We start from the raw sequence: 71,899 nt of genomic DNA on the forward strand, positions 1-71,899 counted from the left end.
TCCCTACCGTCCCTGCGAAGCCTTCCCTGCTCCGTCTCCTGTCTTCAGATCTCTGCTTCGCTCCTTCCGCCCCAGCCGCAGCGCTCCTTCTGTCCCACATGCGGGCCAAGATCATTTCTGCACTGGGAACTTGGCTCATGCTCTTTCCTCTGCCTGGAATAATTCATTCTGTCCGGTCGTCATTTAGGACTCACCTTAATTGTCATCCACTCATAGGGGACTTTGTTGATGAACGACCCACACCCCCAGATCTCCACGAAACCACCACTATTCTATTACATTATCCTAAGTGTCAGTCAGGGTTCTTGCTTACAAGCAAGAGAAACCAGCTGACTAATCGAATATGTATATGTTAGAGCGTAGCAGGTGACCCCCAGAGCTTTGAGGGGTCCAGACGGCCAGGCTTTGAGACCACTCATCCAGGAGCCACACCCTGAGTCACACCACCAGAGCTCGTCCAGCAGAAGCTGGTCTGTTAATCCTGGCCAAGACATCACAGCTCAAACCACAGTACCACTGACCCTGGACACTTTCTCTGCCTCAGAACTGCTGCCACCACTGCCTCAGGCAACTACAGGTGGCTACTGCCATGACTGCCATTGTCAACAGCACAGATCCTGTGGGCTGCCTCCCTTCATGTCATCAGCTTGTGTTTGAAAGTCTGTGATAGGTGCATCCGATTGGAAGGACCCAGTTCATGTGCAGTCTCAGCCACAAAGGAGGCTGGGAAAGTATCTGGCATTTATAGCAGGAGGTGGGCTCTGCCTCATAAGGCAGAAATTCCACAGATACGTGAAGGAAGTTCAGATGCCAGGCAACGGAGATGAAATCTATGCCACATCCTTTTTATTTTTTTCACAGCACTTATAACTGTCTGAAGTCATTTGTTTTCCCTGCTTTTTCCAGCAGTCTTTCTCACTAGAATGGACGCTCCATGAGAGCAGGGACCTGGTCTTCTTGTTCATCACTGTGTCCCCAGCAACCTCAACAGCACAGAGCTCATTAAGCATTTACTGAAGGAAGGCTGGCTGAGGGCCCAGAGGGAGAAAAATTTGTATCAAATAAGTAGAATTTCAAGGAAGGGAGAACAGTCACATGTCAAATGGCACAAGATGGTCCTGAAAGACTAGGACTGACCAGTGACAGTTGACTTTGTTAATTTCAGGGAGTTGTTAGTGACCCAATCAAGAGAAATTTCAGAGGAGTGATGGGCCAGAAGCCACAGTGCAGCGGGTTGAGGGGAAAATGGTGGCAACAGAGAAAGCTGGAATGATTTTCTTCTGGTGTGTACAGACTAATGGGGAAATTGGATTATTGTTTAGCAGCGATAATATTTTCAGCTTCCTGTTTCTGCAATGAGACCAAAGACCATGTTAGATGCAAGCTGCAAGAAAAGGAAAGAGCGTGAGTGTGGGAGGGTGACAGACACGTGCTTGCATCAAAACTGCTGTGTTCTAGGCAAGACCAAGGCCTGGGCAAGTTGTCTCAGCTTTATTTCCCTGTCTGTAGAAAGAGAGAATTCTCTTTGTATAAATATAAAGTTAATGTGACGTGAAAGCAGAGAGGAGATGCAGCGTGGTGTTTGCCCTGCTTCTTCCTTTCCTCAATCTCAGCTGTTCTCTCACCAGGTTCCCAGACTGTCAAAGACCCCAGCTCATCCTGCACGTTGCAAAGGACCGTGGGGGGATCTGTGCAGCTGCAACTGACCTCCTCCTCGTCTCCTGACATCCGAGAGATTGAGTGGATTCGGGATTCTGGTGATGAGAGAGATTTGTTTCTGGTGTCCTGGAAACCTAATACCTCTAATCCTGAATGGTACGGGCTTGAAGAAAAATACAAGCACAGATTCAGCCTAACAGAGCTGGCGTTCTTGATCATCAGAAATCTCAGTATGCAAATAAGTGAACTGTATACAGTGAAAATCAAGTTCCGGTCAGGAAAATCCCAGGAGGAAGCCTTCAGGCTCTGTTTATATGGTAAGGTTTATAGGGACCATGCCCCACACAGGCATTCCAACAAGCACTTTGCTAAAGTAAGTTAAACTAGAAGCGGGTAAAGAAAAAAAACATTTTCTAGGAGTTTTTGCATTTCTTCTGATGCACTAAAGATAAAACTAGATTTTAATGATTGCATCCCAGGAAAAACTAGTTAAAATTTTTTAAAAAGTATAAAGTGTACATGAAATGGGGAGAGAGAAGGAGCCACTGAAAAGGATAAAAAAAAAAAACCATTCTTCAATCATAAAAATACTGCAAAATTGATTATTAGAAATACGTAATTATATCCAAAATGTCCTGAATTGGTTGATTGAAAATCAGATTTAAAAATTCTTAAATGACCCAAAAAGTTGGCAACAACAAAACAGAACACCAAAAAGATGAAATAAAAACACCAGGAAGGAGATTGATGTTAGGATGAGTCATTAGGTAAAACACTTTGAGACAAATTGACCTGAAGTCCAGCTGGAGATATCTCAGGGCAAAGCTCTGTCCTGCTCTGTCCAAGTCAAAGATGCAGAAGGCGACCCAGCCGCTGTGCCCTGGGGCTCCCAGGCCAACGAGGAGCCCAACACCCTGCCCCAGGAAGCAGAGAACCTGGGCAGATGTGCAGTGGAGAAAGCAGCAAAAAGGGAGGAGGGGGAGCAGAGCCTGGGGGCATCCAACCTGCCAGAGCTCTCGCCCATTGCTGCTCTCTGCCTCCACCCTCCGTCTTCTCTGCTTGGGTGATCCCAGCAGCCTCCTAAAGGGCCTCCCTGCCTCTCGTCTCTTCCTCCTTCCAAATCATCCTCCAACCAGTTGATATTTGGATCTTTTTAAAAATGCAGTACTCTTCCTGTTATTCCCCTGCTTAAAACCAAATAATGCTTCTTGTCCCCACCCCCACAGGATAATGGCACTCAGGAAAAGTCCAACTCCACACAGGATCTGGTCCCTGCCTGCCTCTCCAGCCTCATTTCCCAGCACATTCCCACAGGGCCATGCTCCAAATTAGCTACCCTTCACTCACCCACCGGGCCCTTTCTCTTCTCCTGAACATATGCTGGTGGCTCTCCAGGGGACATCCATCTCCCAAGCTTCCCCTGCACAACTGGCAAATCCTCACCTAGTGGGAGCAGATAAGGGGTGAGGGACTCCAACTTAAGAGATGGGAACGCTTGTAAGAAGAGACTGGGGAGACTGGCTTGGCTGTCCAAGCTGGGGTTTTCAGTTGGTGAAGGGTGGAGAATACACCCGCTGCCCCCCCCCCCCCCCCCCCCCCGGCCTCCAGCTCTTGATTCCTGATCTTGTCTCTGTCCTCCTTGGCTGATAAATTCCTTGAATAGCTCTCTCAGTGACGTCATACTGGTACAGTCTCATCCTATCTCTTTTGGCAGCAAGAAATGGAAACTTACTCAAATTAGGTCAATTAAGAGGGTTTTCGTTATAAAGACACATAGGGGCCGGCCCAGTGGTGCAGCGGTTAAGTGCACACGTTCCACTTCAGTGACCCGGGGTCAGACGGTTCGGGTCCAGGGTGCAGACATGGCACCGTTTGGCAAGCCATGCTGTGGCAGGCGTCCCACATGCAAAGTAAAGGAAGATGGGCACGGATGTAAGCTCAGGGCCAGGCTTCCTCAGCAAAAACAGAGGAGGATTAGCAGCACTTAGCTCAGGGCTAATCTTCCTCAAAACAAAGATACATAGATCTCCAGGAGGAAGATGCATACAGGAGCTCCTCTGGCCCTCATGCTCAGGGACTTGAAAGGTAATGGGCTCTCTCTTCTCTCTGTCAGAGACCATATCATCTCTCATCTTTGTGCTCTCTCTCTCGCACTCTCTGTCTCTCTCTCTCTCTCCCTCCTGTCAGCTTTATTCTCCTGGGCTTCTCCACACGGTGGGGAACATGGCCTTCTGCAGCTATGGGTCCCACTGGAGCAGAGAGCAAAGGGACTTTCCTGGTGCACTCCACATGGAAAATTCCAGGGAAAGACTCTTGTTGGCTGGGCTTGCGTCACAAGACCACCCCTAGATGGCTCACTGGTCAGAGGAACAGCACTTTCTATTGGCAGATGAAAAGAAAACCACAGCTAGCACTTATTACGCAGGTATGTATTTCCAGTCACGGCTCCAAGGGTTTACATGGACTCATTTAATCCTCATGTTAACCCTCTGAAGTTACCTGGATCAGCTGTCAGTAGATTCATCTAGGCAGGGGAGGCAACCTTTTCTGTAAAGGGTCAGATAGCAAATATTTTAGGTTTCACCAGCCATATGGTCTCTGTCACAACTACACAATTTTGACGTTATAGCACGAAAGGAGCCAAACACAAGATGTTAATGAATGTAACTAGGATTAGGGTGCTGTGATTGACATCATATCAAAAACAAGATTGCAGCAGAAGAGAAATTGCCAAAAGAAGAAGTCCTACTAGCTGGTTTCCTTTGGCCTTGTTTTCCATTCCCTGACAATCCACCAATGCCCAAACTAAACCTCCCAACAACACTCGCTCTCTCCCCATCGCCTGTAGGACTAAGTACTCATCACAGCATTAGGCCCTCGACCAACTGATGCCGTCATTCCAGCCTTGTTCCAGCCAAACGCATTGCTCCTCAAATACAGCCTCTCTCTCCCTCATGGCTTTCAGAACTGCCACAGCCTACGAAAACGATTTTCTGATCCATATTAAATGAATATTTCCATTTTGAAGTCTGAAAGTTCTTTCTCCTAGTTCTCCTGAAGATCATGTTTCTCTCTGCCTTGCACTACCATTGTTTGTGTGTGGTCCACTCTCCACTTGAGAGCGGGGTCCGTGCCCTGCTCTCCTTAGCATCTGCCCAGTGTTTTCTACAGCTCCCAGCAGGCCTTCAGGAAGTACTGTATTCCTGTAACCAGATAGAGTTAAGCAATATTTAAAGGATACCTACAGAAACACAGTTACGTTTTCTAGGATTTTTGATTATTCAAGCCTGATTAATATTCCTTCACTTATTGAAAAGAGCACAATAAAGGTTGATGTAAACCAATTCTTGAGTGAATACTCTAAATGCCTGAGAGCACGAGCTTTCTAAACACCCATCTGTGCTTCATTACTCTGTGTAACAGACAGTCTACTTGGTTTTATATTTAAATTATTATCTATTCATTAAATCAGATCTTTCAAAAAGCTAAGTAAATATCATTTTCCCCAGACACATGTTCAGACAGTCTTGAGGAGGCCCACACATTTGCATTTTTAATAACTGCCCCAGATCTGAGGCTGGCAAACTATACCCATTGGTCAAATCCAGCCCAGTGTCTGTTTTTGTAAATAAAGTTTTATTGGAACACAGCCACATCCATTCATTAACATCTTGTGTTTGGCTCCTTTCATGCTATAACGTCAAAATTGTGTAGTTGTGACAGAGACCATATGGCTGGTGAAACCTAAAATATTTGCTATCTGACCCTTTACAGAAAAGGTTGCCTCCCCTGCCTAGATGAGTCTACTGACAGCTGATCCAGGTAACTTCAGAGGGTTAACATGAGGATTAAATGAGTCCATGTAAACCCTTGGAGCCGTGACTGGAAATGCATACCTGCTCAATAAGGGCTAGCTGTGGTTTTCTTTTCATCTGCTAATGGAGTAAATTACATTAATAAATTTCCGGATTACACTAACTTTGCATTCCTATAATAAACCCAACTTGATCGTGATGTATTGTGTGACTGTATTTGCTAATATTTAATTTAGAAATTTTAAGTTCTCTGTTTGTCACTGACATTAACCCATGGATTTGCAAGTGGGTTTTGTCTTGTTTTGGTGTTGGTATTCTCCTTGTCTGATGTGAGCATTCAAGTTCAACCATCCTTTCAGAATGACCTGAGAAACATTTTGCCTTTTTCTAAGCTCTGAAACAGTGTCTATAACACAGGAATTCCATTTTCCTTGGCCATTGGGCAGCACTCACCCCGAAACCATATGCACTTCATGCCCTTTGTAAGGACAGATCGTTGTCCACCTTTCTACTTTCTCCTAAGGCTGTGGGTGTATTCAGGATTGCTGCTGCTTCTTAACAGAATTTTGATCATTTACACTTTCCTGGAAAAGCATTATTTCATTTACATTTTCAAATTAATTGGCATGTAGTTGTACATAGTATTTCCTTATTTTTTTTAATATCTTATCTGTAATTATGCCCCAATGATCATTCCTAGTGATATTTATTATAGCTTTAATTTTTTTAGTTAGATATCATTATTTTCTCTTTTGATTGGCCTGTTTTTGAAAAATCCACTTTTTATTTTGCTGATCGAATCTCCTTTTTTATTGTTATCTATGCATGTAAGTTAAGAATATGTTTGACTGCAATGAGCATAAAACTTGATTTTCAAAGGTTTAAACAAATTTGTTTCACTCATGTAACAAGAAGTCAAGAGATAGCATTTGCTGGTGTTGGGCCATCTGCTCGGCACTGTCATGGGGACCCAGGCTCGCTCTGTCTTCCTGCTCTGCCATCCACCGCACATAGACTTTTGTCCTCGTGCTTGTTGCCTCGTGGTCCAGAGGTGGCTGTTGCTCCAGACGTCACTCCACAATAAAGGCAGCAAGGAGAGAAGGACAAGGGGAAGGTCCTTCTCGGTCTGGGGCTCTGTCTTTTCAGGAGTGAAGGCCTTTCCTTCCCCAGCAGATCCCCCTACTTCCCTGGTCAGCACCAATGCAGCTGCAAGAAAGACCGAAAGCGAGACTTTGGCTCTCTAGATTCCACAGCAGAGGAAGCGAGGACGGAGAGGGAAGTGGGGCTGCGTGTGGATGAGCCACCTCTCAGATTGGCCATGTGGCCATTACTGGCTGCTTTTACCTGTGTTACATCCTTTGCTCTGGTCTACCCACCACAGTAAAATAATCCACTGGAGTAATAGTGGATTTGAAAATTTCTCCTTGAATTTCCAACAGTGTTTTGGCTTTGATTTTGTTTTGTTTTGCTTTATAACATTTATGCATTTCCAAACCCTGTTGGTATCTGCATATTAATCTAAAATATCTCTCATTGGCCTGCTTAATGTTTTTTATCTTAAATTTTATTTGGTCTGTAATGACTATTGCCACACCTGCAGTCATTTTCTTGACATTTTCTTCATCTACTGTTTCCCATCTCTTTCTTTTTAATCTTTCCGTGTCGTCAGGTAATGGGCATAGCGTGCCGCTGGCATTACCTCATCTGAGTCTTGGCTTTTAACAGGGGGATATAATGCATTCCAAGATATTTCATTTTTTTTACAGGTATGAACCTAAACTCCTGAAATCTTGTTTAATGTTTTTTGGGGGGATTGTTTTTTTCTTTCAAAGATTGGCACCTGAGCTAACATCTCTTGCCAATCTTTTTGTTTGTTTGTTTTTTCCTTCTTCTCCCCAAAGCCCCCCAGTACATAGCTGAATATTCCTGTTGTAGGTCGTGCTCGTTCTGCTAGGTGGGACACTGCCTCAGCATGGCTTTATGAGCGGTGCTAAGTCTGGGCCCAGGATATGAACCAGCAAAACCCTGGGCGGCCAAAGCAGAGCTCACGAACTTAACCACTCAGCCATGGGACTGGCCCCTAATGTTTTTTATTTACCTTTTTTTTCTTATTTTTTCTGGCTTTTATTTGATTAGTAGACTTTTTTTTGACCTAACCTTTTCTAGTAGTTTGGAAGTCATACCACCTTGTATTTTTATCCTACAGTTACAGAAATTAAATTTTTACTTCTCCATTTAAAGACAATCAATATCCTTTTCTTTCTCTGAACAAAACTGGAACTTTAACATGTTTTTCCACTTTATTCACAACTCCTCCCATGTTGTAGTGATTATGTATAAGAATATATAAAATTATTATCATCTGTATGATTATCATGGGTACATATCATCGTGTGGTTATCATGTACATCCTGTCTATTTAATCATCTAGGCTTCACTGGGCATGGGAGGGCCTCAGCCATCTGCCCCTGGGCTGCAGTCAGAACCCCTTGGGCCAGAGGGAGAAGGCTCCTTCCCCAGGGCTGCAGTTAGAAACCTCACACAGCTGCATCACCTTAGTGAGAGCAGATGATGTACTTGAGGGGGGCCTCCAGTCCTGAAGGTCAGTTTCTCTTTAGTCCCCCCTTGCCCCAGAGCCCATCCCCCAGCCCCAGATTCAGATTCATCCATCGTCTCGCACATCAGGCTGGTGCAACATCAGCCTGGAGTGTGGGACCCCAGGAGCCACAGAGAACCTGGCAGTGACCTGGCTGAGCAAGGGCCTCCCCAGGGAGTTGGAGCCAAGAGAAACAATGGGGCCAGCCCCCAACTCCAGGAATCTAAGCCTGAGCCTTGCCCTGGGCCAGTTGAATGGCCACCTCACCTGTATGGTCAGCAACTCTATGGACGACAAGAATGCAACCTTACACCCGGAAAACATCTATCCATCGACGGGTGAGTGCGATCTGCTGGGAAGGGTGAAGAAAATGGGCTAGCAGAGAGTGGGGGAGGGACGAGAATGGGCGGGCTCAGGGAATGTGGTGGGACAGGGGAATAATTTAAGGCACCTGATGTGGTGCAACCGAAAGGTCCCCTGCCTGGCGAATGGCCACACCCTCGTTATAGTCTAACTTGCAACTCCAGAAATTGGACCAATATGTGGAGACTGCTGCATCACCCAGGACATAAATCTGGGACTGGCATGTGGGCACCCCCTTTCCCAGCTTTGAGGAGCCCGGAAGGCTGAATTAGTCATCAGAATCCAAGCAGGGGAGGAGGAGGACTTGAGGATTAAGGACTGAGGATTCCTTAGACCTGGAAAGCTCCTGTTCACCAGACTCAGGCCCTCCCTGGATGGGCTGGAAAAGCTTAGCACATTCAGGCTGATAGATGCCCCTTTTTTGCTGCATGACAGATGTGCCATTTCTGAGATGATTAGCACCTCTGAGTAAGTAAACCAAAGTTCAACCACCCACTGAGCAGTGAGAGCACCTGTGGTCACTACAGCCAGTTACCCACTTCCCCCATCAGCCTAAGGTGTCACCCTGCTAGATAAAGGGACAGTCCAGGGTAGGTTAGGGGGTGGAAGCCCTTACAAAGGAGCCTTGGACCTGGTTTCATACAGTATGAAACCTCCAACTTTCCCTAGCACTACGCAGAGGGAACAATGGGTGGAAAAAAGGAGGATGAGTTCAGCAGCCCCCTCCCACCCTTGTCCCCCTAGGCTCTGCTTGCTTCACGTGGGCCTCCCGTCTGAACAGTCTCCTCCGTGTCATTTCCTCACTCACTCAGCCACTCAGCATTCAACCCTCGCACTAGGACTGAGGGCCTACCACGTGCTGGGGGGGCGTGAGTGAGAAGTAAGCTGAGCCCCTGCCCTCAAGGAGCTTACAGTGCAGGGGGGCGTCACCACATACCAGCTGTGTGACCCTGGAAGAGTCACTTGATGTTTGGAGCCTTTTTGTAAGATGTGCAATAATTGTATCTACTTCATAGGGCTGTTGTGCGATTTCAAAGGGGAATCTATGGAAAGTTATCAACACAGTGTGTGGCATGGATTGTGTCAATAATTATTAGAAAATACTTCAAAGAAGAGGAGGAGTAAATTTCTAAATATAAAGCCACACAGTAAGTGCTGAAGTCGAAGCAAATACAGAGGATATGGTTCAAGCACAAAAAAGAAAGAAAGAAACTGAGTAACTGCTGCAGGAGTTGGGAAAGGCATCACAGAGAAGGGACCACCTGACTTGGGCCTTGAAGGATGAATAGGAGTTTTCTTGTGGGAGTATGAGAAATATACCCCAAACAGAGAGCGCAACGTGTCCTGAGGTCTGGCGACCCCAGATTCTTCCATTCTCTCTCCCTCTTGGGATGTACTTCTCTTCTGGGATTCTGAGAGGAGAAAAGAGATCCAGGTTGAGGGGATGAGCAATGGGACATCCAGCTAGCAGGAGCCTTCACGTTGCCTGTGCAGAGAAGAGACAGAAAGCCTAGCAGAAGAAACTTTAAAGTGACAGTGGCCAGCGTGCAGGGAGACTAGAAAGGAGGAAACCTGTCAGGGCTGTATCAAGGATGTCCACTTGGGATACAGGTCCTGAGCCAGGGTGGTCCCACCTCCTCCCCCTGCCTGCACCAGGCCTGACTGAGGCAGACCTGACACCAGCCTTTGACCCCACATTCATTTCAGAGCAAACGGCTTTGGAGAGGCATCCGTCCCACGGTTCTGATGGTGGGCCTGGGCGCTGGAGTGTGGATCTGGATGAGGAAGAAGATGGAGACTGGGAGAGGTAGGTGCTGGAGAGACGCTGAGAGGAGCAGTGGGATGGGGGGCCTGGAGGACACCCCAGGGAGCGGGGCAGGACTGGGCAGGACAATGGGCAGACAGAGGCTCATGGACCTCTCCTGTGAATCATCCCTGGAAGGCTGGGCTACAGCCTGCTGGGGGTGGGAGCAGAGAACATGCCCAGGAAGGAAGGTGATGTGTGGCAGGGACAGGGCAGGGGTCTGGGACCTGAGCTTACAGCCTGGGGAGCAATAGCTGCCCTCACCCAAGGGCTGATGAGGGGTCACCTCAATTCCACGCAGCCTCATTGGGTGTCTGCTGTGTGCAGGTGGGTCTGCTCTCCTGCCCAAGGGGCCCGGCTCAGCAGCTGCTCCCCAGGCCCTTCCCACAGAAGAATCTGCTGACCTGCACACTGGTGGGGCTGATAGCCACGACTCCCCCTACATGAAGATCAGACTCCTGGGACACCCTGAGGTGGGTCTGAAGGAATCAAATCAGGTTGACCAACATCTACTCAGAGGTCATGAATCCCGGGAAGTCCAGGGTACTCTGCTCCTGTCAGGCTCTGGGTTCAATCCTTACTTTGGATGATATGGTTGCTGTGCCTGGTCACTCACAGGATGCTGGGAGCTGAGGTGAAATGAGAGGAAACCACCGATGAGGAGGACACTTTGGTCATGTGTCCACAATCTCATCAGATGTTGCTGCCACCCAGGGAGGAGGGGTGGCAGAGCAGGAGAGGCAAGAATGTAAATGGACAGGTGTCTGGTAGACCCTGCCATCTACATAGGACCCAAAGGAAGCAAAAGTAGGGGAGACCAGCAGGGCCTGGAGGTGGAGCAGACCCAAGGATCTGAGGAACATCAGGAAATCTCCTTCCCGCAGTCTGTCTCCCTCCTACCTGCCTGAGATGCTGCCATTAATGCCACCTGTTTGGATAAAGGCATTGTTGTCACCACTGATGAGATGTCCCAGTGAAAGCATCTCATGTGGCCACTGTCCATTAGATGGAAATCGGTGCAGTGGTCACAGATGGAATGATTCCACCAAAGGGAAAGAGCTGGAGACAGGACAACTGTAGGAGGAGAGGACACTCAAGGGACTTCCCTAGAAGCAGTAGTTCTCAAACTGAGCTCACATCGGAACCCCCTGGAGAGCATGGTAAAATAAAGTTTGCTGGGCTGACTCCAGACTTTCTGATTCAGCAGGTCTAGGGAGACCCGAGCATTTGCTCAATTCTAACAAGTTCCCAAAGGATGCTGACACTCCTGGTCCCACTCTTTGAGAATTACTGGGCTAAACAGAGATCAGGAGAAGGCAAGTAGCACCGCTGTCTGGACGTCCAGGACTAGCCAGTGGCCGGGGCCTCTCTTCTCCCCTCCTTTCACTTTTCTAAAGAGGGAGCACTCTGGCTCATTATGCCACAGAACATGGGGATCTTAGAAATCCCCTGATATGGTCCAAGCAGTTTAAGGTTGGGAAAGTGGGACCCAGAAGAAACACTGGGGCTTGGGAAGAGAACCATGCAAGCACAGTGCAGAACAGGGGTGTCCTGGTTCCCCGTCCAGTGCTCTGTGCACTATGCCTAATTGCCTTAGTGCCTGCCACCTTGTGACTTCCCGTCTCCACCCCTCTGAGTTTTGTCCCCATCTGATTTGGGCCTCAGGGAACTCAGGAAATAGCTCCTTGGGCCCAAACCCCAACTCCCCCTACCAAGGAGGACAGGAAAGGAGTAATGTGTGACTTTGGGACAGAGAAACAAATCAGGCCACATCTGACCCAGACACTCAGCAGGGCCCTGAAGTCCCCTGCCACCATAGTCCCTGCCCTTGGGGCACTCCCAGTCTGATGGAGAAAATGAATTCTCTTCCAGGACACAGGGAGACAAGCACAGAAGAGAGATAGGGGTGGCAGGAAGGAGCAGATTCCAGAGAAATGGGTGAGAAACCCAGCCCTGATACTGACTTCTTGATTGACCTTACTCCCTGGGTCTCAGTTTCTTCTTCTATAAAGTGAGGATTACAGTAATAACACCTTACATTTATCTGATGCTTTGCAGTTTTTCAAAGCACTTTTGCAATGAGAGCAGTCAAGGTGATTGACAAATTTGTCCAAGAAATATTTACGGAGTGTCTACTGTGTTCCCAGAATTGTTCTGATCTGGGCTGCATGATTCAACAGAACAACAAAAATCCCTGGCCTCCTAGAATATACATTCTAGGTTGTGGGAAGAGAGAATGACAAATAAAATAAGCAAAACATGAAGGGTCAGATGACGATAAGTGCTAAGCAGAAAATAAAGCAGAGAAGAGGGATGGAGGGGTCAGGTGAGATTTTAACAAGCCTGTCAGGGAAAACCTCACCAAGAAGAGATGAAGGAGCGAGCAAAGTGGGGGTCTTGGAGCATGTGGGCGGGATGTGGAGAGAGTTAGCATCCTGGGTCTAGGACAGAGCAAGTGGAAAGATTCTGCAGTGTTCAAGGGAGAGGTCCGCACCCAAGCCGTATTCTGGGGAGTTGTCAGGATGGAGAGCCAGAACTACCTGGTTGAGGACAAGAAGCACATGAAGAGATGTAGCTTGAATAATTCTGTTCCTAATTCTTAGAAACTGACCAAGACCACTCCTAAACTCTTCTTGAATTGTAGAAAGACATGGAGAAGGGCAGCTGCCATTCATACAGCCCTGAGTGTGCTCCAGTAATCCACACTATCTATGAGAAGATCCAGAAAAGCCCAGAACCCCAGGATGACACCGAGACCACGGAGACACTGGGGCAGTGAGGGGCCTTCACAAGATCTCCCCCCCTCACCCTGCACTCCAGGATCTCAAGATCTCCCTCTTTAAGGTGGAGCTGGGACTAGACCCCATGTCTTTCTGACCCATCCCACTGAGACAGCAGAGCAGCAGGAGCTGCTCCCCTGGGTTCCCACCAAAGTTTTCTCCCTTCACAGTGATGGTGCTACTCTAATATCCAAGTACAAGAGGTAAGCCTTTCAGCAGTCAGCCAGATTTCTGACCTGTGACCATCTTAACCCCTTTAGGGAACACCCCTGGTTAGGCGGGACATGCATAAGGATGGTCAGGGGATAGAGATGCTTTCCTGGAATAGGGAGGGTCCTGGTGCCTCTCACAATGATGAGTCTTGGGTGGAGGAACTTCAGGATGTCATAGCCCAGCCCAGTACCCAAGAATAGAGAAAGCAATGGCCTTTGACTATGGACAAGCCAGAGGCTGGCAGATACAAGATTCCGGGTCAACTGTGCCTGGGAGGGGTGGAAAGAGAGGGAAACACTTTTTGAGTTCCACCACCTACCAGGCTTAATCTAAGCACAGTAAATGAACTATCTCAGGATTTTTCAAATTCAAGTGATTCACAGACCCTTTTATTTTTATTACATAATATATCCATGCAGTGTAAAAGTCAAAAGGCAGGTCTTGTTGACATGATAATGTTTCAGCATCTTATTGCTATTGTAAATGGGGTCTTGTTCCCATTAGATCTTCCAACTAGTTGATTAAAATAATGCACAAATAACATATATAAATTTTCCTGTTACTAACTTTCTTTTCTGTTTGTAACAGTTTTTCATTTGATCCCTTTGAATATCTGACTAAATAACCATATTATCAACAAATAATTATAATGTTTGCTTCCTTCTTTCCAATTTTTATGACTCATTTCTTTCTCTTGTCTAATTGCATTGGCTAATAGCTCCAAAGCCATGCTAAATAATACTGATAAAAATGTCCTTGTATTGTTCCTCACTTTAATATAAATGCTTCTAGTGTTTCTCCATTAAGCATGATGTTTTTATTAGGTTAAGACATATCCGTTTTGTCGTGTTAGGAAAGCATGTACTTATTCTTATATTATAAAGAGTTATACTGAGAACAAAATGTTAAATTTTATTGTTTCTCGTTTCATCTGTGCAAATTTCATATGCTTGTTCTTTTTCATCTATTAATAAAATATTGAAAGATTTCCTCATATTGAGCTATTTTTGCATTATTGGAATAAATCCCAGTTGATGTATTATTCTTTTAATATGATACTCTTTGATAATATTTTTAATTTGGATTTTTATATCATTATTCATAAATGAAATTCTCCTATATGGATTTTATGCTTTACTTTGTCAGTTTGGTATTTGTGTTAGACTTATTAAAGACAACTTTTATCCTCACTTCTTGCAATAATTCAATAAAAATTTGCTTTGTAGTCCAAAACAGGTTCCATTTAAAGAAAAGAATTCTAATTATCCAGTGTTGATTTAAATTATTTTTATTAAAAATTTACTTAAAGGGGCCGGCCCGGTGGCGCAGCGGTTAAGTTCGCACGTTGCGCTTCTCGGTGGCCCAGGGTTCGCTGGTTCGGATCCCAGGTGCGGACGTGGCACTGCTTGGCAGCCATGCTGTGGTAGGCGTCCCACGTATAAACTACAGGAAGATGGGCACGGATGTTAGCTCAGAGCCAGGCTTCCTCAGCAAAAAGAGGAGGACTGGCAGTAGTTAGCTGAGGGCTAATCTTCCTCCAAAAAAAAAAAAAATTTACTTAAAGATGTATAAACATCAAACGATATGTACATGACTTGTGCTTATAGCATTTATACTATAAACCAAATAAATGTGGATAAAGTAAATAAAAACAAAGCAGTCAAACAGTAAAGCAATGGTCATTCAAACTAATATTCAAACGTACAACTTTAATGTGATGGGTGTTTTTGTCTTGCTGAAATTAAATCGTTAATGTTGGGATTATAGGAAAAAACTGTAGGTTCACATTAGGTTCAGTAATTAATTTATTTTTTTAACTTTAACACAAAGACTGCCAGTTCATATACATTTATTGGACAACACTTGATTAAAGTCTTTGTTTACCAGTTCAAGACAGTCAACTTCATTCTTAACCAAAACTCTGCCAGGTGACAATTGAGAGATCTATAAATTGTTGGATTCACCTGAAAAAAAATTAACATTACAGCATTATGGAAATCTTCACTGAATACATATCTATCTACTTACTACTGAAACCCTAGACCGAAAAATTCTTCTTTGGATGTTTGCTACCATAGCGGGTATTTACTGCATTACCGCGAATGAACTCTGGAAAGTTGTTACTACAAAGACGGAATCTCACACCTCTGCGTGCAGGGCAGATACGCCACTGACCGCTACAGAGCAGGAACTTTGGAGCTTGACGTGCCTGTTTGAGAAGAGCTGTGGGCCAATTAGAGGCCAATTCAGTGAATGATCAAGCCATCAAAGTGGTCAAATCTATCCATTTACCAGAACCTTCTTTCTTTTAACTATGTATAAAGCTTAAAGCAATTCGTACTGGATAGTCTGGTTTAACAGCTTTTGAAGATTTCTGTCTTTTTCATTGACAGGATTCCACTGTTTCCTCCTAAAAGCACCTGAAACAATGTTTGATTTTTCTCTACTCAGCTCCCTGCGAGGAGAAAGAAGAAGTCAGTTCACAAGACAGCCTGAACTGGTGATTCCTGAAAGAGGGTGATGGGGGTTGGGGGGGAGAGGTGAGGAGACTGACAGGCAGAGCTAGGAGGAGACTGAGGGTCAGGGAGGCAATCTGAAGGCAGAACCCTGGAGTCTTTGCTCCCCAGGGTTCTCATAGGCCCTGTTGATCCATTCGATTCACATCATTATAAACTTTATCAATCATTGATAGAAGTACAGATTTTATCAATTTAGCAAATTCAGCACGTTGGTCATTTAGTGATTTGCTTGTTTAGGAAATGGATTCTTCTGTAAACTGTTTTTCAGCAAACCAGTTTTAGATGCATTGACCTTTGGGCAGGTTGATGTGAGCCTTACTGCTTAACGGATAAGAAATTTGGCTTTGGGGCCAGCTGCGTGCATTAAGCCCTCACTCCGCTTACTGGCTGTCTACTCTTGAGCAGGGTCGTGACCTCCCAGAGCCTCAGTCTCCCCATCTGTAAAAGTGGAGTAATCAGGGGCTGGCCAAGCAGCATAGTGGTTAGGTTTGCACACTCTGCTTCAGGGGCCCAGGGTTCACAGGTTCAGACCCCAGGCACAGACATACACACCATTCATCTAGCCATGCTGTGGCAGCGTCCCACATACAAAATGGAGGAAGACTGGCACAGATGTTAGCTCAGCAGCAATCTTCCTCAACAAAAACAGGAAGATTGGCAACAGATGCTAGCTCAGAGCCAATCATTCTCACCAAAAAAAAAAGTGGAGTAATCAAGGGCCTCCCTCCTGGAGTTGTTGGAAGAGTCAATGAGTTAACACACTCACAGCCCTCAGAGTAGCACTCGCGTCACCAGTGTTCAGTACATGTTATTACTGTCATTCTGCCCTCCTTGCCTGATGACCGATCCTCCCAACTGTCTCCTCTACGTGAACCACGCACTGGACAGTCCCCATCAGGACCACCATCTGTGTCGTCATCTGCTCCGCCTATGAAGATGCTTTAACACGAAAGCAAGCAGAGCCCCAAAAATGCCTGTTATAATGTGGTCACTGCAGGATCCAGAACATGCACATGTTAATGTTCAGGTTATCATCAAAATGAAAGCATGAAATATAAACATTCTAACGGAGCACTTGCAGGCCCCTGAGGCTACCCTGCACACAAGTTTGGGAAACACCATTCTAGAAGCAATGGACCCAGACAGGAAAGACAGCAGACAAAAGAGCAAGAGGGGCGGGGTTGGGGGAGGCCCAGGAGCCACAAGGATGTCACGCCACATGGCTGGCCCACGCTGACAGGAGGAGGAGAAAAGGACTGGAATCCCAGAGGGCATTCCTCGAGGAACAGGAATACTCCACTCAGCGGAGACGGTCTCCATGTGGTTTTCACAGAACTGGAGCAGATGGAGCAGACGGGGTTCTCAAACTCTTGTTCCCCAAAGTTCCTGCTCTCTTCCTACGCTGCCCAGGCCACTGTGACCAAACAAAGAATACAGCCATTATGTCTAGTTCTCTGACTCTTGTGCTGGGAGTTCAGTGTCCTGATAGAAAACAAAGTCAAAAGGAATCCAAACACACGTTTGCAGAGGCAAAGAGCAAAATAAGTAGAAGACCGCAGTCAAAGATGAAAAAGCGGAAAAGCAAAAAATAAGACCTACACAAATAATTCATCCTCCAAAATAAAGGAAAGGAAGAACAGTTTTCAAAAGACTGACGGAACCAGAGATGAAAGATGAACTAAGATATCAGAATATGATTGGGGGAGGGGCAAAGAAAACAATCAAAGGGAAAAGTAATTCTTTTTGCAGATTTAAAAATGCAGAGACTAGAATCAACAGTACAGGGAACCATATCAATGATGTGGAAGACAGGATAAGAAAATAATATAAAAAATAAGAGGGAAGCAATTAGAGCGAAGAAGAGCAATATGGACTGACAATGGAGATCAAACGTATGGATAACTAGTGTCCTCCAAGAAGAGAGAAGGAATGGAGAGGAAAAACTACCATGACCAACATCATCCGCTTCCTCCCTCAAGCCACCCCTCTTCTCACCAACAGAACCCTGCTTGGTTCAGCTGTCAAGTGAGAGACCGGGTATCAGGGGTGGGGTGGGGGGATTCCCCTGACCTCACGGTGGGCATGTGACCCTGTTCTGGCCAATTATATGTAAGAAAAGTTTATTGGGGGCTCCTGAGAATGACTTCCACCCTGACAAGAGGAAGGAGGCTGAGGAGAAGCTCCCGCTCCACGCTGCCCCTGGCTCCCGCCTCTGAATGTGGCTGTGTGAGAATGTGGTGCTGGAAACTGTTGGAGCCATCTCACACCAGAGGGGAGGTCAGGAGGGAGCAGAGTCTAACCAGGAGCCCTGGCACCCCTGAGAGCTGATCCAAAACCAGCCACAGCTTATCTCTGAGCTTGGAAATCACCAGGGGAGCAGCACAAGTGACGTTACAGATGCGGGAAGGAGCAGCATGTGGACGGGTGAAAGGGAATGCTTTTGGAGTTTGCTGGTTGGTTTGCATCTGCTAAGTTACAGAGCACAGAGAAGGAGGGGCTGGAGAATAAGTTGGACACGGTCATGGAAATTAGGTTTGCACTTCTTGTTCAAGATGTTCATGAACAAGGTAGACGCATGTGTTTCCTCCCCTTCCGCAGAACGTTAAAACCATACTAAATCTATTTTGATTGCGTATAAATCACAGCATCAACGAGAGACAGGAATAACTAATCGGCAGACCTGAGATGCCTGGAGTTTCAGAGCGAGAAGGAAGAGGGCAGCCTAGCAGGGCAGAGCCAGACCCCAGACCAATGACGTCAGCATCTCTGGGCTAGTGCCCAGAAACAGTATTTTTTCAATGGCCCCTTTGAGCCCAATGTGCAGCCAAGTTTGAGAACCACTGACCTGGGATACACACAAGGGCCACAGCAGGGGATGGAGATGTACGCCCAGAGGAACCCACAGGGGCTTTGAACTCACAGGCCCAGGTAGGATGGAGGGTGGGGTGAGAATGGGGCTGAAACACGGAGAATACTAGGAGGTCTGTGCATGGAATAGTCAACCTCCAACCCTCTGTCCAGCTCCAGGTGTGGACCGTCATGGAGCCAGGCATTTCATTCTCAGACATCAACAAAGGAGAGCTCTTACAAAACCAAAACCAAAGCCAAGAAACTCTGAATACGCTGTCTGGAGAGAACTCGGGCAGCTTGTGTGGGCACAGGAGCCTCAGGAAAGCCCACCCCATTCTGACATTTAGGGGTTCCCCAGCGTAAAAGCCAGCTCCCTGTCCTCACCCTAAATTGGAGCCTGATGCCCACAGAGCTGCTTGGCTCATTTATAAATGTAAGAGAAAAGCCAAGGACATGAAAACCAGCCCCTGCACCTGAGCCCCAGCTGTGAGGCTGCCCCTGAGCCAGCCCAACATCTGCATCACTTGTGTGGTCGGTAACCATGTGGACCAGAACACTGCCACCAACAGCACTGGGGAAGTCTATTGATCAAGAAAGTGCCCAGCAGGGTGAGTGTGCCCAACTCCTGAGACACTCCTTTCCCAGGAGATTGGGGGTGGGGTAGGTTGGTGCTCACCACCCCCAGGAAATGTGATATCCAACATCTCCAGCCATTGGGACAGTACCAGGTGAGATGAATCAGAGACAGTAAAGGCTGGCATGTGACCCAGGAAACTATGGGGGATGGGTGGAATCGGGGCTTTTAGGAAGAGCAAAGAACAGCTAAGCCAGGCACTGATGTTTCTCTCTGCTCTGCCCTAAATCCATCTTGAAGGGCCCTTGAGTGGACAAGGAATCATCTCTGTAACAAGTGACCTCAAGACAGAAACTTGAAGATAAACAAAGGCAGGTTTTGACTCAATATTAGAGGAGAGTTCTGTACTCAGAGTCATCCAAACATGCAATAGATGCTTTGGGACACAATGAGGTCCCTGTCACTGGTGGAATGTAACCACAGGCAAAGTCACCTGGTGGGTTGTTAGAAAGCGGAGGATGGAACAGGACTCCACAGTGAGTTCGCTTCCAACATGGACATTCTTAGATTCTAGGAAACTCTCTGCAGCAAAAGCACATAGGATTATTCGAAACCCCAACGTCCCAGTTTCCCAGAACCACCAGGTGGAGTGGAGGGCCTGCATTAAGCCAGCCCACTGCAGGGAGCGCGGCCAGTCCCAGGACCCATCACCCGGAAGCCGCTCACTCTGCTCCGTTTCTGACCCCTTGGGGGCTACAGCTCTGTTCCCCCCATTACTGTGGACGGTGCTGGCAAAAGGCCTCTCTCCTCGGGCTCCTTGGGAAGCCAGGAGTTCAGCTCACAGGAAGGGTTTCCAGCAGAAGGGAAGAGAGAGGTGCCTGAGCAGCCAGACAACTGCATTGGGGCCTTCTGTCTTTTCTTGTGCTTTGTCAAGTTTTCTAAATCACAAGTGGCTACTTTCTATATTCTGCCAAGTTTTAAAACATATTTGTTGGCATGAAAATGCGTTATTTTTTAAGGTTTGAAGGAATCTACCTGTAATAGCATGTGGCTCTCATGCCCTTAAGGAGAAAATGCTTAAATAAGTTTTACAATATTTTCTGTGTTGATTTTTTGAGCTTTATACACACATGGTAGATCAATTTTAGCAATTCATATCATTCTAGAAATTATCTATTTCATTAAGATTTTTAAATGGAATAGATGCTTATTACTTATTACACAATCTTAGTTTTTTCTAGCTGTTATTCTGGTTCTGATGTTGTAAATATAAGAGGATCTCACTGAAAGACTAAGTGATAAATTAGGTGAAGATTCTGGCCCTGAGAGCTGTGGAATCCCATTACTCAGTTCACAGCTTTTCTTTCTGGGTCTGTTTGCTAAAGCGGTTTGGTGGTTCAGCTGGTGGTGTGTGGTGTGTTGAGGGCATGCCCTCTCCCTCCACTCCCTCCACTACAGCTGGGAAATGAGAGAGATACATGTGGGTATTTCTTTGGTTTTTCTGGTTTTGGGAGATTAGATAAAACATCACACCCCTGGATCACAGGAAAGGTACAGACATTCAAAATCAGAGAACCAGGCAAGACTTAATCTCACAAATGAACATAACCAAAGAAAATATGTCAATCCGGGGAGCATTAATGAGAAATGGAGCATAAAGAGAGGTGAGCAACAGAGAAAAATGCAGTTCTGTCAGGCGGACAGGAGAATCCCATGCCCCAGGCAGATAAATCCCACCATGGAGATGATCAGCTCAGACTAGAAATCCATTGGCATCCACACCAGCAGCACCTACTCACCTGTCCTGACTCAGGGCTCCCCAGGCAGCCCAGTGACACCTTCGTTTCTCACGTGGCCTGTCTTTGGGAGAGGGCACACTACTCAGGCTAACAGGACCATCCAGCCCAGTTAGCAAGTGTGCCTCTTACTACAAATTGATAAGTCAGCATTCTGGTTGTGCCTATCAGTGTCTTTTGACATTTTTAGCAAGATTTTGCATCTCCAAGGCAAATCACACAGGGCAATGGATGAAATGGAGCTTCTGGGCTCAGGCTCAGAGTCCATGTGTCAGACTTTGGACCTTGGTGAGCACCCCAAAGTAATTCCAACCTGTGGGGTCTCGTGATTCAATCATTCTTTCACTCAACCAACATTTCCTGCACTGCCTGCTGAGCACACACTGAGAACCGTCTTGGAAGACAAACTCTCAGTCTCCATGCCGTGTACATTCCCATTTGAATTTAATGAAGCCTCTGTGTAGACCAAAGGTTTCAGTTCTCAACCCAGATCATACATCCGAATCAACTATTGGGTTTTTAAAATACAGATGATCCCCAGTTTGGGGATAGGGTTCAAGCTTCTGTTCTTAAAATCTCTCCAGTTGACCTGATGAACAGCCAGGTTGTCAGCTGGGTCAGAGGGAGTGTCCATTTGAATCAATTAGCCTAAAATTTTCACTTTGCCTGTACTGTGTAGACAGATCCAGAGATATCTGGGGTTATTTCAATAAGATTCTGAAGGCATCAATTCCACACAAAAGAAAGCGAAAATAAGCATAAATACTTTAACGACTTCCTAAGATGATAAGCTTCCTGTTGGCACATATGTGGCATTATCTGCCTGAAACACAGCTCGGCTGAGGTCACTGCCCTGCTCAAAAATTGTAACAGATAATCTTTTTCTGATAAGTGCTATAGAGAATCTGATGATACAGAAAAAGAGACGGGTTCCGGAACATAACCACTGTTAACTTCTTGATGTATCAGTTTTAGACTCCTTTTATGCTGACATAAACATAGGTTTGTATATATTTATAATACAGGATAATACTATACACACTGTCCCATAACTCTTTTAATATTCCAGGGGCAATTTCCAATCTAAATATGTAAAGATGCAATGTATCCTTCTTATTACGTCTATAGTACTCCACCATGTGGATAGACTACCTTATTTAACCAGTGTACAGCTGTCAAGAGTGGGGGCTTTAGAATCCAACTCCAAAATATAACCCCAGCTCTGCCACTTCCTGGTTATGTGACCTGGAGCAAGTTCGTTAATGTATCAGTGTTGCAGTTTCCTCGGAAGAATAATGGGATTTGCATAATAGGATTTGCAGTTTACACTTTGAAGTCTCACTTCCCAAGGTCTTTAAACTACAGCCCAGATTAAACGCCCCCTGACTCACAGCCTTTGGAAGAACAATGAGGAAAAATAGAGCTTGGAGGAGGGAAGATGGCGCCTGGAGGAGTTTGCAGCTTTAAATAGGGAGGTCAGGGGAGACCCTATCAAGAAGATAACGTTTGTACAAAGACCTGAAGGAGGTCAGGAAATGAGACAGGCAGACAGCTGGGGCAAGAGAATTCTAGGCAGAGCAAAGGCCCTGAGGCAGGAGCATGCATGCTGCATTGAAGGAAGGACAAAAAGCCCAGTGTCCTAGAGTGAATTAAGGGAGGAGGGGAGCATGAGAGATCAGGTCAGATGGTACAGGACCTTGCAGACAAAGGGGTCCCATAGGAAGTTCTGAGCTAAGGAGTAATGTGACACAACTTAGGTTTTGAAAAGATCACTCTGGATGACTGTTTTTTTGAGGAAGATTGGCCCTGAGCTAACATCTGTGCCCATCTTCCTCCATCTTATTGACAAATAAAAATGGCAAGCAATAGGATATATTGGAGTATGTGAGGAAGCCATTTGGTATAAACCTAATTCGGCCTGACTTTGTTTTTCCAAAAGGGCATGACTGTGGCCATTGAGCATGCATTGTATATCTGCTTAGACATTTTGAGGTAAAGGTGCAACTTCCCTCCCCCTCCCAACATCGGCATCTCCTTAAAGATTAAACATCTTTCTTTAGGCTGGGAACTGATTGCAGCACTCATCTGTGACCACCCAGCTCGAGGCAACAGACCTGCCAGCCTGCGGGGTTCACTGAGACAGCAGGCCTATCTGCTGTTTCCATCAATCGCTGTGCTAACAGAGCAGCCTCGTGACTATTGTAAAAGGGACATTTCAATCATATGTGAAACATACTCTTTGAGGGTATATAACCACCCTGTATACCCCACTTCTTTGGAGTGCTCTGTTCCTTTGTGGAAAGACTCTCCCAGGTTATAATCCTCAGATTTAAGCTCAGAATAAACTCACCAAAATTTTCATTTATAGATTGGTTATGGATTATTTTTGTTGACATTATACATGGGACGCTTGCCACAGCATGGCTTGATCCTGTGCATAGGTCTGCACCCAGGATCTGGGCAGGTGCACCCAGGGCTGCCGAAGCAGAGCATGCAAACTTAACTGCTACACCACCGGGCAGGCCTCTGGATGAAATTTGGAAAACATACATTAAATGGTTAAGACAAAACTAAGGACACTGAGGCTACTGTAATAATCCAGGTGAGAAATGATGGTCCTTTGAACAGGGGGATGGTGAAAGGTATTGTGTTGAATATATGAAAATAAATATTTGAATATATATATCGAATGAAAAGATACCAGTATCTGCTAATAGATTGTGGGGTATGAGGAAAAGAATGAAGTCAAATATGACACCAAGGTTTTGTGGCCAGAACAAATGGTTGGATTGAGGTGACATTTCTGGGATGGGAAACTGCATGGGCAGCATGTTTGGGGAGTTTTAAGTTAGACGTGTCAAGCTGGAGACACCTGTTATACATGCGAGTGAAGATGGCCAGTAAACAGTTGGAAATATATAATGTGGAGTCCAGGGGAGGGATCACATCTGTGAGTCCCTTTTGCCACATAAGGTCATAAAGTCACAGGTTCTGGGGATTAGTGTGTGGCCATAACATCCCATCAGCTGCGTGTTGCTGTGAGGGTGAAAGCTACGTCACTGGTATTTCAAACACCAGCAGCGTCACCATGGTGGGCAAGTTTCAGTGGGTCTTCCAGACTAAGACAGACAAGGAAGAAGGACCTGGCCACCCACTCCCAAAATAAATGGCCATGAAAACCCTATGAAGAGCAGCAGAGCATTGCCTGATACAGCATCACAAGATGAAAGGATGGTGTGAAAAAGACCAGGCAGAGATCCACTCTGCTGTACCAAGGTCTATAGGAGTTGGAATTGGCTCAATGGCACTAATAAGAAAGGACAAAACCTGGTTCATTACAGGCTTTGAAAGCCCTGTTCTCTTCCTTTTTTTTTCAATTCCTTCCTTTGGGTGGGATTGGAAGGGTCAGTGGGTAGTCATTGCTCCTGGGCTGATGGGGATTGACACCCAGCCATAACCAATCACCTGGGATGCCAGTAAGGAGATGTTGTAGGGGAGGAAGACATTTCCCCTACCCACTGTGGGTTCTTCTGGCTGGAGAATGAATTAAATTCACATGAGACAGAATACCAGGAGAAAATTAAACAAAGCTTTATTACATGTATACATGGGAGAGGCTCAGGCAACCTGAGCAACTTGCCAAAATGGCCGAAGCGACTACCTTAAATATCCCCCTCAGCTAAAGACAAAGGAGGATGTTGGTGGTTGGGGGAGTCAGTTACAGTACGTTACCAGACAAGTACAGTAAACAGGATGCAGATTTAAATCCTTACCTATGGCATTGATTAAGAGTTTCTAGAGATAAGGTCATCCCCCCTTCTTCCAGGTACAGAGAGGGAGACACCTTTACAGATGGAGATTTCCTTTACAATGTAAAGGTCTCTTAACAAAGGGTAAGTAAATTCTACTTTTAAGAGTTGCTTTCCTGTCTGTAGTTTTTAAAAGTAACCAGCCCACAATAATCCAAATGCCAAAGAGACATATCTTGGGGTGGCCAATTCCAGTCCCCCACAATGTCATCTTTTTCTCTCTCAGCTTTCTGCTCAGCCTGAGGAAAAAGAGGTCAGAAACAGCCTTATTATGGATCCCCCTACTCCTCCCTTATCCATGCGCCATCCAGCAGGCTCCTAGCATTGCTTCATAATGCTCAAGCCTGTAGCTCAGAACTTTGCTCTGAGGTCAGGGATGAAGCAGCTCAGCTGAGCTAACTGGGAGGAGAACCAAGAGACCCAGGAATCTAGGCCAGCAGACCAGGTTCCAGAGGTCATAGCACCACTGAGTCCCTCTGACCAAAGAGCTGAGATCCTAGGCAGCAGGCAGAGGCTTTGAGGAAGTGAAGATCCCCATGCAGGGGAGAAGCTCCCACACACCACAGTGCAGGCTGCATCAGGTCCTCAGGCAATGTGAGGTTGGAGGTCGGGTGCGGAATCCTCACCTCAGATCTCTGGGCCAGGGAGTCATGAGAGCTCATCGACAGGGTCATGGGAGGTCATCATGTCCATCCTTGCTTCCACATGGACCCAGCACCAGAAAGACCTGCGGCAGCCTCTGTGCTCTTGGTCTCAGTCTGCTGAGCTCCTGTGGAAGGAAGGGTGGCCCAGACCCTTCACAGAGACAGGTACTTGTCTTCTTGGTCCTGGTCTCCTACAGCCCTGACACCCTCCTGAGGAGTCCCAGGTTAGTCCAGCAGAGAAGACTCATGACTAATCCAGGGCAGACTGTGGCAGTGGCCTTAGTTATGTCCAAGGCATTTGAAAAAGACAGATGTTGGAGAGACCACTTCTAATATGTAGATGGAAAGAAGATGTAGAAGGGACTTTGAAGAAAAAGAATGGGAGGAAAAAAGAGTAGTCAATCAAAAAATGAATCTAAGATGTAAGGGGCCCAAAAGGAAATTACAGTGATTTGTGGTTCATAGTCTCAACCTTTGGAACCAGACAGGATCCATGGAACACGTGACTTGGAAGGAGGCTTCAGACAGGATGGTAATATTTCAATAGACAGGGATGGGAGCAAGGAACAGGGAGAAGGAAATGTCATTCTAGACACAGGGATGTCAGTGAGCAAAGAGGGGCTGACCCAGGGGCTGAGGTTGTGGGGGGCTGAGGGTCAGCTGAAGAGTCTGGAGATGGCTAGTTCAGACCTTCCCACAAGCTTCACCGCTCAGACCCCACAGCAGCCCCATGAAGGAGGGTGGGAGCACACTGCTCATCCATTCTAACCACCAAGTGCCCCTATCCAAGACAGGGGAAGAGCAGAAGCTATTTTCCAAAGAATGTAACTCCCCACCTTGGGCCTCTGGAGTCATTTTCTGAGAAACAGAACACTTGAAAGGGCCTGAAACAATAACAATTCCTCTTCCTGCTCCACAGGGAAGTGGGTTTGGGACCCATGGGGTGATGCTGAGGCTGAGGTCCATGTTAGCACAGGTGGCCAAGAACAAGGACTCTGGTCAGTATATAATGTACACTAGACACACTCCCCAACACAAACACACACTGCCCAACACCCCCAAGGGAGCCCTCCACAAGCTGCAAAGGAAGCCTCGGGCCAGTCCCTTTGTGGGCTCCAACCCACCCATGCTGCCTCCATGGACCCCTAACCCAGCCAGCACCAAGGCCCTCACTCCCTACTTTGTAATATGGTCAACACCTCTACAGAGTCTCCGCACTTGGTCTCATGTTCTCAGAAAGACACACAGTAGACGTTGTGGGGATTAACAAGCACCATCAGGAGGGTCTCCTTTGGGAAGCTTCAGGAGGATACGGGTCAGGAGCCGAGTCAATGACAGGGAATGAACACTTGTCCTGCAGGGGTGAGGGTCTTGAGTGGGAGGGTAGCTTGGGGAGGTGGCAGGGGAAGTGGCATGGCCACATGTACCCAGGGAGTTGAGGACACAAAGGGCAGATCAGAGGCAGAAGAAGCTGGACTAGAGCTGGAAGAGGCAGATGTCTGCAAGGATCAAACTCAGCATGGAGGTGTCCTAGGAATGCTGATTCTCCTGCTTTCTCCAATTAAATTATCTTCATGGGCTGGCCTGGCTTCTGGACCTCACTGCAGACAGTAGTGAAAGGCTCCTTGCTTCTAGATGTCATTCATCTAGACCCTAGAAATGCAAGACAGAAGGTTCCTAGAACAGCTGCGGGATAGAGAGGCCCCAGAGGGACCCTATGGAACCAATGCCGCTGACATGAACTGCATGGGAATTCCCGCAGAGTACCGAGCACCACACTGGCCCCAGTTGTAAATTTTCTTAGAAAATACCAGAGACTATCTGGAAAGAGTTAAAGACACAGCAGGGCCAGAAATGCCAAGACCCAGGCACCTGGGAGAACTGGGAGAGCCCAGTTGGGCACTGCTCCAAGCTCTCATCTTCTCCCTGCCCCCTCGAGACTCCTGCTGGCTTAGCTCTGCACAGTGGATGTCACCATCGTGGTTCCTGTGTTCCTCCTGCAATTCTGCACCTGAGTCATACATGGAGTGGAGCTTGAATCTGGGCCTTGGAAACCTGTACCCTCCCCCACTGCTATGAGCCCCAAGGCCACTCTACAGATCATCCCCTCCACAGGGACGTTCCCTGAGCAGTAAAATGCAGGAGAAAGGGAGCCGAGGGCCCAGTGGGGGAGGAGAGGTACTGAGCCAGAAAAGAGAAGTGCAACCTGCCTCTTTCAGTCTCCGTCATCTTCTTCCCAGTGTCTTCCAAAGGCACAGTCCAGCCCCGAGGATCAACAGCACGGCCACGATGGTCCCTAGGATGGCTCGTAGGGGGCCAACAGTAGCATGTCCATGTGAATCTGTTTCCCTCACACAAAGAGAGTGAAGAAAGTTAAGGCAAGAGGGAACTTGAGATACCCATTGCCAAGGAGAGATAGAGAGAGCAGATGGAGAAGTTTGAAGGTCCTGGGTCAGAAGCTGAAGAGGCAGGAGCATGGAGATTCATTCATTCAACCAGTTCCTGAGCTCCTGCTTGCTGCCTGGGATACTGAGATGGACAAGACTGGGTCCACGCCCTTGGAGCTCGTCACCCAGCAGGGAAGACTGAGAGAATAACAAAGTCTGCCAGCCAGAGGGATCACAGTGCAATAGAGGTTTACACCTTGCACATAGGTCTTCAGGGAAGGGCATCCCAGAGGAGGTGATGGGTAACCTGAGTCTTGAGGGAGGAATAGGAGTTTACCAGATACTCAGGGTGGGCAGGACATTCCAGGAGGGAGGAGCACCATATTGAGGACATGGCAGTGTCAAAGAGCCAGCCCCTGGGAAGTTGCCAGCACCCCACTGGGGCAGGCAAGAGAGGGACAGGGCAGGAAGGAGCCAGGCAGAAAGATCAGAGGAAAGCAGGAGTCTGCTCTCAGAGGGTCTAGTGGGTCACACTGAGTGCTGAACTTTATCTGAGGGTCCAGTACGGGGGTGCGGGTAGGGTCACAGGGGGTTTTCTGTGATGCTGACACATCAGATCCCTCCAGAAGCTCATGGAGGGTAGGTTAGAGGGGCAAGGCTGCACTCAGGGGTACCAGGTCATCCGTTCATTCAGTGGGACACTGTGTACAAACTGTGCCAGAAGCTGTGCTTGGCACAGGGATTCAGAGGAGAAGAAGACAGGACCCTGCCCTCAAGGTGCTCCAGGCTCTGGAGGAGACAGGTACAATACAGAGCATTGCCGCTCAGTAGGGGGCCAGGGACCCTCCTCAAAGGTGATGTTGGAGGGCAGGATGGCTACAGCCCCTGCAGGGCCCTGTGCAAAATGAGATGAGGAGCCCTGTGTTCAGAGATTGTCAGAAATTTCAAGATGGCCACCGCAGAGCTTTAAACCCAGCACAGCACTCTGCATTCCCTGTAGAGGACGGGTCGGGTGGGAGAGGTGCTGGACAGCTGCTGCCCACCAACAGAGGCAAGAGGTGAGAGGCACAGACGTGAGAGTCATTTAAGAACAGAAACAAGTTAGATGTGCACCCCCCGCCCCAGACTCCAGTAGGTCGTGACCAGGTGGGGGTGGTGCTGATAAACATGGTGGGGAGAAAAACCCAGAATCTTCAGACCCCAGTGCTCCCTGAGCTCCGACAGTGCCCTCCCCACCACCAATGGCAGGTTGTACTCACCACGGGCACAGACCTCCCCAAGGGCTGAGGTGACAGCTTTCTGGTCCTCAGAGTTGCTGACCACACAGGTGAGGCTGGCATTGGGCTGGTGCAGAGGCAGGCTCACAGCCAGGGTCCAGGACTTGGGGGCTGGTCCTGGTGTCCCTTTCTGTTCCAGCTCCCCGGGGAGGCCCTTGCTTTCCCAGGTCACATTCAGGTCCTCTGTGACCCCAGCAGCCCTGCACTCTAAGATGATGCTGCACCAGCGTGGTGTGATGGACAGTGACTGGACCAGGATCTGGGGAAGGGGCACAGGCTCTGCGGTAGGAGGGATGAGAGAATGGAGCCTCACATGAGTGGAGAACATTACAATTGCCACATTCTCACCCATTATCTCACCGAAGCTCTGTCTTCCTCCCTCTAGGAAGGGGAGACATTTTATAGATGAAATAGAATTTATCCAAAGCTAAATATGTAGTAAGAGACAAGAAAGAAGGGAGCCAATGAGTTAAGCCTTATGTGACTGCACTAGACTGAGCAAATCTTGAAGTCTCCCTCAAGAACATAAAGCCAGCACTCCAACTACCCAAGATCCTTCATTTTTAGAAAATGGGTCTTTCCTAGAAGGAGAAGTCGGGAGTGAAGGACTTGCCCTGGTCCAGGGCTCTCACTCTGTTTCTCCTGCTGAGATGATGCCTGGACTACACAGCCCACAGTGAACAAGAACATCTGTCCAGCTCTGGGAGTCCAGAGAAAGGCCCTATGCACCCAAAAGTGCAGACATTTCTGGAAGATGCGGTGGTAGCCACTAGGAATGACAATCCCGAGTGTGGTTAGAATGTGCCACTGAACTTGTGGTACACAGAGGAACAGAAGTGACAGGTTTACAAGCCAGTCATAGAAATCCCATGGGAACCTGAAGCTGTCAAAGCCACTCTCTGTAGGAGGGTATTTCTCTATGCAGAGGAGCTGTAGGGTAAGAAAGAGGGGCTAAATGAGGTCTTCAGAAGTGTGGCAGGCTAGACTTGCTCCTACATCTATGGAGGCTCTTAGGGCTGGATTTTGTGAGCGAGGCTGGCCTCGGGCTGAGGCTGAGGAAGAGCAGAGGGAATAGGGAGGATGAACTACACGTGATTTCTGAATTACGGCAGGCAGAACAGTGCCCCCCGCCCAAAGATGTCCACATCCTAATCCTCAGGACCTGTGAATATGTTAGGTTAATGGCAAAGGGGAAGTAAGGTAATAGATAGAATTAAGGCTGCTGATCAGCTGACATTAAAATAGGGAGATTATTCTGGATTATCTGGTTGAGACCTATGTAATCACAAGGGTCCTCAAGAGTGGAAGAAGGAAGGAGAGTTCAGAGGAGGCAATGTGAGGAGGACTCGTCCCACCATTGCTGCCTTGAAGACAGACAAAGGTGGTCAAGAGCTAGGAATGCAGTCAGCCACTAGAAGGCGGAAAAGGCAAGAAAGTGTTTCTCCCCTGGCTCCTGCAGAAAGGAACACGCCCTGCCAACACCCTGACTTGAGCCCAGTGAGACCCGTGTCTGACTTCTGACCTACATACAGCACAGCAAGATAATAAACTTGTGTTGATTTAAGCCACCAAGTCCCCCTTATCACTGGTTTCATTTTCTGCAGTTTCATTTACCCACAGTCAACCAGTCTGAAAATATTAGATGGAAAATTTCAGAAACAAAAAACTCATGTTTTAAATTGCATGCTGTTCTGAATAACGTGTTGAAATCTCGCATCATCTCACTCCCTCCCACCTGGGATGTGAATCATCCCTTTGTCCGGTGTATCCCTTTGCCCAGTGTAGCTGTATGGGCTACCCACCCGTTAGTCACTTAGTAGACGTCTCAGCTATCAGATGACTGTGGCGTTATTCCAGTGCTTGTGCTCAAGTAACCCGTATTTTACTTAGTAAGGACCCCAAAGCACAAGAGCAGCAGTGCTGGCGATTCAGATAGACCAAGGAGAAGTCATGAAGTGCTTCCTTTAACTGAAAAGGTGAAAGTTCTTGACTTCATAAAGGAAGGAAAAAAATAGAATGCCAGGTTGCTAAGATCTACAGTAACTTTTACTACAGTGTGCTGCTCTAATTGTTCTTTTTTTTTTTTTTTTTTTTTTGCCTTTCATCTTCACATCCCCCCGGTACGTAGTTGTATATTTTACTTGTGGGTCCTTCTAGTTGTGGAATTTGGGATGCCGCCTCAGCATGGCCTGATGAGTGGTGCTATGTCTGTACCCGGGATCTGTACTTGTGAAACCCTGGGCCGCCGAAGTGGAGCACACGAACTTAACCACCCGGCCACGGTGCCAGCCCTAATTGTTCTATTTTATCATTACTTATTGTACATCTCTTACTATGCCTCTTTTATAAATTACACTTTATCATAGGTATGTATGAATAGGGAAAACATAGTATATATAGGGTTCAGTACTACCCACGGTTTCAAGCATCCACTGGGGTCTGGAACGTATCCCCCACGGATAGGGAGAACTACCGTAATGTGTTCTAGCAGCAATAGAAAACTAACACATAAATAAGTCAACTTAATCCTCTAAAGAACATTAAATGTTATGGCAAAAATTTCATTTCCCCCAAACTTCCATTTTCCTCTCCCAAAACACTGAAGTGACTTTATCCCTGGTGTGAATCTCAGCTCTGCTCCCCATTTGTGCTGAACCCACTTATCCTAATTTCAAGGGAGAAAATAGAGCCTGAAGGCTGGCATTGGGAAGGAGTGCTGCAAAATGGGGCCCGTGTGACACTCTTAGGTACAAAAGAAGGTCATAGCCATGGGATTGAGGTGAGGGGGTGTCACGTACCATAGACAGTGAGGTAGAAAATCTGGCTAGATTCCATTCCCCCAGTTAAGCTGGCTCGAGCCCGGTACTGCCCACTGTCATCACGCGTCAAGTTCTCAATCCTCAGGGACGTCATGTTGGGCACATGGACCCTCTGCTTGTATTTGTCCTCAAGGCAGACCCAGGTTAGAGTCCCTTCTGACCCATTATGGACTCGTAGGATGACTGTGTAATTTACGTCAGGGCCAAAGCCCCACGAGATCTCCTCCAGCTTGGTTCCTGGTTCCTTGATCACATGAAACAACACAGACCCTCCATGGATCTCCTTCAAGGGAACGTGGACTCCAGAATCCTGAACTCCAGCACCATGTGCTCCAGAACTCTTGACCCCAGTGCTGCAGACACCTAGGGCATTGGGAACAGGAACGTGAGTGTTTTTTGATCAAGGATAAAAGAGAGAACCACAGAACCCATCTTTTTAATGAAATCCTTCCAATACACTCCCTTGATTCTTGGAAGGCAGCCTAGTACAAAGAATTTGAAGCAACTCTGGAATCAAGTCCTGGTTTCAGTGCAGTGTAACCTTAAACAGGTTACTTAAAGTCACTAACCTGCAGTCAGGTTCTATACCTGCCTCAAAATGATAGTGTGAATTAAATGAGCTCAGGGATCAAAAGTACCAGCACATTTTCCAGCACAGACTAAGTGCATATCTGTAGGAGGCAACTTCTAAAATTGGTCCAACGAGCCCTCCTTCTTCAGCTTTACACCCTTGGTAACCACCTAGCCCTGGAGTGTGGTCTGACCTGGTGACTTGCTTCTAAAGAACAGGATACAGCAAAGGTGATGGGATGTCACTTAGCGATGTGAGCTTATACAAGACTGCGACCCGTCTTTCTCGCACTCTCTCTCTCCCTCAGTCTGATGGAGCCAGCTGCCATGTTGTCAGCTGCCCTGTGGAGAGGCCCACACAGCGAGGAACTGAGGGCAGCCTCCAGCCAACAGCCAGGGAGGAACTGAGGCCCTCAGTCCAACAGCCACAGGAACTGCATCCTATCAGCAATAACACGAGTGAGCTCGGAAGCAGATTCTTCCCAGCTGAGCCTTGAGCTGACTGCAGCGCCCCCCCACCCCCACCCAAGGCCTTGATTTCACTCTCAGAGACCCTGAGCCAGAGAACCAGCTAAACCACCCCTGGATCCTGACCCACAGAAGCTGTGAGGCTGTACATGGTATTGTTTTAAGGCACAAGTTTTCGAGTAACAGGTTACACAGCAATGGATAACGAATACAATAACAAGGTTGCTCTCCCTTCCCCTTCCTTCCAGGCAGTGTAGTAGTCAGGACGGGCTGGGCTCTGGTAACAAATAATTACAGTGCCTCAGGGTCTTAGAAAAGGGGAGTTTATATCCTACACCACATGTCCCCTGAGAGAGGGAGGGAGGGGACCTGTCACACGTGGTGGAGGCTCCACCACCTTGTAGCTGCACCACATGAAATCCACAGTGTCCTCACAGCCTCTCAGTCCCACCTCAGAGGATGTTTTATTGAAACGTGCTGAGGGGTCAGACTGGGTGATCTAGTACAACAGGTGGTCTAAAGCTTGGACTTCAGAGCCAGCGAGACTAAAGTTGAGGCCAGGTCTCCATTTCCTGGCTGTGTAGGCTTGAACTGTTATTGAACCTCTCGGCCTTCACTTTCTCACCTGTGAAATGGAAAGGATGACAGTGCTCACCTCACAGAATTATTGTGGGGATTTAAGAAGATAAAACTCTCAGCACAGTGCTCAATAATTGATCCATACGTGTGTTCCATCTCATTATGATGATGATGATTCTTGACCAAGCCTACCTGGGATCAGAGCCAGACATTCCCAGGTCCGAGGGTGGTGCCCTTTCCTCTCCCCTAGCTGCTCCTCTAAGGGGTCTCGCCCTGGATACAGGGCTGGGCTCAGACACCCGTGGGTGAAATCCCATAGGTGGCTGTAGGGAGTCGAAGTCCAGCCAGGGCCTTCTTGTTTACCAAAGGCCCCAGACTGAAAGGAAATTTATCTCTGTGTCCACAGCAGCTGGATTCCATGGCCACTGTCAAATCCCATCTTAGCAGATACGGGAGGACATCTGTGCTACAGGGGACGGTGGTAAAGATGGAGGAAGGACAGGCTACATGTTATCCCAAGCTTGGGTTGAAAAAATTACTATTATCAACTCTATTTGGTGTGGGCATTTTCCCCTTTCTTTAGTGAGTTGCTTTGTAATTGTAAAGGCATTATGTGTTCATAGAAAACTATTATATGGATTATGGAGTTGATTCAAGTAAAAATTCAAAGAATGCCTCGGCACAGAGGTAAGTACTGTTATTGATGTGTATCCTTCCAGATTTTCTCTATGTAACCACAATTGCCATAAACCCTGTAAACACAGGTCACCTGTTTGTACATTCATTCCAGCATTCTGATGGCCTGTGTGGGCGTGGCCTCGGACTCTTCCTTTGAACAGGCTGTGACAGCCTCCTGGTTCCCTCATTAATTAATGAATGAAATAAAATCACTCTTTAACACCTCAGTCAATCACGGCATTCTGAGTTAATCTCATGTTGAAATATGCAATTTGGGGTACAACAATGTACACTAACCATAAGCGCTCTATCTAACCTGGGGCTCAAAGGAACATCCTGTTCCAATGGGGAAATGTGCAGATGGACGAACTGAGAGACAGCATTTCAGTCTCCAGGGAGGCACCTTCCTAAGGGATTTTCACAGTAATTCTGACCAAATTATGTTTATCTATTCCCCCCTCCCCACCCCCAGCATTTGGTAAGATGGGGTCAGCACCAGGGGAACAGAGAAAAAGAAGCTGATATTTTCGGCATCACAGACAGAAACTGAGAAGCTCTGGCCGAGGTTCTCAGTCACTGCCTCTGAACAGCACAGCTGCAGCGAGCTTTCCTGAGCAGGGTTTGCAGATGGAGTTCCACACACTGTGGCGAAGGAGATGATGTCCTTCCAGGTGGTCAGAGATCCCTCTTGGGAGCAGAGACACAGAAAACAGAGGGCAAGGTTGGATCTCAAAGATAAGGCTTGAAGAGGAGGATTCACTCCTTCCTTGGAGGGCTGAGGAGGTGACCACAGGGACTTCCTGGGGTCTTCTCTTTGAAGGTGCCCTAAACAGGCTCACCAGCTGGCAATCACTGTCAGGCCACTTGAGTAGGACAGGACAGGATGAAGAGACAGAGCAGCGGCCTTGAAGTAGCCACAGGAGAGACCTGTCTGGGTGGACTCAGGAATCTCATCCCCTTAGAGGGGATCTGCCTAGGCCCTCCTTTCACAGAGGAGGAGGCTCCCTGGTGGGTGACCTTGTCGTGGGTCACGCAGGGCAGAGCCAGACCTGGAGCCTGGGTCTCCTTTCTGCCCACCCAGGGCTTCTCCCCTGCAGGAGCTGCCCACCAGCTCCCCCACCCTTTCCCTGCCCTCCCCAGGACTCCTCCGTGCCAGCACTGCTGTCTGATCCCAGGATCTGAGCAGGTCCCAGAGTCTCACCCTCCAACTTCCCTCTCCCGGGAAAGGGATGCAAGACTTACAGGGGTAGCGGAGCAGGGGCTTCTGGCTAGGGGAGGGTTAAACAGCAGCCCAGCCTGACTCCCCACTTTCTAGAGAGGAGGGACCCAGGGAGAGAGGAGTCTCAGCCCTCAGGCTGCAGGGAGGATTGGCCCCTGAAGCTGCGTGGGGAGCACCAGCTGAGAGGAAGATGGACGAAGACTTAGAAAGAGAAGGAAGGCAGCAAGAGCTCTCTGGGCCACAAAGGATGTAATCCTGAACAAGGAAATAAAGCCATGGGAGAGCATGCTAATAAACAAGCTAGAGTTCAAATCCAGTGAAATAACATAAAATTTAACACTGAAAAATCACCATAAAATGTTGTCCATTTTTGTGACACTTCCTCCTTTTTTTCTTCCTCCATCCTTCTCTCTCCATCTCTGTTTTTCTTCCTACTATTATCTTCCAAACCCAGGGCCTATGGAGAAAGCTGTATATAATTCAACATATTTCTCCATTTAAATAAATTGAAGAGGTGGAGAAAACTGACATTTTACTGTTGACACTACATTACCTGGTTAAAGGGGTCTAATGCAAAGCTCATCACGAATTCAAGACAGCCTGTGTCCAAATGCTCTCTAATCCACTAAATTTAACATAATTCCCTGCAAATTCATATGTGGCTGGGATATTACAACAAGAAAATGTAGTAAACCTTTCACAGCTTTAACCTGAATTCATAATTCACTAGTTATTATTATTTTCCCATTAGTTCTTTCTTTAATTTCATTATACATAACATAACATATACATAACATAAAACATAAAATCTCCGATAAAGTCATACATGAGATACTCGGGCTTCCTTAGGACAGTCTTTTTTTCAGTTTCCTTTTTGGTTAACCCTCCCCCTCTCTCCCTCCCCCTCCTTTCTCTCCTCCTCAAGTTCACTCTCTCTGGAAACCCACCTTAGCAGTCTGCTGTTTCCTTCCACGTTTTCTCCATTTATAAACATGTGGGCACACAGACACCCTTAAATTTTGAAGGCTCCTGTTCATTTACAAAATTAGATTTCATGGTATTCATCCTCCTGCATCTTGCTCGTGGAAATCCATGCCTCTGAACTCATGGAAATTGGAAATCCCACCCGACAACTGGTACATTTGGTTTTTTATCCTCCGTGTTATCCCATGGTACAGATAGCCCTCAGTTTGTACAATGATTCCCGAACTGCTGGTGCCTCCTGTGTTTCCAGGGTTTGTCTCTAAAGAACTGCTTTCAGTCCGGGGTCTCCAGGACCTGAGTCACATTTGTCAGTGGAGGGAGATGAAACCCACAGGCAGGAAAAAGGCATCCTCCTAGAGGATTCACTTTACACTAAGATAAATGCTTCCTAACATTTAAGATGAAAACTAACACTGTACTGGAATGCAAAATTCACAAGTAATTTGAAGTTAAAGGTGAGACTCCCAGGGACTCTCTCCTTGGTGCTTGGAGCTGAGCCCCAAACCCAGGCACAGAGTGCTCGTTCACTCTCCCTTTTCAGAAGAGAAGTCCAACAAGTCCAGACTGGAGTTGGTTCCTCCAGTTCAGGCACAGGGCTGCCAGGTCAGCCCCTACTCTACAGGACAGCTGCAGAGGCTGGCAGGGCCTCTCTGAGTTCCACACCAGGGGTACCCCGTTCCCACCCTCTTTGTCCCCAGGAGCAGCTTCTTTCTATGTCTCCATCCCTCTCCCCAGGCAGCTCCAGGCTCTCCTGGCTTCCCTGTCATTGCAGCAGAAGTGGCCTCACCTCCCTGTTAATGGTCCCCTTAATACGGCCAAGGTCGCCCTAGCTCAGGTTTTCCAGACTCCCCACAACCAAAATACCATTGGTTCTTTCTGTTCACCCATGGACAGTGCATTTTCTAAATTATAAGAGTTGTTTGGTCTTTTGTTCACCAAAGACAGCAGACAGGAAAGGGAGAACCTGCCCCCCTGCTCCACCCTGCTGCCCTCCCTCCCAGGAGCCCAGGCCACTCACTGAGGAGGAGGCTGCTGAAGCCCAGGAGCCAGGAGGCCCAGCAGAGGCGGGGGTCTTCTGAGCAGGGCCCCATCGCAGGCTGCCTGCCAGCCTGTCCCACTGCAGAGGAAGCATCCAGGAGTCAGAGACAACAGCAGAGGGAAAGCTTCACTCAGACAAGCTGCTTATGCTCTTCCCTCCCCAGGGGCGGAGCAAAGTGTTAGTTCTGGGATCGCAGCCCAATAGTTAGAGTAACTCATTCAGCTCTTTCATATCATCCCCAGCACCTACAGTAGGACCTCGATCATGAGTGCAGAATCAATTATAAACAGCCTCACTCTGTGATATGCCAGGCACTGTGTTGGAGAGACCCCTCCCTGTGGCAAAATGAGCTCAGTGATCTCACCCTTTCCACCCCTACACCCACTGGAAGCCCTCCCCTGCTTCTCCCGTCAACAGCCTGCCCCAGGCAGCCCTGCCCACCAGTGCCAGTGTGGTCAGCTCACAGGTCACTCTGTTACAGCCAGGCAGGACTAAGCCTCTCCCGTCCTCTGTCCCCATACCATTGAATGAGTCAAATTTTCACTCAGATTTTCCACAAATTTCAATTGTCAGTCACCTAAGTTAGAAGCTCTGAGCAAAAAAGCAAAGCTCTTTGTGTGAAGTGTCAAATCCCCACACCCCCAATGCACATGTTGCCGTTTGCCTATTGCTTGCACCTACATGGCTTTCTCAGCGGCCACTAGTGCTAGTGATGCTCCCCACACAGGGCGTAGACTAACCTCTACAGAAACTGACAGGCTCTTAGCTGCATCACAACCAGGCTTTTCCTCTAAGCCTCTGCCAGCCCTGCTCCCGCTAACACAGAGCAGCAGGGACAGAGACTCACACACTCCTCCTGGCCACAGCCTCTGCTGCCTCAGACTCGTCGTCCCTACTGAGGGTCAGGCCCCAGACTCTTCCCCCAGACTAGATATTCTGCAACATTGAGAACTCTTGCCTCCTCTACCTTAGGGGACCAGCGCCATCTTCCTAACTCCTGGGAAGTGCCTCCTTCTCCTCCCCATTGAGGCTTCCCCCTCAGCTGCCCAGGTAAAACACCCCAAGGCTGGAGCTGCAGCACTGGCCCCATGACCGTGCACTCAAGGTAGTCAGGGCACTGCGTAGTAACCCATTTTTTGGATGCAAAACTCAAGACCCAAAGGGTTGCAAATCAAGGATCAGGGTCTGGACTCTTAACAACAAACTCTGGAAAAAAGACCCCAACATCACAGTTGCTGTCCAATCCTACTATGTGGCCTCAACAAGTCACCTGATTCCAGTCCGTGTGTCCCCTAAACTGCTCTGCAGCATCCCAGACAAGAGAACATTCAACACTGGCTAGATTCCCCCAACCACACCTTGTAATGAGGACATTACTTCAAAGGCTATGCGTGAGTCCTGTGGTCAGAAACTTCTTATGTGGAGACAAAATCCAGGCAGCTTCTCCACTGGTCACTCTCAGGGTGACGGGGAGCAAGTCTCTTAGGTCCCCCTCCCCCATGTCCCTACATCTCTTGTGACAGCACTCTTCATGTGAGAACTGTTGGGTTATACAAACCAATTGCTTAAGGGGGGTGGAGAGGAGGAGCCTAGAGACAGGGAACCAGCAATGCAGGTGCAGGCCAGGGACACTGCAGAGAGCCAGACAGTAGACTTTTTCATGCTGGCAAAGCATCAGGGAGTTTTTAAAAATCCAGATATCTAACCTCATTTCTACATCCCAGCCATCCTGTGCCAAGGTCTAACACACAAACAAGCACACACGCCAGCCACAGAGCCTTTGGTAAGAGTGTGCTACACACAACTACCTGATGCCAGGAACGTTTTGGAAATTAAAGGAGGGCACACCTGGATCTACAGCGGCATGATGCGTGTGTCAGGAAGGGCCAGGTAGGAGAAAAATGTAGAGTTCAGTGAGCTGAGCACACAGGAAGAACGAGAGACCTGAGAGGTGACCAGGAGAATGAGGTTATTCTCTGATTCGTAGGAATCAGAAGTTCCTGCAAATTCACAGGAATTGTAGGGAATTCTCCGGACCTCCAAGGGAGTTGGTGGATGGTCATGTCTATTTTACTTGAATTCCAAAGGGCAGGACACAGAGTTGAGAGAGGGTCATGTGAAAAATACATTTATTGCATATCTACTCTATGCCAGAGGCTTTCCATGTGTTCTTTCAACTAATCCACAATATATGTTTAATTAAATCCTCAAAACACCATATTATCTAAGCATTACACCCACTATGAAAAGCGAAAGGTGAAAAGTGAACAGTGAAAGTCCAAGGAGATTAAATAACTTGTCCAAGATCATATTTTAAATAAATGACAATGTGCTCACAAGCAGACAATATCATCCCAGCCATGGATATGCCCTAGAGGAAAGGGAGAGTATAGATTCTGAGAAATTCAAGTCACCACTGTGAAAGATCCTGGCAAGAGAGAGATTGGCCACTTTATGATGTGAGGGGAACGTGTATCCCCAGGAGGAGGGCTGGTGGTTAGGTAAAGGAGAGTTTGGAGGTGAGGGTCTGAATTATGCTTTTCCCTGACCGCCCTGCCTGAGTGGAAGAGAAGAGCCCCTGCCCAGCCATGAGAGACTTGCAGTGGAGCAGCAGGGCAGCCCCAGAGCTGGACTGGAGATGGCAATACAGCAGCTGGTACAGATTAGTCATCACTGTCCATTTCTTCTTCCTTCCTGCTTCCTCTATAATCCAACTAATTATTCGCTGATAAAAAATTGTTTTAATTAATATTTTTATTTAAATTATATAGAGCTAAATCTTTAGAAAGTAATCACACAATAATATTTAATGGGTCATTCAGGGAGACATATTTAATGCTGAACAACTTTAGCCATAATTAGAAAACAATGAACAATTTACAATGTATGTTAAAATGGGAAGGGTAGAAAAAGTCAGAGTAAGGACCTTCAAAAATTCTCTACTTCACAAAGGCACTGAGAAAACTGGCCTACTTTTTACAGAACTTTTTCAGAACACTGGAAATTAACTAATGACTTGAAATATGGCTTAAGTGCAATAAGAATGGGGAGGTTTGTGGTGTTTTAACTCTCCTTCATCAATTCTCTGCTCTCTAGCAGCACTGCACACTTGAAAAATAAGTGTCTGTATTCTTGGCGAACACCAGCAGCCTTGCAGCCACCAGAGAGAACCCTTTCAAAGCCCCATTCCCAGTAAATTGTTATGATTTGACAGGTCTGGGGGTATCCCTGAAGACGCCACTTGCAAGAGAGTCTGTATTTGACTTAACTTGGAGCTCTTCCACAGTGAACACTCCTTTACCCAGCAGAATTTGACAAAAGCAATTACAGGCAATAGGCTAACTTCAGGGCTGCCTGAGGTAGTGGATAACAATTGATGCAAATAGACTAATTAAACTTTATAAGGGAAACCTGGAGAATGAGATATCCATAGAAGATTTGAAAAGCTTTGACATACTCCTGGAATTTAGAAGTCTAAGCACACGCATATGGCTGTGGGCGTGTCAGAAAAGGCCTGAGAAGGCCTTCAACATTACCTATAGTTAACACTGGGGCTCTGTGCAAGCTGAAATTGAAGTCTAAAGGCACAGTTGTCAAATGCCTGGATGAGTACGGAAGACAAGTCCAACATGCCCACAGAAACCTTCCCTCAGAAAAGACTAGGAGACTTATTGGGCCTGGGAATTTAAGGAAATCTCTGCACAACATTAGCTGACAATTAGGCTAAATGAGCAGAAACATTAGTAGCCACACACAACAAAGAATGCAAATGAGCAGAATTCGTTCAGAAATGCAACTAAACAAACAAGAAAAACTACAACAAATAGCAACAACAAGAAGCCCTAGAAAGGAAAGAAAATCTGCTTTTCAGAGATGCCACATTACATCCTTTTAAATGACTAGCTTTCAACAAAAAAATAAGATTTACCCAGAAACAGGAATATATGATACATTCACAAGGGGGAAAACAATATCTCTAGAGAAGCACAATCATAAGACTTACTTGACAAAGACTTTAAGTCAGGTGTTTTAAATATATTCAAAGAACTAAAGGAAATCATGTAGGAAGAAGCAAAGAAAAGTATAAGATCAATGTATCAAATGGGGAATATCAATAAAGATATAGAAATTGTAAGAAAGGACCATATAGAAATTCGGAGGTTGACGAATACAATAACTGAAGTGAAAAATACACTGGAAGAGCTCAGTAGCAGGTATGAGTTGACAGAAAAACAATCAGTGAACTTGAAAGCATGTAAATTTAGATATTCCAGTCTGAGGACTAGAAAGAAAAAATAAAGAACAATGAAAAGACTCTCAGAGACCTGTTGGACATCATCAAGCATAGCACCAAATATCTAATGGATTTCTAGAAATAGAGGAGAAAAAGTAAGGAGCAGAAAAAATGGAGAAATGTTGGCAGCAAATTTCCCAAATTTTATTTTTTAAAAACCCACTAAACTGCAGTCAAGAAACTCAATGAACTCCAAGTAAGTTAAACTCAAGAGATCCACATCTAGACATATCAGAATCAGATTATCAAAAGATAAAGATAGGTCTGGTTCAAGATAGATGTAGGAGGATGCTGAAATCACATCCTCCCATGGACACACCAAATCTACATCTACTTATGAAACAATTTCCTCTGGAAAATATAAAAAACTGGTTGAATGGCTCCTACACATTGGGGAAAGGAGAAAAAGTCCACATAGAAGTTGGTAGGAGAGGCTGAGTCACAATCTCACATAAACCCCACCCTTGGCAAGCAAACCCATGATCAAGAGGGAACCCACAACCCCTAACTTCTCCCTGAGGAGTGAAGGGTTTCAACCTCATATCTGGAACCCTAGCTTTTGAGACTTTCACCTGACAAACAAGCCATACAATATTTCACATGGAACAAACAGGGCTTGCACACATGAGACTCACAAGGCCGCAGTGAACTGAGGAACAGTTCTTAAAGGGCTTGTGCGTGAGGACTCACATCCCACCAGGGACCAGTACAGAGACAGCCAAGTGCCCAGACTTTCTATGAAAGAGGCTTATTTGCTTATCTTAAAGCCTTGCCCTGAGGAGCATGTATCTAATTTAACACACATCTAGAGGCTTCTGAAACACTCGTCAAAGACAGAGGCCAGCAGGCGCCATCTTTGCACTCGCCATCTGCCTCAAGGTTGCCAGTATCCCCCAGAAAGAAGCTTGTACACTCATCTGGCACCCCGATTTTTGCAGCTGCCACCCACGGGATACCTCTAGATCACCTGGCTCTCATGGCAAGTGAGACTTATTCTTGTGGGTCCCACGGGACTGTGACAAATGTAGAAAGAGTTCTTAACCAGCTACCACCATCAGGGCACAGTGAGAAGCTATAGACTGAGGCCTGCAGTCTTTCTGTGAAAGAAGCCTATTAGCTTATCTTCACAGCTGCAGCCTGAGGGGCAGGCTTCCAATTAGACACACATTTAAGTGCCAACTATAATCTTCTCCAGACAGCTTAGAGGGCAGCTGTTATCTTTGCAGTGCCCTCTACCGTGATCCAGAGCTCTGGTATCTCCCGGAGGGGAGCCTGTACATGCGTTCTGTTCCCAATTTTTACTTCTGGTACCTAGTATTTTTGGCTGCTGCCCAGGGTACGCTCCTTGATTACCTGGCTCTGGTGGCAAGTGGGGATTGCATTTGTGGGTCTCATAGGACAATAACAAAGGAAGAGATAGTTCTTGCCCTACTATCAATCTTAGAGGACAGCACAGAAATAGCAGACTGAAAGACATCCCAGTCTTTCTGTGAAAGACACCTATTTGCTATTCTTGGAACTTCAGCCAGAGGAGTGGGCTTTGGGTTTGGCACACATCTAGAGGCCTACTAAGGTCCTCTCCAGGGATGAAGGCCGGGTGGTACCATCTTTGCACTCTCCCTCTGCCTCACTCCAGGTCTCTATTATCTCCTGGTGGGGAGCTTATGCGCTTGTCTGGCACCCTGATTTTTACAGCTGCCACCCAGGGTATGCCTCTTGATTACCTGGCTCTGGTGGCTAGTGGGCCTTACACTTATGTGTCCTGCAGGACTATAAAAAATAGAAAAACAGTTCTTAAACCAGTATCCACCCCAGGGCACAGCACAGAGACAGCAGATTGAAATGCAGCCCCAGTATTTCTGTGAAAGAGGTCTATTAGCTGATCTTCATAGGTGTGACCTGAGGGGCACTCTTCTAACTAAACACACATCTAGGGGTTGACTACTAACCTTTCCAGAGACCAAGGAGGCTTGTGGGTGCCATCTTTATTAACTCCCTCTGCCCCACCCCAGGTTGTCAGTGTCTCCAAGATAGGAGCTTGTGTACACATCTGAAACCCAGCTTTTGTGTCTGCTGACCAGAGGATATATTCATAGCCTGGCTCTGGTGGCCAGTGGGGCTTGTGTTCAAAGGTTTAATGGGACAGTAGCAAAGAAAGAAATAATTCTTAACTGGCTATCACTCCAGGGCTCAGCACAGAAAGAGCAGACAGAAATGTCCAACTCTCAGTTTTCTCCTGACAAAGGCACATTTGTATACATTAAAAGTGGTTGCTAGGGGCCCACCACTTGGCCCAGTGGTTAAAGTTCAGAGTGCTCCATACCAAGTGCCTGGGTTCGGTTCCTGGCCACAGACTTACACCACTCATCGGTGGCCATGCTGTAGCAGCGACACACATACAAAATAGAGGAAGATTGGCACAGATGTTAGCTCAGGGAAAATCTTCCTCAAGCAAAAAGAGGAAGCTTGGCAACAGGTGTTAGCTTATGGCAACTCTTCCTCAGCAAAATAAAAAAAGGGGTTGCCTGAGAGTTGAGCTTCCAATCAGCCTAAATCTAGGTGCTGACTGAGATCCTTCCCTTTGGGACCCTGACAGGACTTGGCACAGACTCTACTACTGGGAACCACTAAAAATAGAGTAGGTTATTAGGTTGAACACAAGGGTTGGAGAGACAACCAAGAGATAGGACAGGGTTGAATGACAAAGTTCATCACATTGTGATTCGGGTTTGACACCAAAAGCAAAGGCAACAAAAGCAACAATAAACAAGTGGGACTACATCAAACTAAAAAGCTTCTGCACAACAAAGGAAACCATCAACAAAGTGAAAAGGGAACCTACAGAATGGGAGAAAATTTTGCAAATCATATATCTGATAAGGGTTAATATGCAAAATATATGTAGAACTCATACAACTCAATAGCAAAAAAAAACCCACAAACAATTTGATTAAAAAATGGTCAGTGGAACTAACGAGACATTTTTCCAAAGAAGACATGCAAATGGGCAATAGGTACATGGAAAAGTGTTCAGTATCACTAATTATTAAGGAAAGGCACATCAAAAACACAATGAGGTATCATCTCACATATATTAAAATGGCTATTATCAAAAAAAACAATAAGAAGTGTTGGCAAAGATGTAGAGGTAAATAGTGTGGGGGTTCCTCTAAACTTAAAAACAAAACTACCATGTGATCCAGCAATTCCACTTTTGGGTATTTATCCATGGGAAAAGAAAACACTAATTCAAAAAGATATATGAATTTATATATGTTCATTGCAGCATTATTTATAATAACCAAGACATGGAAGCAGCCTAAGTTTCCATCAATGGTAAAGGGATAAAGAAGCTGTGGTGTATATACTAAGGAAGGTTATTTAGCCATAAAAAAGAGGGAGGTCTTACCATGTGCAACAACATAGATGAACCTTGAGGACATTATGCCAAGTGAAATATCTCAGAGAGAGAAAGGCAAATATCGTATGACCTTACTTATACATAGAATGTAAAACAAGTAAAAAGAACTCATCAATACAAAGAATAGATGGATGGTTCCCAGCCAGAGGCAAGGGTTGGGGGGTGAGTGAAATAGGTAAATGTGGTCAAAAGGTACAAACTAGGTATAAAGTAAATAAGTCTGGGGAGGTAATGTATAGCATGGTGAATATAGCTAATAAAACATTGTATATTTGAAAGTTGCTGAGAGAGAAGATGTTTCAAGTTCACATCACACACAAAAAAATTGTAACTATGTGTGGTGATGGATATTAACTAGATTTATTGTGGTGATCATTTCACAATTTATACAAATATTGTATCATATGTTGTACACCTGAAACTAATATTATATGTCAATTAAATCTCAATCTAGAAAAAGACAAAGACAAACAGAGATTGTTGAAAGCAGAAATAGAGAAGTTACTCATCACATACAAGGGATCTCCAATGAGATTAACAGCTGATTTCAGAAACCATGGAGATAAAAAGGTACTGGGATGACACACTTGAAGTCTTCAGAGAAAAAAATCTGTCAAACTTGAATTTACTATCCAGCAAACCTATTCTGCAAAAGTGAAGGAGAAATTAAGACATACCCAGACAATCAAAAACTGAGATTTTGTCACTAGCAGACCTGTCCTATAACAAATACTAAAGGAAGTCATTCAGGCTGAAATGAAAAGACACTAATCAGTAAATAGAATGCATATGAACAAATAAATAGCACCAGTAAAGATCATTAAATAGATAAAGAATAAAGAAAATAAGAATGGAATTTTTGTTGTTTTCCTTGTTACAGGGTTTTCTCCTAATGACTTAAAAGAAACATGCATAATGCAAAAATCATAAAGCTTCATTAATGGGCACACAATGGTAAAGACAGAATTTGTATAAGATTAACAGCACAAAGCAGGATGGAATATAGCTCTATAGGATCAAAGTTTTGTTTACTATTTAAAGGAACTTGGTATTAATTAAGTTATGATTGTAGAAATTAGGGAACTAATTTAATCCACACAAATAAAAAGTATTATGAGGAAATACTGTGAATAATTGTATGAAAAAAATTACATAGAGTATGGGCCAATGTCAAAAGTGACTTAAGGAGAGTGTCGTCAGCAACATGGCAGAGTGAGCTGTTCCCTTTGTCTCTCCCCCTTTGAACTACAACCTGACGGGCATGCATTGACCAATGGAGGAACCCCACACAGCACAACAGGGTGCCTGAGAGACACACAGCTATACATCTGAGGGGGAATTGACTGGCCTCCAAGAAGTGGTAGAGATAGGCGAGCACTCCATGCCCTCCACCAGCAGCCCTGTGCTTTCCAGCCTGGCACAAGCATCTCAAAAGTGGGAATGCACCACAGGGTGACTGTAGGAAGAGGCAGTAGCAGTCCTTAGCCCACTCATGAACACTTTCCTGGTGCTGGGGCAGCCCACCATGCCCCTGTAGCCCCAGGGAGTGGCCCTGACCTGGGCCCCATGAGTAAGCTCCACCCACAAAGCACAGAGGCCCAACAGGAGTACGAGCAGACACAGTGGCAGACCTTCATGGGAGCATGTGCACTCCTGGCCCATGCAGGCACCTATATTACCACTGAGCCCTTAAAGAGGGAATGCACCCCAGGGCAACTGTGGGAAGAGGCAGCGGCAGCCCTTAGCCCACTCATGATCACTTTCCTGGAGGTGGGGGAGCTCACCATGCCCCTGCAGCCCCAAGGAGTGGCCCTGGCTCACTCCCCACTAGGAAGCCACACTCACCAAGCACAGTCTACACACACACCCTGATACTCTACAGGCCAGTGCAAGCGTCCATAGTACCTGCACAACTTCCTGCAGGTAGGGTGGGAACAGAAACACAGCTCCTGCTTCCCCTCAGCAGTAACAGGTGGAATCTGTGACCTGAGCTACCACAAATGCACCAACAAAGATTAGTTCATCAAACACTATGAGAAACTACAGCTCAGAAGAGAGGGAAAATGACAATTCACCAGAAACCAATCCTGAAGTCACTGAAATTTACAATTGAAATGACAGAAAATTCAAAATAGCCATCATAAAGAAACTCAAGTTACGAGAGAACAAAGAAAGACAGTTCAATGAGCTCAGAAAGAAAATTTTTATTTTTTAATATTGGCACCTGGGCTGACAACATTGCCAGTCATCTTTTTTTCTGCTTTTCCTCCCCAAATCCCCCCAGTATATAGTTGTATATTTTATTTACTTGTGAGTACTTCTAGTTGTGGCAGGTGGGATGCCACCTCAGCATGGTCTGATGAGCAGTGCCATGTCCAAGCCTAGGATCTGAACTGGTGAAATCCTGGGTCGCTGAAGCAGAGTGCACAAACTTAACCACTAGGCCACAGGGCTGGGCCCGCAGAAACAAAGTTATGGGTAGAAGGAATACTTCACCAAATAGATTGAAACTATTAAAAAATCAAACAAATTCTGGATGTTGAAAACACAATTAATGAAATAAAAAATAATCTAAAATCCTTAAGAAATAGAGCTGATGTTATGGAGGAAAGAATTAGTGATTTGGGGGATAAAAATATAGAAATGCTACAGGTGTAGGTGGAGACAAAACTAAGATTTTTTTTTTTAAATGAAGAAATTCTTCAAGAAATATCTGACTCAATTAGGAAAAGCAACATGAGGATTATAGGTATTCCAGAGGGAGAAGGGAAGGAGTAAAGAGCAGAGAGTTTGTTCAAAGAAATAATAACTGAGAACTTCCCAAACCTTGGGAAGGGATTGGATTTACAAATAGATGAAGCTAATAGAACTCCCAATTACATCAATGCAAAAGACCTTCTCCAAGGTATATAATAGTAAAACTGGCAAAAGTCAACAACAGAGAAAATATACTGAGGGCTGAAAGACAGAGGAAAATAACCTACAAGGGAACCCCCATCAGGCTGTCAGCAGATTTCTCAGCAGAAACCTTACAGGATAGGAGAGAATGGAATGATATATTCAAAGTACTGAAAGCAAAAGATTTCAGCCAAGAATACTCTATCTGGCAAAACTTTCCTTCAGATACAATAGAGAAATAAAAGCTTTCCCAGACAAAAAAAAAACTGAGGGAGTTCATTGTCACTAGACCTCCCCTATAAGACATGATTAAAGATGCCCTCACACCAGAAACAAAAAGGCAAAAGTCTACAAAGCTTTGAGCGAGGATATAAATAGACAGGCAAAATCAGAAAACTGAAGCTGTCTATCAGAACAGGGGGAAAAATACTCAATTATATCTTAAAAGATAACGGGAAAGAAAGTATCAGAAGTAACTACAAAAACTTCAACTTAGTCACAAACTCACAACATTAAAAACAGAATAATTTGTAACAACAATAACTTAGAAGGGAAAGAGCAAAGGGGTGGAATCTGCTTAGGTTAATGCAGATAAGAGACTATGAGAAAATGGACTATTTCTTCTATGAGATCTTTTATACAAACCTCAAAGTAACCATAAACAAAAAATCAGAGCAGAGCCATAATTCACAAAAAGAGAGAAAATCTCCTCAGAAAACTTCCAAAATGAAATGGCACTCAGAAATACAAAAGAAGAGAAACAATGGAAACAGAACAACTAAACCCAAGAGATAAAATTGCAGTATTAAGTCCTCACATATCGATGATCACTCAAAATGAAATGGATTGAATTCTTCAATCAAAAGACACACAGTAGCTGGATGTATTAAAAAACAAGACCCAACAAAATGCTGCTGCCAGGAAACACATCTCAGCCCTAAAGACAAATATAGGCTCAAAGTAAAGGGATGGAAGTTGATACTCCAAGTTTATGGCAAACGAAAGAAGCAGGTGTCGCCATACTTATATCAGACAAAGCAGACTTCAAGTCAAAAAAGACAATGAGAGACAAAGGGGGCAGTATATAATGATAAAAGGGACATTCCACCAAGAGGACATAACACTTATTAGTATACACACACCTCACACAGGGGCGCCAAAGTACATAAAGCAACTATTAACAGACATAAAGGGAGAAATTAACAGAAGCACAATAACAGTATGGAACCTCAACATCCCACTTACATCAATGGACAGATCATCCAGACAAAAGGTCAAGAATGAAATAAAAGATTTAAACAATTCACATTGTTCTCGAGTGCACATGGTTCATTCTCAAACATAAACCATACGTTAAGAAACAAAGCAAAGCTGAAGAAACTTAAGAAGATTCAAATCATCTCAAGCATCTTTTCCAAACACAATGCTATGAAACTAGAAATGGACTACAAGAAAAAAACTGGGAAAGTCATAAATATGTGGAAACTAAACAACATGCTACTGAACAATCATTGGATCAATGAAGAAATCAAAGGAGGAATTTAAAAATACCTGGACACAAACACAAATGAAAATACAACATACCAACTCTCATAGGATGCAGCAAAAGTGATCATAAGAGGGAAATTCATAGCAATATAGATCCACCTCAACAAACAAGAAAAATCTAAAATAGGTAATCTTAAACTGCACCTAACAGAACTAGAAAAAGAAGAACAAATAAAGCCCAAAGTCAAAAGAGGTAGGGAAATAATGAAAATCAGAGCAGAGGGGCCAGCCCGGTGGCAGAGCAGTTAAGTTCACACATTCCACTTCTCGGTGGCCTGGGGTTCGCTGGTTCGAATCCTGGGTGCGGACATGGCACTGCTTGGCCTGCCATGCTGTGGTCAGTGTCCCACACATAAAGCAGCGGAAGACAGGCATGGATGTTAGCTCAGGGCCAGGCTTCCTCAGCAAAAACGAGGACGACTGGCAGTAGTTAGCTCAGGGCTAATCTTCCTCAAAAAGAAAATCAGAGCAGAAATAAATGAAATAGAGACTGAAAAAATCAGTAGAAAGGATTAATGAAACTAAGAGCTGGTTCTTTGAGAAGATAAACAAAATTGACAACCCCTTGACCAGACTCACCAAGAAAAAAAGAGAGGAGGCTCAAATAAAATCAGAAACTAAAGAGGAGAAATTACAACACATGTTGCAGAAATACAAAGGATTATAAGCGAATACTATGAAAAATGATATGCCCACAAATTGGATAACCTAGTAGAAATAGATAAATTTTTAAACTCATACAACTGCCCAAAACTGAAGCAAGAAGAAATAGAGAATCTGAATAGACCAATCACAAGAAAAGAGATTGAAGCAGTAATCAAAAATCAGAAGTCTAGGACCAGAGGGCTTCCATGGAGAATTCTATCAAACATTCAAAGAAGATTTAATACCTATCCTTTTCAAACTATTCTAAAAAATCGAAGATGATGTGTTTCCCAACTGATTCTATGATGCCAACATTACCCTAATACCAAAACCAGACAAAGACAATACAAAGAAGAAAAATTACAAGCCAATGTCACTGATGAACACAGATGCAAAAATCCTCAACAAAATACAGGCAAACCAAATACAGACATACACTAAACGGATCATACACCATGATCAATTGGAATTTATTCCACGGATGCAGGAATGCTTCAACATCTGCAGATCAATCAATGTGATATGCCACATTAGCAAAATGAGGACTATGAATCACATAATCATCTCAATAGATGCAGGGAAAGCATTTGACAAGATCCAACATCCATTTATGGTAAAAAATCTCTCAATAAAACAAGCATAGAAAGAGAGTACCTCAACATAATGAAGGCCATATATGGCAAACCCACAGCCAACATCATACTTAACTGTGCAAAACTAAAAACCATCCCTCCAAGAACAGGAACAAGACAAGGATGCCCACTCTCACCACTGCTATTCAACATAGAATGGGAGGTTTTGGCCAGAGAAACTAAGAAAGAAAAAGAAATAAAAGGAATATAAATTGGAAAGTAAGAATTGAAATTCTCACTGTTTGCAGATGATATGACTCTACATATAGAAAACCCTACAGAAAACCGTTAGAAATAATCAACAACTACGGCAAAGTTGCAGGGTGCAAAATCAACTTACAAAAGTCAGTTGCATTTCGACACATTAACAACAAACTAGAAGAAAGAGAAATCAAGAATACAATTCCATTTACAATTGCAACAAAAAGAATAAAATATCTGGGAATAAACCTAACAAAAGTGGTGAAAGACCTATACACTGAAAAGTAGAATACATTGTTGAAAGGAATTGAAGAATACATAAAGAAATGGAAAAATATTCCATGCTCATGAGTCAGAAGAATCAACACAGTTAAAAGATCTATACTACCTAAAGCAATCTGCACATTCAATGCAATCCCAATCAGAATCCCAATGACATTCTTCACGGAAATAGAACAAAGAATCCTAAAATTTATATGGAACAACAAAAGACCACAAATAGCCAAAGCAAGCCTGAGAAAAAAGAATAAAGCTCGAGGTATCACAATCTCAGACTTCAAAATATACTACAAAGCTACTGTAATCAGGACAGCATGGTACTAGCACAAAAACAGACACACAGATCAATGGAACAGAATTGAAAGCCCAGAAATAAAATCACACATCTATGGACAGTTAATCTTTACAAAGGAGCTGAGAACATACAAGGGAGAAAGGAAAGTCTCTTCGATACATGGCCTTGGGAAAACTGGACAGCCACATGCGAAAGAATGAAGGTACAACATTATCTTGCACCATACACAAAAATTAACTCAAAATGGATTAAAGACTTGAATGTAAGACCTGAAACCATAAAACTCCTAGAAAAAAATATAGGCAGTACACTATTTGACATTGGTCTTAGCAGCATCTTTCTGAATACCATGTCTATTCCGGCAGGGAAAAAAATGAAAAAGTTAACATATGGGACTACACCAGACTAAAAGGCTTCCGCAAAGCAAAGGAAACCATGAACAAAACAAAAAGACAACTCACCAACTGGCAGAAAATATTTGCAAATCATTTATCCAACCAGGGGTTGATCTCCAAAATATATAAAGAACTCATACAACTCAACAAGAAAAAAACAAACAACCCAGTCAAAAATGAGCAGAGGATATGAACGGACATTTTTCCAAAGAAGACAAACAGATGGCCAACAGACACATGAAACGATGTTCAACATCACTAATTATTAGGGAAATACAAATCAAAAGTACAATGAGATATCACCTTACACTGGTCAGAATGGCTATTGTTACCAAGACAAAAAACCACAAATGCTGGAGAGGATATGGAGAAAAGGGAATGCTAATCCACTGCTGGTGGGAATGCAAACTGGTGCAGCCCCTATGGAAAACAGTATGGAGATTTCTCAAAAAATTAAAAATAGAAATACCATATGATCCAGCTATCCCATTACAGGGTAATTTATCCAAAGACCTTGAAATCAATGATCCAAAGAGATTTGTGCACCCCTATGTTCATTGCAGCCTTATTCAAAATAGACAAGACTTCAAAGCAACCCAAGTGCCCTTCTACAGACGAAGGGATAAAGATGTAGTATACATATACAATGGAATACTACTCAGCCATAAAAAAGACAAAATCATCCCATTTGCAACAACATGGATAGAACTTGAGGGTGTGATCTTAAGCAAAATAAGCCACACAGAGAAAGACAAATACTGCATGATTTTACTCATATGTGGAAGATGACAAACACACAGATAAAGAGAACAGATTAGTGTTTGCCAGAGGGGAAGTGGTTTGAGGGGTGGGCGAAAAGGATAAAGGAGCACATATGTACAGTGATAGACAAAAATTAGACTGCTGGTGGTGAGCATGATGAAGTCTATTCAGAAATTGATAATTAATAATGTAAGCCCAAAATTACACATAATTATAAACCATCATTATCTCAATAAAATTAATGGAAAAAGGGTGACAAGAATAAATTGAAAATCTAGATAAACCTATGACAAGTAAAGAGAATAAATTTGTAATCCAAATGTTCCCTCAAAGTAAAGCCAGAATGGCTTCATCTTGAACTATACCAGTCATTTAAAGGAGAACTAATGTGAATCCTTCACAAATACTTCCAAAATATATAATAGGAAATGACACTTAGGCAGTGACCAACTCAGTCTATGAAGCCAGAATTACCCTGATGACCAACAAGAGAACGACATCACAAGAAAACTACAGACAAATATCCATATGACTATACATGCAAAAATCCTCCACAAATTACTAGCAAATTGAAATCATCAGCATATAAAAAATGATTCTACAACATGACCAAGTGGGATTCATCTCAGACACGCAAGATTCGTTCAACATAAGAAAATTAAGTGGTGTAATATGAGATATTAGTATACTAAAGGGGAAAAATCCACATGATCACCTCAGTAAAGAAAAAAAAGAGTATTTGACAAAATTCAACACTGTCTCATGAGAAAAGCCACTCAACAAGTAGGAATTGAGGAGAACTTGCAGAAGGTATTTACAAAAAGTCCATGTCTAACATCTTATTTAATGGTGAAAAACTGAAAGCTTTCTCCATAAGATGAAAAAAAGAGTGTCTGATCTCATCACTTGTACTCAACATTATACCAGAGTTTCTAGCCAGAGCCACTTAGGTAAGAGAAAGAATAAAATGTGCCCGTATTACAAAGGAAGATTTAAAACTATCTCTATTTGAAAATGACATGTTTTCATATAGAGAACATCCAAGGGAATCTATAAGAAACTGTTAGACCTAATAAGTAAGTTCAGTAAGGTTTCAAGACACAAGATGAATATGCACAAATTAGTTACATTTGTATACACTAGCAACAAACAATCCGAAAGTAAATTAGGAAAATAATTTCATTACAATAGAAAAAAGGAAAAAACTTAGGAATAAATTTAACAAAAGAAATGCAAGACTAGTGTACTGAAAACTGCAAAACATTGTTGAAAGAAATTAAAAAGTACATAAGTAAAAGGAATGGCATACCATGATTATGAATTAGTGACTTAATATTGCAAAGTTGGCAATATTCCCCAAATTGAACTAGATATTCAATGCAATCCCCATCAAAATTCCATTCTAATTTCTTTGGCAGAAATTGATAAGCCAGTCATAAAACGCCTTTGGGAGTAAAAGGGACTCAGAAGAACCAAAACAATCTTGAAAAAGAGGAATAAAAGTAGAAGACTCACACTTCATGGATTCAAAATTTACTACAAAGCCAAAGTACTCAAGACAATGTAGCATTGACATGAGAATAAATCATTGGAATAAAACTCGAAAGAATGGAAATAAACCCACACGTCAATGGTCAATTGATTTTCAGCAAGGATGCCAAGACAAGTCAATGGGAGAAAGAACAATTTCCAACAAACGGTGCTGGGAAGACGGGATAGCCACGTGGAAAAGAGTGAAGCTGCACCCTTACCTCAGACCATACACAAAAATTAACTCTAAGCTAATCAAAGACCTAATTATGGGAGCTAAACTCTTTAAAGAAACAGGTGAAAATATTCATGATGTTAGATTAGGCAATAGTTTCTTAGATATGACACCTCGAGTACGAGCAACCAAATTAAGAATAGATAAATTGGACTCCAATAAAAATAAAATGTTTTGTGCTTCAAAGGACACTGTCTGTCAAAAAAGTGAAATACAATCTAGAGAATGGGACAAAATATTTGCAAATCATGTATCTGCTAAAGGTCTAATATCCAGAATATATAGCCAGTCCTGGTGATCTAGTGGTTAAGACTCAGCGCTCTCACTTCTGCAGCCCAGTTTCATTTCCGTGTCAGGGAACCACACCCTCCATCAAACTGTAGTCATTCTGTGTTGGTTGCATGTTGCTGTGATGCTGAAAGCTACGCCACCAGTATTTCAAATACCAGCAGGGTCACCCATGGTGGACAGGATTCAGAGAAGCTTCCAGAGTAAGATAGACTAGAGGACAAACCTGGCCACCCACTTCTGAAATACTCGGCCATGAAAACCCTATGAATAGTGGCAGAGCATTGTCTGACATAAGGCTGGAAGATGAGAGGATGGTGCAAAAAGAACGAGCAGGGTTCCACTTCCTTGTACACAGGGTCGCTAGGAATCAGAATCGACTCAACAGCACTAACAAGAAATCCAGCATACATAAAGGACTCTTGCACCTTAATAATAAAAAGACAACTCAATTTTTAAAAATTATGAAAGGATTCAAGTAGACACTTCTCCGAAGAAAATATACAAATGGCCCATAAACACATGGAAAGATGTCCCACATAGTTAGTCACTAGAGAAATGCAAATCAAAACTACGCTGAGGTAACACTTCATAGCCACTTGACACGGTCTATTTGTATTTTTGAATCAAAAAGTTGGAAATAACAAGTGTTGACAAGGATGTAGAGACACTGGAACCCTCACTCAATGCTGCTGGGAATGTAAAATGGTGCAGCTGATTTGGCAAACAGTTTATCAGTCCTGAAAAATGTTCATCACACAGCTGCCATATGACCGAGCACCCCACTCCCAGGTATACTCCCAAGAAAACTGAAAACATATTCAGACAAGAACTTAACATTGTTTATGATAGCCAAAAAGTGCGAATAACTGAAATGTTCAACTGATAAATGGATAATCAAATGTGATATATCAATACAGTCAAATATTTCATCTTAATTATTTTCTATTTCCTGCTTGTGCTGAGTTTAGTTTGCTCTTCTTTTTCTAGTTTCTGAAGTTGGAAATTTAGGTTATTGATTTAAGGTCTTTCTTCTCTTTTAATTAAGGAACTTACAGCTATAAATTTTCCTTTAAGTACTGCTTTCAGTATATCCCACAAGCTTTGGTGTGCTGTGTTTCCAGTTTTTTCCAGCTCAAAGTAGATTCTAATTCCCTTGTGATGTCTTCTCTTACTCTTTGGTTGTTGAAGAGTGTGTTATGTATTCTCCATGTACTTGTGAATTTGCCAAATTTCCTGTTGTTGTTGATTTCTAGTTTCATTTCATTGAGGTTGGAGAACATGCTTTGTATAATTTCAGGCTTTTTAAGTTTAATGAATGACGCTTGTTTTATGGCCTAACATATGGAGTTTTCTGGAGAATATTCCATATATACTTGAGAAGAATGTGTAAACCACTGAATAGTGAGCAGTTCTATAGACGGAGTGTAGTGTGTTCAATGATATCTGTTAGATCTAATTGGTTTTGTTTTTGTTTTATTGAGGTAACATTGGTTTATATCATAGATTTCAAACATACATCATTATAATTCGACTTCTGTATACGCCACATTGTGTTCACCACCAAAAGTCTAGTCTCCATCTGGCTCTGTACCATTTTGTCCCCCTTTACCCACTTCATCCTCCCCTCCAACCCCTCCCCTCCAGTTACCACCAATCTGTTCTCTGTATCTATGTGTTTGTTGTTGTTTTCATCTTCCACATATGAGTGAAATCATATGGTATTTGTCTTTCTCTGTCTGACTTATTTCGCTCAGCATAATACCCTCAAGGTCCAACCATGTTGTCACAAATGTCAAGATTTCATCTTTTTTATGGCTGAGTAGTATTGTATTTTGGACCACATCTTCCTTTTTTTTTTAGATTGGCACCTGATCTAACATCTGCACATAGTTGTATATTCTAGTTGTGAGTGCCTCTGGTTGTGCTATGTGGGACGCTGCCTCAGCATGGCCTGATGAGCATTGCCATGCCTGTGCCCAGGATCTGAACCGGCGAAACCTTGGGACACTGAAGTGGAGCACAAGAGCTTAACCACTCGGCCAGAGGGCCAGGCCCTGTACCACATCTTCTTTAACTATTCATCCATTGATGGGCACTTAAGTTGTTCCTGTGTCTTGGCTATTGTAAATAATGCTTAAATGAACGTAAGAGTGTATATATATTTTTTGAATTAGTGTTTTCATATTCTTTGATAAATACCCAGATGTGGCATAGCTGGATCATACATTAGTTCCGTTCTTAATTTTTTGAAGAATCTCTATACTGTTTTCCATAGTGGCTGCACCAATTTACATTCCCACCAACAGTGTATGAGGGTTCCCTTTTCTTCACATCTTCTCCAAAACTTGTTATTTCTTGTCTTTAATAATAGCCATTCCAACACGCATGAGGTGGTATCTCACTGTGGTTTTCATTTGCATTTCTCTAAAAATTAGTGATATTCAATGACTTTTCATGTGCCCATTGGTTACCTGTGTGTATTGTTTGGAAAAATGTCTATTCAGACCCACTGCCCATTTTCTAATCAGATTGTTTGTTTTGTTGTTGTTGAGTTGCATGAGTTCTTTATGTATTTTGGATATTAACCCCTTATCAGATGTATGATTTGTAAATATATTCTCCCCATCTGCAGGTTGCCTTTTCATTTTGTTGATGGTTTCCTTTGCTGTACAGAAGCTTTTTAGTTTGATGTAGTCTCATTTGTTTATTTTTGCTTTTGTTTCCCTTGCCTGAGGAGACATATTCAGAAACATACTGCTAAGAGCAATGTCAACGAGCGCACTGCCTATGTTTTCTTCTAGAATTTTCATGTTTTCAGGTCTTACATTCAAGTCTTTAATTCAATTTGATTGAATTTTTCTTTCCTTTTTCTCCCCCAAAGCCCCCTGGTACATAGCTGTGTATTTTTAGTTGTGGATCCTTCCAGCTGTGCCATCTGGGATGCTGCCTCAGCATGCCTTGATGAGCAGTGCCATGTTCGTGCCCAGGATTCCAACCAGTGAAACCCCAGGCCACCAAAGCGGAGCACATGAACGTAACCACTCAGCCACACGGCCGGCTCCCTTGATTTAATTTTTACGTATGGTGTAACACAGTGGTCTAGTTTCATTCTTTTGCATGTAACTCTCCACTAATTGTTTTATATAATCTATTGTCTTCTATTTCCTTGATGATCTTCTCTCTAGATTTTCTATCCATTACTAAAATTGGGGTATTGAAGTCTCCTAATATTGTTATTGAATTGTGGAATTCTACCTTCTATTCTGTCATTTTTTGCCTCCTGTATTTTGGGCCTCTGTTTGTAGGGTCATATAGGTTTATAATAGTTATATCTTCTTGATGGATAGAGCATATTGTCATTATAAAATCTAATTCTTTGTCTCTAGTAACAATTTTTGTCCTAACATCTGTTTTGTCTGAAGACAGTATATCCACTCTAACACTTTTAGTTGTTATTTGCATGGCATAACATTTCCCATCTTTTTGTTTTCAGCCTAGTTGTATCTTTGAATCTAAAGCATGTCCCCTGTTGGCAGCATAGATATGCATCATGTTTTTTATTTTATTTATTCTGCCAATCTCTGTCTTTTAATTAGAACTATTAATCCATTTACATTTAATATAATTATTAACATAAAATTTAGCTCTGCCATTTGTAAGGTTTACATCTGCCGTTTTTCTAAAATGTCTGTATGTCTTATGTATTTTTTGTTTCCTTATTCTGCTATTGCTAACTTCTTCATGTTAAACAGTTATTTTCTGTTGTACTATTATGTTTTCTTGTCATTTCTTTTACCACATATTTTTCCATTATTTTCTAACTGCTTGTTCTGCAGATTACAACTTACATATTTATTTATAAATATCTAGTGTGTATTAATACCACCTTAAAATAAATATTAATAGTATTTTAACATATATAATATTTACATAGGAGAATTCAATTAAATAGGCTGAATTTAGGATCAACATATCAAAATTAATAGGCCATAATACATCAGTTGTAACCAAATAGACATATAATTGAAGGGAAAAAGTTATAATTCACAAAAGTAAAATGATACCCGTTGTTAAATGTAATAAACATTTTGCCTTAACTGAAATCTGCTTCTCCCATTGCAGATCATTATCTCCCCCTGTGCCCCAGAACCTCTCAAGAAGAGGATGATCTCTTTATCACACCCACATACCTTAGTATAGAGAGGTGGTCAAGCCTTCCCTGCTTCTCCCTGTTATAGCCAGGTCACAATTCCTCCACTACATGTCAATTCCTCCATCCTTTGAGGATATATCTGACTATTTTACACACTAACTGCCACATCACAGTCATCCATCAACCATTCTCCTGATCACCTCTCATCAAAGACAGGATCAGATATTTTCTTCAGCCAAATTCCTGCACTCAGCATGGCATGAGTACCTATGTGTGTATCAATTAGAATGCTTGGCTTCAAGCAAAAAGAATGCCTCAGCTGTGACACAGCAGTCAAGAGCTACCACCGGCACTGTTCGCTGCAGAGCCATGTCTAACCTGTTAGATACACTTTAGTAAAAAATCAATATCCAACAATCTGTCCCCCAATACCTGTGGATATGATGCTGCAGAAAATCCGGTGACTCCATGACTGGCCTTAACACAGAAACCGCAGAAACAGCAAAGGGGTGGCTTCTGTCTCACTTCTACCTTTCAAGCCCACCTCTGAAAATCACCCTGACGTCACAACCAGAACCCTAGCTGCAAGAGAACATGGGAAATGTGGGTTACCTCTCCTGACTCTGCAGTACAGGAATCCCACTGAGCGCCTGCATACCAAATCCACCACCATTTCTTCACCACCCTGCTAAAATTCCATGGATGGACTCATAAACACTCTGGTCAGTCTCCTAAATGTACTTTTCCCCTTGCCACTCAGTTGCACTTACTCAATAAATGATAAACCTTGGATCAATCTAACTGTCCTCCACCTCTGCTCAACACTCATGCTCCCCACAAAATCACTAACCTCCCAGACAACACCATCATAAACTCACAATATCCAGCCTCAAACAATCTTTAAGCCCACTCAGTAATCAGTCATGTGCATGACAGCTATTTAAATATAAATAATATAAATTTATAATAGCTAAAATATTTACTTTTATATAAATAATATAAATTTGTAATATCTAGCACTTGTGTTCTTGCTATGTGACATACAGTTATAATCATTCTGAGTGCTTTAATTCACTTAATCCTCATAAATGCTCGGTGAAATAGGTATCACTATGCCCGCTTTCATCATTAGAAAACTGAGACATGGAAAGACTAAGCTATTTGTTCAAGCCCACATAGCTGGGAAGTATCAGAACCAGGATTCAAATACAAGTTGTTTGGCTCCAGCGTTCCTCTTCTTTCATCATTCTGCTGACTGTCTCTTACATTCAAAAACATCCACAAGCTATGGACTAAATAATGTTCCCCCAAAATTCATATACTGAGCTCTAACTGCCAATGTGATGGTATGTGGAGATGGGGCCTTTGTGAGGATGTTAGGTTTAGAGGAGGTCCCTGAGGGTTGAGCCTTCACCGTGAGATTACTGCCACGAGACAGACACTCTCTCTCTCTTTCTCTCTCTCTCTTTCTCAATCTCTCTCTGCCATGTGAAGACACCGTTTCTAAGCCAGGAAGTGATTGCAAATGAGGACATGATCTCTCACCAGAACCCAACAATGCTGGCACTCTGATCTGAGATCTCCAGCCTTCGGAACTGTGGGCAAATTAATTTCTGTTAGTTAAGCCACCGTCCAAATTATTTGGTTTATTTTGTCATGGCAGATGAGTAGACTAAGACACCATCCTACCTTATCACTCCTGTCAAATGACAGGGCCTCCTATTTCTCAGGGAAAAATAGACGGCAGAAAAGGATGCTTTCAACTTCCTACCACCAAACTCTTAACTGACCTGCACTATTTGTGTCTGTCCTAACTTCCTCTCCTGTCCCCATGGAAGACAGGGTTCAAGGAACTTCCAGGTTGGTGTACAGGTGATACTGGGGAGAGTGATGCACTCAGAGAGAGCATGGAAGCTCTGTACCCTTTCCCCATACCTTGCCCTATGCATCTCTTCCATCTGCCTGTTCCTGAGTTATATCCTTCTATAATAAGTGGTAATCTAGTAAAGTGTTTCTGTGAGTTCTGTGAGCTGCTCTAGAAAATTCATCAAACTCAAGGAAGGGGTCATGGGAATCACTGATATACAGCCAGTCAGCAGTACAGGTAACAACCTGGGCTTGTGATGGCATCTGAAATGGAGCAGAGAGAACCTGGTAGGACTGAACTCTTAAACAGTGGATCTGATGCTGTCTCCTTGTGGATAGTGTCAGAATTGAATTGAACTGTAGAACACACACCTAATGTCCAAGAATTGTTTGCTGTATGGAGAAACACTACATACATTGAAGTCAGTACCAGAACCTGATTACATATCCATCACCATTTCTGGTAATTTTTGTGCTCTGAAGCCGACTTTCTCTGATATTAATTAGCCATTCCAGCTTTCTTTGAATTAGTCATTGCATGGCATATGTTTTCTCTCCTCTTACTCTTAACCTGTGTGTACCAGTAATGTTAAGGCCATGTCAGATGGAGAATGGTGGTTACTGAGTGAACAGGGCCCTTTAGTCCTGTGTCCTGTTGCCTGCTCCCCTGGCTGAGGTGTCCCTTTGCCCATCCTCTGCCTCTTCCTGTTCTTCTCTACTAGGATCCTTGTTAAAAGCCCCACACAATTTGCACCACCCCCTTATCCATGCAGGCCCCCTGGTTTTCCTGACTGTTGATTTTTCTGAGATCCTCTTTCTCAACCCTCTTTTCTTCCTGGCTTCTCTCCATTCTCACTTACTGTCACACAGAGTATCACTTTTTTTTGCTATCACAGGGACCATGCAGCCTAAGATGGTTCCCAGGGCTCCACCCACTCCTATCTCCATGCCCCAGTGGGGCTGCATTTAGTTTACAACAATGAAAAGGTTTCCTTTGGGTTAAAGGTCCAGAACTGGACCCAAGGGGGAAGAAAGATGTGGGGAAGGTGCCATGAGGAGAGGACTGGAAGATTCCTCTCACCACGTCAGCCCCTGCAGAGGTTGTAAGGACAAGAATAATGACAACGATTTATACTAGTGTCTCTTGTCAGAGCCCATTTCTCTTTCATGAATTAAAAAAACAAAATGCTATAAAAAATTAATCAAGGGGACAAAGGTGAGAGGAGAGAAAGAATGTCAAATAGGGACAAGCATCCACCAACAGCCACAGTCCACATAGCAGGATAGTCACTGACAGTCCAGGCCAAGAGCAGGCGAGGGACGCCTCAGGACACTAGAGGCGCAAACTCCCTGGAGAGACAGTTCTCAGCATAAATACTCACTCTCTTTCCTGCTTCGAGGTATAAAAGGTTGAACATATTAAGTCCCACAAAACCTGCTCTGCTCCAGCCTCTCGTCCCCTGAGACACATTGTTTCATCCATTATTCCCTCCCGAGTCTTGTGTCAACTTCTCCCTGTCTGCTGAATCTGTTCTCTCATCCTAAAAATATGACTGAACCTCTTCCACTAAAAAAGTCAAAAACTTACTAAATCTTATGACCTCCCTCCTGATCCATCTCTCTCTTGCTCATCACAGGCAACCTTCCTGGAAGAAAAGTCTACATTTTTTGTTCCACTTCTTCAGTTCTTTCCCACGTCTCTCCCTGGCTCTCACCGTGCTCACTGGTGTAAGGAGACAGGAAAGTCTCACTCACAAGAATTCCCCAGGGGGGTGCTGGTGAGGGCTGGAAGCTGACAAGGTCGCTCTCTCAGAGAATGAATTGGAGTGAGGGGCAGTGGATTCTACACCCCACAGGACACTACAGGCCAGAGAGTGGTCGTGTGTGAGAACCTCAGGCTTTAGAGGGAGGCTGTGATGGAGGTGATGGCAAAGATGGGAAAGCCTGTGTGCTGCCGATGAGACTGATAACACCTCCCTGATACAGACCAGAATCTACAGTAATGTCGACAAACAAACATGTTCTTGGCTCCACTGGGGGTTTTTTTGCGGAAACCAGGGTAGAAGAGAACCAAGAGAGCGGGTGTGAATGCAGGCAAAATGCGGTTAATGTGGGAGGGAAAGGAAGTGGGGGGAATATGAGCTGGTAAAGTGGTGTATTTCAGAAGGCACAGGGGGCCTTGTATTGTGTCAAACCCTATAAGTGGTCAAACCAAGTTCAAACAGTTCCTTGAGGACAAGATTGGCAGACCCCATTGCCTGGCTCACCCAACACCCGTTAAGTCCCTGATCAAGGATCCTCCCTGTACTGCATGGGATGCAAAGCTAAGAACTATGTTTTCCGGATTCAACATGAGTAAGGTCCCAGCAATCATTTTTACACACACAAGACTTTTATTTGAGATTGAGTTACACTGGATGCAGAGCACCTGTTTTGCTGGCATGCAACGCTGGCAGAGAGAGAATGGGCACAGGCTAGCAGCTCCCGATCCTGCAGTTTCCTGTTCATGGCAGACACAGTAGCTCTCTTAGAAGCCAAATTCTGCAGTGTGGTTCTGGAAGTCATTTCTGGGATCTGACCTGAGTTTGTTTCTTCAGCCCTATTAAAACACTGTTGACTTGATACATACCCTTTACTGAACATTTTTTTATTGGAGTAGCTGAAGAGAATACTGAGTATACAACTAAAAACTTGACAGAAACAATACATAATATCAAAATAGCTGCATGATTCTCTGTGAGACACTTTTGAATTATCTCTATTTTGTGAGGCTGAGCAGCCTAAGAAACACTATTCTGGAGGTGAGGGGCCTCCAATGTTGGGCAGTGGGGGCTCCTGTGCTCAGGTCACTGAAACAGGTCCCTGTGCCCATGGCAATGAGATGGGAGCTCTGCCCTGAGCTAAGCTCTAAAGGGTTACGGATGGGAGAAGTCCGACTGATGGATAAATGGGGACACTGCTTAATCTGTTCTTGCCGAATCTACGCAACAGACATTCCCATGGTCTCAAGTCTATCAGGGGCATCCAGAGCTAAATCATCAACACCACCCACTTGTCTAGCACATTCCAGTTTACAAGCACTTCCACCCGTGAGACACAGGCATCATTAGGATTACCTTCCCATTTCACAGATAAGGAAACTGAGGATCAAAGGAGTTTCATGCATAAACCCAAGGTCTAGGAGCCAGCAGGTGGCAGAGCCAGGCCTAGAACCAGGTGGTCAGCCTGTCAGACCCATGGTCTTTCCAGATCCAGGTCCCTCTCAGGGAAATGAATCTCCCACAGTAAGATGGCTTCAGAGCTTGAGAAGCCACACGGAGGGGGAGGGAGGCCTGTCCCACAGTGGCCTCTCACCTCCCTCACACCACCCCCAGGCAGGGGAACCAAGGCCTGTGGCTGCATCTCACAGCCTCTGAGAACGAAGGCGGCCCCTGGCCAACCACAGCCGCCTCCCCCTGCACTCAGTGCATCACAGATGGGCCTGCGCCTCCAGCCCAGCCCACGTCTGCAAAGCCTGCTGGCCTGAGGAGCTTCAGCTGGTCTCCAGCAGGTCCTGGGACCCTCAGGTCTGTGAGCTGAAGGCTGGTGAACCCTCCCCCTCCCTGGGGCAGGGAGCACTGTCCTCCTAGGGAGTGTCTCAGTCTGCCTTTCGCAACTTCTTTTCATTAGTCTTAACCGTATCATCAGTCTCACCAACTATATTACCATTAAACCTGGAGAGGCCCCACTGGTGGGGACTGTTCCCTTCCCCTGTCTGGGCCCAGCTCCTCTGAAGGGCTCCCGTCTAACCTCAGTTTGTTGGTGACATTCATGCCACCCAAATCAGTCAGCCCCTTTCTGCAGGACTTCCTTTATCACAAGGTTTCCCTCACGGGTCTCGGCTAGACGGGTTCCCAGCATCTCTCATCTATCCAGAAAGGGAGGACAGGCCACAACACCCAGGACAACCTTCTGCCCACCCAGGGACTCAGGCCACACAACTCCTCCCCACAGGGCAGCGGGTAGGCTCTGCAGACCCCATGCACAGCCGCTGAGAGCATGCCCTCGGATCTTGGAGACTCCCTCCTGAGGAGGAACAGAGGAGAGGGAGAGCCCTGTCCCCCAAGCAGGACAGTGAACTGGGAAAAGACCTCCCATTTATAGGGGTCGATCCCCATCCCCTCTGGACCTAAGAAAGGACGCTCTCTCAGCCTCCAGACTGTGTGCCTGCTCCTGCTCCCTGGAGTAGCACCCTTCCCTCCCGTCTCCTGTCCCATGTCTGCTGACCCTTCCAGAAGCAGCTCAGATGGCCTCCCTGGGGGCCTGCCCTGTTCTGTCTCAGAAGGTATTAGGTGCTCTCTGTGCTGGGTTCTCGCAGACCTTTAGCAAGTCATCACTCATTTGTGATACCAGCAGGCATCACTGGCTCTTGCCCTCCCTCTTATGATGCAGGACCAAGGTCCTGTGAACAGGTGAGGCGAGGAGGCCACTCAAGCTGGTGCAAGTGCAGGTCAGTCCTGAGAGTGGGTGTCTCGTTGTCTCACTCTAGTGCCAACCCTGGCTGTGAGGACCCTGGGGTGTCACATATGCTCTCGAACAAGACAAGCTGCTTTCAGCTAAACTACACATGGCAGCCATCACTGGTTTCCATTCAGCAGATATTTACTGAGCACGCCTGTGTCTCAGCACTGCCAGGGACTTCCCTTCCCGTCCTGGTCACCATCTGCTCCTTCACTGAGCCCCGAGGTGGCTTCACAGGCAGCATGACCTCACCCAGCACCTCTTCTTCTGACAGATTCTGAGCCCCCAAGGGCCCAGACCACACCACCACTCTGCAGGAAAACAAAGGTGAGCTCCTCTCTGCTAGTTGTCCCCACAGACCCTGAGCAGTCACGTGTGCGCTGTCCTTCCCTAGCTAACACCACAGCCCACCCTGTCTGGGGTGGGTGCCCCACCTCCCTAGGACCCAGGAAGGACTCCATCATAGGTTGGGCCCAAAGACATCTTCCAGTGTCAGCCATCTTGCTTTCCAGTGGAGACACAGCATACTCGTGTCTCACTACTCAAATCGAGTCATCTGCCCTCAACAACAAAAAGGAAGAGGGAGAAAAGAGAGGCAACTTAAATTGGGCAGCAATTCTACTCCAGTAGTATTTACTCTTCAAAATCTGAGGACTTGGAGGGAACTTCAGATGGAAGCTATAAATCCATGGGTTAGCCGTGGGGTCCCTTGGTCCATCTCTCTGCTCCCACCGGCCTTTCCTGGTGGGCAGTGGTGTGCTGGTAACCGCCTAACAGCTGGCTCCTCAGGAGGAACAAGCCCTGGTCTCCAGCCTTCGAAAATTTCTGTGGTGTAAATACTCCCTCTAAGGCTCATTTCAAATTACCAACCTGATGACACAGTACATACCGTTGGGAAAAGATGCATGAAAGCAGCTCTCACAGCCAGTTCCAGCTGGCTCCAGCACACCACTGTGTTTGGGTGAATCCGATGTTTCGATATGCAGGACACAGGTTTCATACAGCCTGGCCCCTCATACCAGCCCACTGTTTCATCAGGAAGAAAAGGCGTCTCTTCCAGAGCAGGAGGAAACACTTGCTGAGGGTAGGAGGTCGGCCTGCAATACGGCAGCATACTAAGGGATTCACAAGAGTAGTACTAACTGTATTTGATTTCCACCTTAAAACCTAATTCTCCCCTTCAACAACCAGAGCTAAGGCTTGGGGACTCCTCACGGACCCTCCTCCTTCACTAGACAGTCCTGGCCCAAACTCAAATGGAGTCCCCCACATCCCATCTACCTCCCCATGAGACTGTGTATCCTGAGGGCACAGAATGACTTTTCCTTTGGCAGCCCAGGGTGCTTGGAGGTGGGACTTTGGAGACAAACAGACCTTGATTCCATTTCTGCCTCTACCACCAAGCTGTGTAATCGTGGGCAGATTCTCAATGGCCTCATCTGTAAACTGGGATAATACCTACTTCGTAGGGTTGTTGGGAGGACTAAATAAACGTAGTACAAAAAGCACCCAGCACAGGGCAGGGCCAACAGGCACACCACCACTACTTCCCTCCTTCATGTCCCCAGGAGAGTGGGGCCTGAGCCACAATCAGACAATGTCGCCACTTAGTGGCTGAGCTCAGGATCACCCAAAGGCCTGTAGGTGTTCCTGGATTTGAGGAAAACTACTCAGAGAAGAGAAAGGATGGTTGGTTTCTGGTGAGAATGAAGACCGTGTTTTCTGAGAGGCCGTCTGCTGTTATGGAAAGTCATTGGGCACTAGTATCAGGTTCACGTCCCAGCATTGCCACATAGTAGCAGTTTGACCTTGGGCTAGTTGTTCAATCTTTTCCAAACTCACTTTCCTCATCTGTGTAATGGACAAAATCATTTCTATGCCATCAGATAAACACTCAATAGGTGTCTGTTGCCCTTCTCCCTGCTCTTGACCCCTCTTCCAGCCCCCTTTCCACATCTGCCTCTGATTCTCATCAAGACCGTCAGCGAGAGCTGGGCTCTGCCCATTGCATTACTGTAACCATTCCACTGCTGTGTTCCACCTTTCTTTCCTCTGGGCCTTCAGCCTAGGGAATGTGTGGAGGAAGGGAGGCAAGTCACTGTCCCCATTCTCTGTAGGGTTCACAGATCTAGGGGGACCCATTTATCAGAATGTGAGCAATAGAGCAGCCCCCAGACCCCCACCTGGGGAAAATATCTACCACTAATTTCTCTGCCTGAATGTCACTATATTTTAGTCCATAAAATAATTTTGACACATTTCCTATACCTGTCCACACCAAAGGCCAAAATCTGCTTTTCTACCACATTTATTTGCAGGTGTCTGGACAGGCCTTGTGGGCCTCAGGCATGTCACGTGGTCCATGTGTTTTCCCCTGAGCAGGTGCTCTGGACATATTCCAGGCAGTTGACATTCATTGAGTGCTTACTATGTACAAGGCACAGAGACTAACACTTGATATGAATGATCTCGTTAATCCTCCAACAGCTCTCTGGGCAGGTAGGATCATTGCATCCACTTCACAAATGAGAAAGTGGCTCAGAGGAGTAGAATGACTTGTCCAAGATCCAAGGCTGACAAATTACAGAAAGGAGTCAAACCCAGGTCAGTCTGGCCCCAAAGCACTTGGTCTTGTCCTGTACTTCCAATACAATCGTATTTGTAAAAACAGCTTTGCTGAGATACACAATACATTTCACCCACTTCAAGTGTCCAAATCAATGGCTTTAGTGTATTCACAGAGATGTGCAGCCAGCCAAAGAGTCAATGTTAGGACACTTTCTCCACCTCAGAAAGGAACTTCGTGTCCTTCAGCTGTCACTGCCTTCTCCCTTCTTCCCCACCCTCTCTCAGCCCTGAACATCTGCTAATCTATTCTGGACTTCCATACGAGTGGAATCATGTACTATATGGTCTTTGGTGTCTGATTTCTTTCTCTTAGCATAATGTGTCAAGGTTTATCCATGTTGTAGCATGCATCAGTAAGTCATTCCTTTCAATGAGTGAATAATATTCCATTGGATGCATGGACAACATTTTGGGTTCATTTTGTTTTGTTGGAGTAAAACTTAAACTTGTATTATCTGTAAGCCACTACCATTGGAGGTATTTCTGTTATATATAACCAAGCTGATTTTTTTTTTTGGCGAGGAAGATTGGCCCTGAGCTGATATTATACACTTGAAAGTTAAGAGAGTAGATCAGAAATGTTATCATCACACGTGCAAAAAACTGGTAATTATGTGAGGAGATGGAGGCATTACTATCCTCATTGTGGTAATCATTTTGCAGGGCATACATTTATCAAATCACCGTGTTGTATATCTTAACATACATATGTTCAATGGTAGTAATGTCTCCGTAAAGCTGGGGGAAAAGAACGTGTATGGTAGTTAGCTTTGTGAGGTGTGATAGCAAGTGATTTTTATTCTTCTGGACAATTTTCTATGTTTTCTAAATTTTATATAATCAACATGGATTGTTCTCAGAAAAAAAAAATCCTTCTTTTTACACATTTTTATGTCCCTTGGCTCATCAGGCAAGAAGAGTGTGAGCTGAGAGGATTCAAGAGGAGAGTGAGGATGGGAGGGGGACCGGAGGCGAGCAGAGGAGGAGCCACTGGTCTAACCTCGTCAAGAGGCAGTCATGGACTCCTTGTGCCGCAGCTGGTTCTCCTGCCAGAACCTCATGCTGTAAATCAGCCTCCTTCTCGGTGAGCAGCACAGCAGGTGGGGGGCTCCGGGCAGGCGTGGAGGAGTCTGAGGAGTCAGGTGGGAGGGGGAGCTGGGGCTTGCACGGTATTAAAACTCTGACTCCTCCAGCTTCTTCGAGGGGTTGAGGGGGAGGGAAAGGGGGATAGGGATTTTCTGGGATGCCTGTAACTTCCTCAGGACAGGAAAGTCTCCATCAAACCTCTACCTCAAAGGGCAGTTATTTGTCCTGCTCCGTTGGGCTGCTGCCGCTGAGATCCTCAGACCAGCGTCTCATTTTCTACCTCCCTGTTTGGTGGGAACAAATCCACAGTCTCAGGTCCTTGTCTCCATCCGCTCCCCAGCGCCCAGCCTGCTTCCTTCTTCTCCTCCCAGGCTGAGGAGGGCATGTGTGGGGAGTGAGGGGTCAGAACAGCTCCCACTGCCCATCATTAGGGACAGCTGAGCTGTGGCACCATCTGCAGAGGTGTGGACGTATGGGCCTCTGGTGTGGGCGGGAAGTGGGGTCTTCCCCTCTCACTCTGCTGGTGACCTTTCTGTGTGGTTACTGGTTGTTTCTAAGCTCTCCGTGGGGGTGGGGGTTATGCTGCAGGAGCTGCCTAATGGGAACCAGGCTCTGGCTTGGTGACCTGGTCCCCTGCCCTTGTCCCCAGAACTTCCTTGTGGTGGAACGAGGGGCTGAATTCAGGAGTCAGACCCACTGGGTACAAATTCTGGTTCTGCCACATATTGGCCATAAAATTTTGGATACATTGTAAATACCCTGGCAGAGTGGCTTTATCTTTCTGAGCTTCAACTCCTCACCTGGAAAATGGATAGAATAGTGCCTCACTCAAGGTGTTCTTGGGAAAGTAAGTGAAATCGTGCACTTTCCGACCGGTGTCTGAACAGGGACACAGATTCCTCATGTATATAGCATCATACATTTCTTGCTGGTTAAAAACTTGCCGATGGACACTGTAAAAAAAGGTGATGTCTCCTTGTTTCACACTTGACAGTGTTATCGTGATCCAACAGTTAAAAACAGGAAAGTTTTCCCTCTGGGACGTGAGGTAGTTGTGGTAACACAGAGATTGCCCACGTCCCTACGCTCCCCACTGCCCTCCACCTCCTGCACTGTGGTGAACATTTTAGGAGTCTTTGAAAAAGTCCATTCCCCCTTACCAATCAATAGGAGAAATATTATCACGATTGTTGATGATGAGCAGAGGATGTGGGAGACGAAACAAGGAAAAAGTAGGTAAGATAAATAAGCATGAAAGACAGTCATGGTCACAGGTAATCAAACAAATGCAGATGAAGAAAACTAGGTATTGTATTTTGCCTGTCACATCAGCACAGGTTTTTTTTTAATGTGAATACTCCTTTTGACAATGGGACACTACGACAGGCACTCTCACATGTTGTAGGCAGCTTTTTAAATGAGTAAAAGCTTCTTGGTAGTACATTTGCTGTGTCAGAAACATTTAAGCATTTATAATATTTATACCTGGGAGCCAGCCCGGTGGCGTAGTGGCTCAGTTCGCACACTCCACTGCTGACCTGGCGGCCCAGTGGATCCTGGGTGCAGACCTACCACCACTCATCAAGCCACGCTGTGGTGGCATCCCACATAAATAGAGGAAGAATGGTACAGATGTTAGCTCAGGACCAATCTTCCCCACAAAAAATTAATTAATTAATTAATTAATTAAATATTTCTACCTTTTCCTTGGTAACTCCACTTCTGGGACTTACCCCAAGGGAAAAACATTCACGCAGAAGAAACTTATGCACAAAGACATTCATTTTGGTCTATTTATAATAGCAAAAAAATTGGAACCCAGTGAGAGGGTAAATGACAGATGGGCAAGTTACAACAGTAAAGTGGTGACAATGATAGCCCCACGTAAGCTGAGTTGGGTGGGTGACTGAGAAGATGGAAAGGATTTGATCAGAAGGAACAGGAATAAACACGGGCTGAGCATCTACCATAGGCAAGATCTACACCTGGAGTGTTACATACACTCTCTCATTGCAGCCTCACATCACCATGTGTTTCCTGTGGGGCTGGGAGGGATACTGAGGCAGGGAGGACAAGACAACGGAAGACCTGTTGCTAACGACCAGGCACTGTGACACATGGCAGGAATCTGGCTTTCTATGTAGCCCCATTGAGTAGACGACACCACCCTCGTCTTACATTTGAGAAAACCAAGGCTCAGAGAGGCCGATGAATTTGCCTGAGAGCTCAGCACTACAACATCTTAGCCCAGGTATCTAAGAGCTCCAGGACCACGTTCTGCCTCAGACTGCAGAGAGCTGGGGACTCGGGCTGTGCTGCCCTCCTCTTCTAACCCTCCCCACCCCCACTCCCACACCCAGACCTCTGAATTCTTAACTAAGCAGGTAGGGGAACCTACGCTATTTGACAGAAATTTCTCTTACAACTTCTGTTCCCACCACCCCAGCCTCTAGGAAAATTATGCCTTTTATGTTTCTCAATAGGGAAACAGCTGCTCCCTTAGTGCCTTCCCCCTTCTGAATTCTCTTTCCTTTTTCTACTCAACAAATGCTATCATTTCTGGGTTAGGGTCATGGAGTCCGTGGGGTCAGTGAGCACTTTAAGGAGTCCTCTTGGGTCTTTTCTTTCTTGAGCTGTAGTTACGTCTATGCTGGCTCCTCTGGGGGTGCTTCCACTGCTCTGCCATTGTACCATTTGTCACCACTCTCAGAGAGCTGCATACATGGCAGGGTGAGATGCACAGGAAGCTGCCTCTGCCCCCAGCTGCCCTCTCTTTGTGTGCTATTGGTCGCCACACA

The 71,899-nt window shown here is 45.1% G+C and overlaps 2 protein-coding genes across 4 annotated transcripts; one reads left to right on the plus strand and one right to left on the minus strand.

The window, feature by feature from the left end:
• The first annotated feature begins 8,167 nt into the window (after positions 1–8,167).
• LOC106783170 (uncharacterized) lies at positions 8,168–14,223 on the plus strand. The gene is made up of 4 exons (XM_023640296.2): positions 8,168–8,408; positions 10,141–10,240; positions 10,565–10,710; positions 12,882–14,223. Exons 1-4 carry the CDS (start codon positions 8,325–8,327, stop codon positions 13,014–13,016), a joined length of 465 nt encoding a protein of 154 aa, XP_023496064.2. The 5' UTR covers positions 8,168–8,324; the 3' UTR covers positions 13,017–14,223.
• Positions 14,224–24,536: 10,313 nt separating this feature from the next.
• On the minus strand, positions 24,537–37,656 carry LOC102147466 (SLAM family member 8). Of its 3 annotated transcripts, none has more exons than XM_070267016.1 (6): positions 37,422–37,656; positions 35,771–35,876; positions 31,885–32,268; positions 29,069–29,365; positions 27,633–27,763; positions 24,537–27,075 (listed from the first exon to the last, which is right to left on the minus strand). In XM_070267016.1, the coding sequence occupies exons 1-5, from the start codon at positions 37,533–37,535 to the stop codon at positions 27,648–27,650; spliced, it is 1,017 nt and encodes a 338-aa protein (XP_070123117.1). In that variant the 5' UTR covers positions 37,536–37,656; the 3' UTR covers positions 24,537–27,075; positions 27,633–27,647. The 3 variants fall into 3 exon arrangements, with proteins under 3 accessions (XP_070123117.1, XP_070123118.1, XP_005610286.2); XM_070267017.1 differs by having other exon boundaries at positions 35,771–35,888; positions 37,422–37,569; XM_005610229.4 differs by lacking the exon at positions 35,771–35,876 and having other exon boundaries at positions 37,422–37,638.
• Between the last annotated feature and the right edge of the window lie 34,243 nt (positions 37,657–71,899).

The sequence above is a fragment of the Equus caballus genome, chromosome 5, assembly GCF_041296265.1.
Source record: "Equus caballus isolate H_3958 breed thoroughbred chromosome 5, TB-T2T, whole genome shotgun sequence".
Classification (NCBI taxonomy): domain Eukaryota; kingdom Metazoa; phylum Chordata; class Mammalia; order Perissodactyla; family Equidae; genus Equus; species Equus caballus.

Bases quoted from the DNA above. Each gene is read 5' to 3' on its own strand.
- LOC106783170 (XM_023640296.2), top strand. From the start codon at position 8,325: ATGGCCACCTCACCTGTATGGTCAGCAACTCTATGGACGACAAGAATG. The intron at 8,409-10,140 runs GTGAGTGCGATC...CATTCATTTCAG, and splicing joins AAACATCTATCCATCGACGG to AGCAAACGGCTTTGGAGAGG. The intron at 10,241-10,564 runs GTAGGTGCTGGA...TGCTGTGTGCAG, and splicing joins GAAGATGGAGACTGGGAGAG to GTGGGTCTGCTCTCCTGCCC.
- LOC102147466 (XM_070267016.1), bottom strand. From the start codon at position 37,535: ATGCTTCCTCTGCAGTGGGACAGGCTGGCAGGCAGCCTGCGATGGGGC. The intron at 35,877-37,421 runs GTGAGTGGCCTG...CTTTCTCCATAG, and splicing joins CTTCAGCAGCCTCCTCCTCA to GCCCTGGGTTTGGAAGATAA. The intron at 32,269-35,770 runs GTGATTTTTCAG...CCAATGCCCTAG, and splicing joins AAAATGGACAACATTTTATG to GTGTCTGCAGCACTGGGGTC.